Source organism: Nothobranchius furzeri, chromosome 14 (genome assembly GCF_043380555.1).
Source record: "Nothobranchius furzeri strain GRZ-AD chromosome 14, NfurGRZ-RIMD1, whole genome shotgun sequence".
Classification (NCBI taxonomy): Eukaryota; Metazoa; Chordata; class Actinopteri; order Cyprinodontiformes; family Nothobranchiidae; genus Nothobranchius; species Nothobranchius furzeri.
Window position 1 is genome coordinate 50,124,285 of NC_091754.1, and position 72,089 is coordinate 50,196,373.

Below are 72,089 nucleotides of genomic sequence, written 5' to 3' on the forward strand. Positions count from 1 at the left end.
CGGAGGGCGGGGGTGGACCGGAGCGGAGCGGAGCGGAGGTAGTGGAATTTGGGGGTTAGGGGTACAAGAAATAACTTCTAGGTTGCTCTCAGTAGCTGGCTTTGGTTCTTTAAACAACTCTGGAGCTTTTACAAATGATGCTAATGCTGCAGTGTTAGCTTGGCGCAGACTCGGCAACCACACAGGCTCACAGATTGTAAATAGTAGCTATGTCCCTCTTTAGTTTTTTGAAAAAAGACAAACTGATAACACCTCTGTTTCAATAGCCGTTTTTCAAAATAACACTCCAGTTTGCCGTCTAGCTGATACTGTTCAGAAAGCAAAACTTACAGTTTGGGTTTACTTCCACTATCAATACAGTTGCCGGCTGGAACTCGGCAGTAACTCCCCACGTCATCATGACACCTCCCTCTTTAGCACCAAGGTGCAATAGCTGTTTATAAGACAAACAGTTTCTGCAATATTACTACCAAGCAACGCAGAAAGAATGCAGCAAAATACGCGCATCGCCATGCCGCGTCTATAAGACACACCATTGCAGTAATATTACGCAGATTTGCCAGCGAGGTGTTTCTTGCAAAAAGGGCTAATGTAAATTTCCTTCCACATGATTGAGACAGTAGACCGTTTTGCGATAATTTTACTGTAGAATTCTTACATGTTGTACCTGTAATGGCAATTTTTTAGATGATTTAAAATGTAAACACTTGTTTAGAAAGGCAGATATTTCCTCTTAAAATCCATTCCAACATATTTATTAGCTTATCCTTTATTCTATAATTCACACACCAAACCCCACAGAATGGAACTGAGCTCCTGATATTTTCCTTGGATCACGTGTGTGGGGTTTTGTTCATCATGGTGTGGTGAAGCCTTTAAAAGGAGGAAGACAAACACCTGGACTGTGATGATTGAGAAAAGGTGAAGGCTTTTCAGGCTTTGATTGACAAGGTAAATTATAGTGAAATGTGAAGTCGTTTCTAGTAAAAGAGCTCTTTGTGCTGAGCATGACTCAGCTTTTTGCGTAAGCCAAGTTGTGCAGCGTCATGTTACAGATAGTGGTTTCCTGTTACACACATGCGGCTGGATCAGAATCAATATTCCATACATTATCATGCAAATATTTTTCCTAATTATTGTGTGAAAATCAGCAGTTACACAAGCACACACACACACACCCTTATTTAACACCTACTGTTTGGCAAGATGACACCTCTGTCTTTGTCCTCCTCTTGAACAGTAAACAGGCAGAGCAACAGCGGCAAGAAAATATACTCACCTGGCAGGTGGGAGGAGCTAATCAGTTCCGTATGCTCAGGTGTGCTGTCATTTCTATCTTAATGTTCTAACAGATTCATCTTCCACTCACCTTTTGGTTTTGTTGGTGGGCATCAGATCATGTCCTGTTCTCACACGAGACTGAACTCAGGATTAGGACAAAGGTGTACAGCAAGGGGGAGGAGCTAAAGATGAGGAAACTCCTCAAAAAATGATGACTCCATCCTACACTCATACTGACCCATTACCTTTATTTAGTTCTTACATGATGTTTTCCACGTAGAACAGAATAATTGCAGCATGTTCTGTCATGTAGGTGCTGATAAGAGGGCTAGTTCAGGAGGAAAGTTTCTGAATTCTGTGTTGAAACAAGCAAGTTAGAGAACAGGAAATATAAATTTCTATGACCTACAGCTTAAATATTAGCTACACCTAAATAAAAGTCATTGTTCAATCAAAAGACAACGTTACATAGAGCACCCTGCTAGCTGCACATTGTTTAAAACTGCCCTGAGACCAGAACTCCTTCAGATTTGGACACATCATGGCTCCACTAGATGATTGCAAAGTCATCATTGCGTAACAGGAAACAGCCAAATTCAGCTGAAACAAAGGCAACGATGTTGACATGGCAGATTTTCTTTTTTTTTAGTTTAGTTTACTTCAAACAAAGAAAACATACATATTTTTTTTAAATACCACAAACAGAAAAAATACATATCATCATCCCTTTTTTAATTCTTCTCTGTTTGAAAAGGAGTAGGCTGAAGTGGAAACTTACATGTCCCTACCCTTTTATACAAGTAATTTTTACTTGTTTACTAAATCTAACACAAAACCTACATTAAAACAAACAAAATGGTACAAGTCACCAAAAACCACCAAACCATATGGAAAAAAAAAAATAACACATCTTTTTACAATTGATACAATTTACTTTTCCTTAGAATAAAGGACACCCACATAAATCATCTATTTTCCACTATATACTTGTTCAGAATATGTTTTTATAATTCATTTTAAACACATTTATATTTGTACTTACTTTGATTTCTTCTTCTAAATTGTTCCATAATTTAACCCCTATTATTGTGATACACATCTGTTTTAATGTTGTTCTAAACTTATGTATCTTTAAGTTTAGTGTCCCTCTCAGGTTATATCCTCCTTCTCTCTCTGTGAACAGTTTCTGTATTTTATCAGGCATTAATTTATTTCTTACTTTATACATTATTTGTGCTGTTTTGTATTTAACCAAGTCCTGGAACATCATTGTCCGCGTTTTAATAAAAAGTTCATTTGTGTGATCCAAATATCCTGCATTTGTTATTAATCTGATAGCCCTTTTCTGCATTGTCGTTATTGTTTGTAAATGACTTTTGTACGTGTTTCCCCAGACCTCTACACAATAGCTCAAATATGGCAGTAGCATCGTATTGTATAACATATAAAGTGCTTTCTGATTAAAAATATACTTAGCTTTCCCCAATATAGCAATGCCCCGTGCAAGCTTCCCCCTAACATATTTGATGTGTGGCTTCCAACAGATCCTGCTGTCTATGACCACCCCAAGAAATTTTATTTCATATACTCTCTCAATTTTTACATTATTAATTACTATATCTAATTCATTGTATCTTCTTTCATTACCAAACAACATAAATTTTGTTTTCTCTAAATTTAGTGACAGTTTATTTACATCAAAACATTTTTTAAATTTATTTATTTCCTGTGTGACCACATCCAGGACCTGTTGCAATTCCACACCCGAGCAAAAAACATTTGTGTCATCTGCAAACAATACAAACTTCAAAACTTGTGAAACCCTCCAAATGTCATTTATGTACATTATGAATAGTTTAGGTCCTAAGACTGATCCTTGAGGTACCCCACATTGTATCTCTCTTAGTCCTGATTTATGTTGATTTATTTGCACATATTGTTGTCTATTTGATAAATAACTTTTTATCCAGTCCAATACTATACCCCTGAAACCACATTTTCCCATTTTTTCTCATCAATACATCATGGTTTACTGTATCGAAAGCTTTCTTCAGATCTAAAAACAACCCTATTGCATGCTTCTTTTTGTCAGTGCATTCTGTTATTTCCTCATTAAGATCAATCAGTGCCTGGACTGTTGACCTATTATTCCTGAAGCCATACTGGCTTTCCGTCAGCAACTCACATTGATCAACGAAATTATCGAATCTTTTAACAAACAGCTTTTCTAATATTTTGGAAAATTGTGATAGTATTGACACAGGTTTATAATTTGTAAATTGATGCTTATCTCCTGTCTTGTAAATAGGAATAACCCTTGCTACTTTCATGTTATTCGGAAAAAAACCCTTTTGAAAAGAAAGATTATCCTGTCTAGTTTAATAGTTGAAGATAGGAGGTCCTGAAAGTCAGACAGAAAGGATGAAGTAGATCCAGGTGGGCGATAGACCAGAATTCCATAAACTGGTAGAGCTCGACCAATTTTAATCATGATCATCTCGAATGAGCTGTAGGAGTTTGAGGATATAATTTGGCACGAAAAGTGTTTCTTAAAGATAACAGCTGTTCCTCCACCGCGGCCTGTGTTCCGTGGAGCAGAGAAGAAAGAGCAGTCTTGAGGACAGAGCTCACGGAGATGAGTGACGTCATTTTCGCGCTGCCACGACTCAGAAATCCACAAAAAGTTAAATTTTTCGGTGCAGAACAGATCGTTTAGGATGTGAGACTTGTTGGCGATGGAGCGCGCGTTAATTAACGTAATTTTCGCAGAGAAATCTGGCGATGTGTGTACCGCGGGCTCCATAATGGCGGTCGGCTGGCGGGCTAAGCTAAGTAGCGACTCCAGGCTACGCCTGCGGGGGTTCTTTACCTTTAGGTAGCATCCTGCATCAGGGGCACCATTTAGCAGCGAGATCAGCCCAACTCCTTTGAGTTTCTGTTGAATCTGCCACAACACAGCCGCGGAGCAGCGATCGGGAAGAGCTTTGCCTCTCAGGATCTTTTGGAGCTGAACGAAGAAGCCAGCTCTCTTCCCCCGTTTCCTCTTCCATGGTCTCCGGGGCAGTGGCAGGCCCACAAGTAACAAAGGGCCAACACCTGGTTAACGCCAGGTTCCAGAGGTGGTGGGAAAGCGGGTCCGGTATCGGAGTTCTGGAGGTTGATCATCGCGGACCTGATCGACAATAGTAAGTCTCGATCATATGTTAGCAGGGAATCCGCACCAGATAGAGAAAAAATAATAAAAAACAACAAATAACCAAAACAGATCAGGAGCCTAGCAGACGCACAGCCACTCATGGGCGCCATCTTCCATGTATAGCATTGAAAGTTATAGTCAGGATTCTAAAATGAACTCTAAAGTTAACGGGTAACCAGTGCAGAGACATCAGAATAGGAGTGATTTGTGCTCTTCTGTTGCTCCAGTTAGGAGCCTCGCTGCAGAGTTATGGACCAACTTAAGGCGGTCAAGGGCGTTTTTGGTAAAACATGTGAAGAGTATGTTATATTAATCTAGACGGAAGGAGATAAAGGCATGGATGACCATTTCAAGTCCATGTTTTGAAACCAACCTTCACAGTTTGGAGATATTTCTTAACTCATTCACTGCCATTGACGAAAAAAGTCGTCATTTGCATTTTCTTTACTGTGTGGGCGTCGGAACGAGCCCCCGCACTGTGAGAACAAACATTTCCGCTCTAAAGCCGATCTTCATCCGCATACGTCACATGTCACATGATCAGGAAGCAGAAAATCCATGTGTTAGGAGATCGTTTTGGGCCACTGCTGTAAAAAAAGTGAGGCGCGAACCGGAAAAGCTTCTGCCGATCACAATTCAACAACGGATTATGAAAGAACGGATAACGCTCGAAACGCGCTGATTCTTCCTGATGTAAGAGGTGAGTCTCCGCTTTGTTTTGGCGTCGACATCATCCTAGCGCGCAACGTTCTGTGACTCTTAAAAAAACAGCAAAAACGGCAAGAAACACTGGCTGCGAATGGCCTTACCGGTCAGGAAATGGCTGGCAGCGAATAAGTTAAGTGATAAAAACAGTTTCAGACCAATGTTTTTGTGTGGACTTCAAGAGACATTGATTGGTCAAAAACACCCAAATTCCTTAAGTTTGTCTTAAGTATTTCAGTTCCTTTCACCTCAAACATTGTACCTCCCATCTACCATCCACACAAATGCAGAAAAAAACAAAATCAGGTTTCATATCATGATGTGATACAATAAAATGTTACTATAGGATGCAATTCAAATATGATACATTTGATACAATACAATACATTACAATGCAATGCAATACAATATGGTAAAAATTGGTGTGATTTGATAGGATACAACATAGCAAAATATTACAGTTTTGATACAATATGATACAACTCTAATATTCTTCATGTTCCTCTTTGCCAATTTGTTTTTGGTCTATCCCAATAACTGCTTCCACACAACATTTTTAAATTAAATAACTAATGATCCTGTACCTGCCACTGGGACAACAGATGGAAGTCGGAGGTCATCTGGTACATTGTGTCTTCGCTCTCTCAGCATTAACTATTTGTATATGGTCCCAGACAAATAAACAAATATAGATAAGAAGCAATGGCAGCACTAGCAAGAACAAACTCATTGTCTGTGCTGTATACATCCCTGTAAAAAACTTCACAATCAACTAGAAAAAGGACAACCAGCTGCTATCACAAACCAACTTGAGATCCATTTCTGAAAAGTGTTGTTCACTATCATTTGCTTTTAAACTGATGTCAGATTACTCCTGAGTCTAAACCTTTGGTAACAACTTAGCTTGGTTTTAGGCGTCAGCCCTGCTGTAGGCGGGTGGACAAGCTAGCATCAGCCATACATCATAATAATGTGTTGTTGTCTGGCACTCAGCCTGTCATTTCAGGACGGCCAAGATAAAAACATGATAAACTCTCCTCTGCAGCACGTCAGTGGGTAATAGCTCATAATTCAGGAGATGGAGGTGTGTGAGAGCTGAATAGAAGGATTTAGTGGAAGTTACACGCAACACTCCACACAAAGGCACCCATATTAGCCTGCGTGGTTAGCTCTCTGTTATTTACTGGCCTGTCATCTCACCCTACTTGACATTTTAATGTCAGCATGTAAATACATGTTGGTTATGCAAGTGTGTCTGGAGTGTCATGTGAGACATGAAGATCCGGAAACTAGTTGTTCATGATGTAACTATTAAGACTTAAAAGAATGTTGTGTTATTATTGTTGTGGACAGGGTGTGCAGTACTCAAACAGCTTCAATGTGTTTTAGGAATGTAACCGCTGTTTTGGATGTGTTGATGAGCACGTTGGATTTTGTACATGGCGTGAATAAGTCTAAAACTAATTGTCTTGTTTAGCTAGATGAAAGTTTAAACGTTTCCTATAGAAGTTCCAAGCACTTGTAAATGTGTAGTTCTTCTCCTAAAGGCACACAAATTTTTAGTTGGAACCAGTGTTCGTAGTACAAGGGAGCTAAGGCCTGGCTCCCCTTAAAGGGTGAAGGGCTCCCCTAGTAGCCCTCAACTTACACACCCAGGGGGAGCCAGACAAAAGATCCAGTTTATACCTGCATTACATTATTTATATGAACTCTCAGTGCACCAGAGATTATTTTGGGTGGAGAGGGCAGAAAACAGTAGAGCGCTGATTTTTCGTGCGCTCCAGGCAGCTGCGTCCAGCACACGGCAACAGTAAAAATATAATGAACACACAATCATTCATGTCTGCTCATATTCTCTGGTACGTTCTGTTTTTCATCCTTGCTCGACGCGCTCCGCTGCAGCAGAGCTCATCACCCATGCTCCGGTAACTTCTCCTCACTGGCACGGCCGCACAGCGCGCACTCCGCTGTTTTAGCGGTTAGTCAATCCCTTTGATCTGCTTAGTTCAAAGTAACTCATGAGGTGAAATAGTAAGAATAGTTTTTCTGGAGGACTGAGAGGAGATGCGGGAAGAGGAGGGATAGACAGGATAGGAAAACGGTCAAATAAAGAAAAACAAGAAAAGAAAACAAAGGCCCAATCCCAATACTCGTGACTCTAAACTTGCGCCCTTCAATTATGCAATCCCAGTCAGGGGTGGAAGTGCGTAGGGCATCCCGTTTCTTAAGTGTGAAAGTTGATAACTCCCCTTTTGTACCCTTAATCCACACTTCGCCCAAGTTCGCATCAATGTGGACTTGGGCGAAGGGTATTACCCACAATCCATTGCTGCAAGACAAAAGGCTCATGCGTCTTTTCTGAAAATATGTATTTTCAAATGAAAGTAGTAATCCAGTATGCATCACAGGGAGTATGCAATACTCCCTGTACCAATTCGGCTATTTTTTGCACACTTGAGTACCACACACTCGAAGCCTTACTGCGTACTTTCTCCAAGTGCACTTTGACGAAGACCGCAGTGCGAGTATTGGGATTGGGCCATATAGATAGAAAACAGAAAATGTAGATAGATTTATCCCACTACACTTTTTAAAATTTTTATTTTGAACATGCAGCACTGGACAAATTGAAAAGAACAAAACAGAAAAAAACCAAAAACGAAAGAAAAAGTAACAAATAACTAAGGTATCCTACTAATCAGCATTTTCTTTTTGTTCTACCTCCTACTTTAAGCCACATGTTCAAAAGGGAGTAGGAAGAAGTTCCTTCTCATCAACTCCCACCCCTTTTTCATGGATAATATCCAGTCATTAATGTTACAACATATTCCATCTTTAACTCAAAACACAATTCCATTATTCTATATTAGAGCTGTAGCAAAGCCTCGATGACGTCGACGGCTCGATTCTAAAAATTCGTCAACGTCAGATCCGGTAGTCGACGCACCACGCCGACTTGTTGCATCCCCAGGAGTTTGTAAATAGAGGAGGAATCTGCCTGTGTTTCCTCTAGTTTGCCCTCTTCTCCGCCTTCACTAATATCTCCACCAAATACCGAAGACCCGGAACAATGTCCGTCCGCTACTAGATTCCTTTCCAGTTTTGCCCGCCTTCGTCTCCCGGCAATGGACAACAACTTCCGGGGTCAGATGCGCTGCTTGGTCTCTACCGCAGATGTAGAAAATCACCGGGAGCGTTTCTCCCTTCATAAAGGAGCTTCTTTCAGCCATTAAGAGAGTTGTTTTTGTGGTAGCAGTCTCTCCTACATGCTGGTCTGTTTGCTGCTGGGTGTTTTTGGTTTATTTAAACTTGGTAACTTGAACTTAATGTTGGTAAAGCTACTTAGCATTTTCGCTAACAACTTCTTGCATTTGGATAAGCTGTTACGTTTTGGTTTAGAGTTCATCTTTTTTGTGGTGCAGATCTCCCTTTTATTACATTTGGAGTGTTGTGGATTTTCGGTTTGATTTAAAATATCACCTTGAGTTTGGTTTAACCACCCAGTTTAGAGTTTGGACCTTTGGAGATCCTTATTTTGGTCCAGAACCCTGTAATCTTTGCCCAGTGGGACATCCCAGGTTTTTTGTACTTTTGTTTTAATTCCCCACAGGCAGAATTAGTTTTATTATTCCCAACCTGTGGATGGAAAGATTTATGTTTTTTTGTTGTTGTTGTAAATAAAACTGATCATCATTTTAACTTTTAAATCCCATGTTATTGTCCCTTCCTTTTTGCACACGAGCCAAACTCCCCAGGAAGAGTCGTAACACCACTCGCCTCACGCACATAAGTGACCAAAACAAAGCAGCACAGAGACACTCCGTCTCCAACCACCTGTCAGGCAGCAGCCTGCACTCCCAAGTTCTACATGTCACCAGAACATAACCAACCGCAACACAATAAAAGCAGTGTTATACAAAATGGAAGGCCTGTAGTGTTTATTCTCTTACAGTAACAGTTTATCTTTTTTTTGAGGAATTTATTATAGATTTTTTGGTTTTTATTAACTGTGCAATAGAAAAATAATCGTCGTCGTCGTCGTCGTCTTCCTCCGCTTATCCGGGTCCGGGTCGCGAGGGCAGCATCCCAACTAGGGAGCTCCAGGCCGTCCTCTCCCCGGCCTTGTCCACCAGCTCCTCCGGCAGGACCCCAAGGCGTTCCCGGACCAGATTGGAGATGTAACCTCTCCAACGTGTCCTGGGTCGCCCCGGGGGCCTTCTGCCGGCAGGACATGCCCGAAACACCTCCCCGGGGAGGCGTCCAGGAGGCATCCTGACCAGATGCCCAAACCACCTCAACTGGCTCCTTTCGATCCGGAGGAGCAGCGGTTCTACTCCGAGTCCCTCCCGAATGTCCGAGCTCCTCACCCTATCTCTAAGGCTGAGCCCGGCCACCCTACGGAGGAAACTCATTTCGGCCGCTTGTATCCGCGATCTCGTTCTTTCGGTCATTACCCAAAGCTCATGACCATAGGTGAGGATTGGGACGTAGATCGACCGGTAAATCGAGAGCCTGGCTTTCTGGCTCAGCTCCCTCTTCCCCACGACAGATCGGCTCAGCGTCCGCATCACTGCAGACGCCGAACCAATCCGCCTGTCGATCTACCGATCCCTCCTACCCTCACTCGTGAACAAGACCCCGAGATACTTAAACTCCTCCACTTGAGGTAGGACCACTCCCCCGACCCGGAGTTGGCAAGCCACCCTTTCCCGGTCGAGAACCATGGTCTCAGATTTGGAGGTGCTGATCCTCATCCCAGCCGCTTCACACTCAGCCGCGAACCTACCCAGCAAGAGCTGAAGGTCGGAGCTGGATGAAGCTAGGAGGACCACATCATCCGCAAAAAGCAGAGACGAGATTCTCCTGCCACCAAACTTGACACACTCCACACCACGGCTGCGTCTAGAAATTCTGTCCATAAAAGTGATGAACAGAACCGGTGACAAAGGGCAGCCCTGGCGGAGTCCAACCCTCACTGGGAACAGGTCCGACTTACTACCGGCTATGCGGACCAAACTCACGCTCCTCTGGTAAAGGGACTGAATGGCCCTTAACAGAAAGCCACTCACCCCATACTCCTGGAGCGTCCCCCACAGGGTGCCCCTGGGGACACGGTCATAAGCCTTCTCCAAATCCACAAAACACATGTGGATTGGTTGGGCAAACTCCCATGCCCCCTCCATCACCCTTGCAAGGGTATAGAGCTGGTCCACAGTTCCACGGCCAGGACGAAAACCACATTGCTCCTCCTCTATCTGAGATTCAACTATCGATCGGACCCTCCTCTCCAGTACCTTGGAGTAGACCTTTCCAGGGAGGCTGAGGAGTGTGATCCCCCTATAGTTGGAACACACCCTCAGGTCACCCTTCTTAAAGATGGGTACCACCACCCCGGTCTGTCACTCCCTAGGAACTGCCCCCGATGACCACGCAATGTTGTAGAGACGTGTCAACCATGACAGCCCTACAACATCCATAGCCTTGAGATACCCAGGACGAACCTCATCCGCCCCCGGGGCTCCGCCGCTGTGTAGTTGTTTGACTACCTCAGCAACTTCTGCCCCCGAGATCGGACAGTCCATCCCCAGGCCTCCCAGCTCTGGTTCCTCCTCGGAATGCGCATTGGTGGGATTGAGGAGCTCCTCAAAGTATTCCTTCCACCGTCCGACTATAGCCTCAGTTGACGTCAGCAGCTCCCCATCCCCACTGTAAACAGTGTGAGCGGGTTGCTGCCTTCCTCTCCTGAGGCGCCGTACAGTTTGCCAGAACCTCTTTGGAGCCAATCGATAGTCTTTCTCCATGGCCTCACCAAACTCCTCCCACGCCCGAGATTTTGCCTCGGCAACTGCCACTGCTGCACCCCGCTTGGCTATCTGGTACCTGTCTGCTGCCTCCGGAGACCCACAGACCAGCCACGCCCTGTAGGCCTCCTTCTTCAGCCTGACGGCTCCCCGGACCTCTGGTGTCCACCAGCGGGTACGGGGGTTGCCACCACGACTGGCACCGGCCACCTTAGGACCACAGCTAGCAACAGCCGCCTCGACAATCGCAGAGTGGCACAAGGCCCACTCGGACTCAATGTCCCCCACTGCTCTCGGGACGTGGTCAAAGCTCTGCTGGAGGTGGGAGTTGAAGACCGTCTTGACAGGTTCTTCTGCCAGGCGTTCCCAGCAGACCCTCACTATGCGTTTGGGTCTGCCAGGTCTACGCGGCATGTTCCCTTGCCATCTGATCCAACTCACCACCAGGTGGTGATCAGTTGACAGCTCCGCCCCTCTCTTCACTCGGGTGTCCAAAACATACGGCCGCAGGTCAGATGATACGACTACAAAATCTATCATCGACCTGTGACCTAGGCTGCCCTGGTACCAAGTGTACCGGTGGGCCTCCTTATGTTCGAACATGGTGTTCGTTATGGCCAAACTGCGGCTTGCACAGAAGTCCAATAATGAAACACCGCTCGAGTTCAGATTAGGTGGGCCGTTCCTCCCAATCACACCCCTCCAGGTCAAGCTGTCATTGCCCACGTGAGCATTGAAGTCCCCCAGCAGGACAATGGAGTCCCCTGATGGAGCACTATCTAGCACTCGTCCCAGGGACTCCAAAAAGGGTGGGTACTCTGAACTGATATTTGGCCCATAAGCACAAACAACAGTCAGGACCCGTTCCCCGACCCGAAGGCGCAAGGAAGCTACCCTCTTGTCCCCCGGGGTAAACCCCAACACACAGGCAGAGAGTCTCGGGGCTAACAAAAAGCCAACCCCAGCCCTCCGCCTCTCACCCGGAGCAACTCCAGCAAAGTAGAGTGTCCAACCCCTCTCCAGGTCTCGGGTTCCAGAGCCAATGCAATGTGTCGAGGTGAGTCCGACTATATCTAGCCGGTACCGCTCAACCTCTGCCACAAGCTCCGGCTCCTTCCCCGCCAGCGAGGTGACGTTCCATGTCCCAAAAACTAGTTTTCTTGTCCGGGGATTGGACCGCCAAGGCTCCCGTCTTGGTCTGCCACCCGATTCGCATTGCACCGGACCCTTCATGTTCCTCCTGCGGGTGGTGGGTCCACAGTTGGACGAGCCCATGTATCCGGTTCGGGCTGGGCCCGGCCGGGCCCCATGGGCAAAAGCCCGGCCACCAGGCGCTCGCTCACGGGCCCCAACCCCAGGCCTGGCTCCAGGGTGGGACCCCGGTAACCCTCCGGGCCGGGTACTCCGACTCTTTGTTTTAACCTCCATGAAAGATCCTTCGAACCGTTCTTTGTCTCACCCTTCACCTAAGACCAATTTGTCATGGGAGACCCTACCAGGGGCACTAAGTGCCCCAGACAACATAGCTCCTAGGATCATTAGGGCACTCAAACTCCTCCACCACGATAAGGTGACGGTTCAAGGAGGAGAGAACGGGGGAAAAATAATCATTAGATTAATTGTCTAAATGGTCATTAGAATATGGGCTCATCCAACTGTGGACCCACCACCCGCAGGACGAACATGAAGGGTCCGGTGCAATGTGGATCGGGTGGCAGACCAAGGCGGGAGCCTTGGCGGTCCGATCCCCGGACAAGGAAACTAGTTTTTGGGACATGGAACGTCACCTCGCTGGTGGGAAAGAAGCAGGAGCTTGTGGCAGAGGTTGAGCGGTACCGGCTAGATATAGTAGGACTCACCTCGACACATAGCATTGGCTCTGGAACCCAAGTCCTTGAGAAGGGTTGGACACTCTCCTTTGCTGGAGTTGCTCCAGGTGAGAGGCGGAGGGCTGGGGTTGGCTTTTTGTTAGCCCCAAGACTCTCTGCCTGTGTGTTGGGGTTTACCCCGGGGGACGAGAGGGTAGCTTCCCTGCACCTTTGGGTCAGGGGACGGGTCCTGACTGTTGTTTGTGCTTATGGGCCAAATATCAGTTCAGAGTACCCACCCTTTTTTGGAGTCACTGGGATGAGTGCTAGATAGTGCTCCATCAGGGGACTCCATTGTCCTGCTGGGAGACTTCAATGCTCACGTGGGCAATGACAGCCTGACCTGGAGGGGTGTGATTGGGAGGAACGGCCCGCCTGATCTGAACTCAAGTGGTGTTTCATTATTGGACTTCTGTGCAAGCTGCAGTTTGGCCATAACGAACACCATGTTCAAACATAAGGATGCCCATCGGTACACTTGGTACCAGGGCAGCCTAGGTCGCAGGTCGATGACAGACTTTATAGTCGTATCATATGACCTGCAGCCGTATGTTTTGGACACCCGAGTGAAGAGAGGAGCGGAGCTGTCAACTGATCACCACCTGGTGGTGAGTTGGATCAGATAGCAGGGGAAGATGCCATGTAGACCTGGCAGACCCAAACGCATAGTGAGGGTCTGCTGGGAATGCCTGGCAGAAGAACCAGTTAAGACGGTCTTCAACTCCCACCTCCGGGAGAGCTTTGACCGTGTCCCGAGAGCAGTGGGGGACATTGACTCTGCGTGGGCCTTGTTCCACTCTGCGATTGTTGAGGCGGCTGTTGCTAGCTGTGGTCTCAAGGTGGCCGGTGCCAGTCGTGGTGGCAAACCCCGTACCCGCTGGTGGACACCAGAGGTTCGGGAGCCGTCAGGCTGAAGAAGGAGGCCTACAAGGCGTGGCTGGTCTGTGGGTCTCCGGAGGCAGCAGACAGGTACCGGATAGCCAAGCGGGGTGCAGCAGTGGCAGTTGCCGAGGCAAAATCTCGGGCGTGGAAGGAGTTTGGTGAGGCCATGGAGAAAGACTATCAATCGGCTCCAAAGAGGTTCTGGCAAACTGTCCGGCGCCTCAGGAGAGGAAGGCAGCAACTCGCTCACATCGTTTACAGTGGGGATGGGGAGCTGCTGACGTCAACTGGGTCTATAGTCGGACGGTGGAAGGAATACTTTGAGGAGCTCCTCAATCCCACCTACGCACATTCTGAGGAGGAACCAGAGCCGGGAGACCTGGGGATGGACTGTCCAATCTCGGGGGCAGAAGTTGCTGAGGTAGTCAAACAACTACACAGTGGCGGAGCCCCGGGGGCGGATGAGATTCGTCCTGGGTATCTCAAGGCTATGGATGTTGTAGGGCTGTCACAGTTGACACGTCTCTGCAACATTGCGTGGTCATAAGGGGCAGTTCCTGTGGAGTAGCAGACCGGGGTGGTGGTCCCCATCTTTAAGAAGGGTCACCTGAGGGTGTGTTCTAACTATAGGGGGATCACACTCCTCAGCCTCCCTGGAAAGGTCTACTCCAAGGAACTGGAGAGGAGGGTCCGATCGATAGTTGAATCTCAGATTGAGGAGGAGCAATGTGGTTTTCGTCCTGGCCATGGAACTGTGGACCAGCTCTATACCCTTGCAAGGGTGATGGAGGGGGCATGGGAGTTTGCCCAACCAATCCACATGTGTTTTGTGGATTTGGAGAAGGCTTATGACCGTGTCCCCAGGGGCACCCTGTGGGGGACGCTCCAGGAGTATGGGGTGGGTGGCTTTCTGTTAAGGGCCATCCAGTCCCTTTACCAGAGGAACGTGAGTTTGGTCCGCATAAACGGCAGTAAGTCAGACCTGTTCCCAGTGAGGGTTGGACTCCGCCAGGGCTGCCCTTTGTCACCGGTTCTGTTCATTACCTTTATGGACAGAATTTCTAGGCGCAGCCGTGGTGTGGAGTTTGTCGAGTTTGGTGGCAGGAGAATCTCGTCTCTGCTTTTTGCGGATGATGTGGTCCTCCTAGCTTCATCCAGCTCTGACCTTCAGCTCTTGCTGGGTAGGTTTGCTGCCAAGTGTGAAGCGGCTAGGATGAGGATCAGCACCTCCAAATCTGAGACCATTGTTCTCAACCGGAAAAGGGTGGCTTGCCAACTCCGGGTCGGGGGAGTGGTCCTACCTCAAGTGGAGGAGTTTAAGTATCTCGGGGTCTTGTTCACGAGTGAGGGTAGGAGGGATCGGGAGATCGACAGGCGGATTGGTTCAGCATCTGCAGTGATGCGGACGCTGAGCCGATCTGTCGTGGTAAAGAGGGAGCTGAGCCAGAAAGCCAGGCTCTCGATTTACCGGTCGATCTACGTCCCAATCCTCACCTATGGTCATGAGCTTCGGGTAATGACAGAGAGAACGAGATCGCGGATACAAGCGGCCGAAATGAGTTTCCTCTGTAGGGTGGCCGGGCTCAGCCTTAGAGATAGGGTGAGGAGCTCGGACATTCGGGAGGGACTCGGAGTAGAACCGCTGCTCCTCCGGATCGAAAGGAGCCAGTTGAGGTGGTTTGGGCATCTGGTCAGGATGCCTCCTGGACGCCTCCCCGGGGAGGTGTTTCGGGCATGTCCTGCCGGCAGGAGGCCCCCGGGTCGACCCAGGACACGTTGGAGAGGTTACATCTCCAATCTGGTCCGGGAACACCTTGGGGTCCTGCCGTAGGAGATGGTGGAGAAGGCTGGGGAGAGGACGGTATGAGCTCCCTAGTTGGGATGCTGCCCCCGTGACCCGGACCTGGATAAGCGGAGGAAGACGACGACGATGACGAATATTTGATAAAATAATCATCAGAATAATCGTTTTAAAAATAATCGTTTACCCCCAGCCTTATTCTATATGTAACTCACAGCCGGGAGGCATCCAGGAGGAACTCTGATTAAATGCCTGGAATGGATGTACGAGTTCCTCACCCTATCTCTTAGGGCTGAGCCTGGCTACCCTGCAAATGAAACTCTTTTTGGCTGAATGAATGCATTCACATTTTTGGTCTTTTGATCATTTCTAAAGCTAATGACCCTAGGTGAGGATCGGAGTGAAGATCAAACACAATCTGCTATGCCAACATGATTCTAAATTCGTATTTCTATTAATGACAAGAAGTAAATTAATTAAACAGCATGATGACACCACCGTGCTGCAGGGTGGACACTTCGCTGCCTAGCATTCATCATGGGTAGCGATATTTATTTCATTTTTCAATGGGGAAAAAAGAAGTCGGTATTATCAAAGTTTTCCTGAAAATTACAAGATGATAAACATATTCTTATTTTGGGGTTTTAAAATCAGTGTGTACCATTCATTGGGAATATTTTAAGCCATTTCAGGCTGAAGCAAAGTGGTGGGTCTTAGATGGATTGACTTGTCAAAACATCCACCCACACTGATGCATGATGTGTCCTTTTCCAATTCCCATCTCCTCACCCAGATTTCCCTCTCACTCGCTTTTTTGACCACTTCTTGTGACCTCTCCCCTGAGTGATTATCTCGTCTGGTCTGGGTATTCCGTCTCGACCTTAAATTCTTTGGGACATTCCCCGTCACTGAAGCAGAGGTCAGGGCTTTGTGCAACGCGGACGCTTGCTCTTGAGGTCGGAATTTCCTAAACTTGAACAAGGCAAAGTTTCACATGACGACATTTTCTTGCAAAAAATAAGCTGCAGCTGGAAAATCTCGTAAACTCAGTTAAAGATAATTGCTCGAATCTGCTCACACTGTGATACTTGAAACTGTAATTTGTGGTCGCATTGAACTTTGACTAAAATAGCTTGTTTTTCTACGCACTTGCTGTGTTACAAGCAAAATTAAGCTTTTTAAGTCAACCAAGTATTGTTATCTACACCATGAGGTCTGCAAAATTGACTTTTCATTATAGTTTGGTTACTTTAATTAAAATTTATCCAGTAATTTCTCATTAGATGCAAATAAAGATAAAAAAATAGTGTTTTTAAATTATTATTACTTGTGGTTTTTTGGTTCCATTCCAGCCTTACCCTCCACTTTCATTTGGGGTCGCAGAGCTAGAACAAAGATGGACAAACATATTTGGCACCGTATTTTGGCCCGAGAGCTGGGCACAAAGAGGAGAATATGCAGAGAAGTCGGGTTGGTCAACAAAAAGCACACTGAGCTGCAGCTGCTTCTGTTTAAAGTCACGGATCACAAAACGAGAGGTATGATCAGTGATGGCTGGTTAATCCAGTGTGTATGATAGGTATTAGGAGAACTCATCCAAATTGTGTCTCTAAATGACCGAATGAAGTCAAATTTCTGAGAAAAAAAAGATGGATGAGAAAATTTGAGCTTTTCATTTAAATCCCCTCAAGAGCAAATCTGCGTTTGGCTTTAATTTCTGCACCTCGAAAGCAAGAATATGTCAGCTTTGGTGTAATTATAGCCCAACCCCACCCCATCTCACAAGGAAAAAAGCATTTTATGAATTACCAACAAGCTGACTGGCTGCCTTCTGATCATGTGGTATGGGCTGACATTGTAAGCTAGGCCTGCCTGCTGGGGCTGACACATTTTTTCTTAAAGATGAAGCAAAGAGTGGATGGCACGTTCCAAAAGCTCTGAACCAATAGTTGAGAAGGTTTAAACAACAACACGCATTCAAACGTTGCTCAAAAGTCTTTAGGGCTTGGGACTGTGTCATCATCACCGACAGCCGCCATGTTGGCAGCATCCGAGACCATACCTGTCAAGTTTTGGATTTGAAAATAAGGGAAAATTTACAACACCCGCAGCGAGCCAACCCACCACCACAACCGAGCTCTAGTATCTCTTACATTGTAAGATAGGTGTACAAAAAAATCTATAATAACCACTTTTCAACCACTTACTACAATTCGGTGACCAGTATCTGAGGCCTACCTTTGTTGACATTGAAATGCTGTGAACATTCTGTTATAATACAGCCTAAATGAAAACACAAAAGGGGAAATGAAACATATTTATTGATTTTACACTTTTCAGTTTATATACAAGTCAACACATTACTTCCTGTTTATTTCACATTGCTTGTCTTTAAGTTAAACATTTACATTTTATTTTCATTACACATTTTCTTTAGATGTTCACTCATGTGGCTCTCTGACATTCACTAATGACTTATTATACAAATGTGTTGCAGATTTTGCATTCTTTAACACTTTTTTGGAAGGAGTGTATTTGTAGGCTGGGCCAGAGTGGTTGATTTTACATGACAGTAAAGCACAAACAGTGCTGTTGTCTAATGACATCCTATTCTCTGTAACAATCTTCCTCACCATACTAAACACCCTTTCAGAACTGGCATTGCTGTGGGGAACGCAGAGTAAAGCCTTCATTAATCTTGGCAGCTCACTGAACCTCACATCCTTCCCTAGCAGGCCCCAGAATCTGTCAATGTTGTCTTCTCGGGGGAGTTGCTTGCTATCTGTCGCCTGGTAGTCAATGAGTTCCTCTCTCAGCCTAAGCTCAACTGAGGGAACATGGCCCCTAGCCTTTCCACTGTAAAATAAAGAAAGTGTTGCAAATCTAAACCATGCAATATTTCATGTATTCAATCATTCTATCAATGGAGAACTGCCCTAACGTCTACCTGTCCCTGGAGGAATGTCCGACCGCAGAGAGGAAGAAATTATTTTTGTGGTGAGAGGTTCGGGTCCAAATGGATCGGAGCCTCCTGTCTGATGGGAGCGAGTCAAAAAGATGGTGTCCAGTTTGAGATGGGTCAGTTGTTATCTGATATGCACGACCTAATGTCCTGAAGATGTACAGGTCCTGTATAGAGGGGAGTTTGCAGCCAATGACCTTCTCAGCAGAGCACACAACACGCTGCTGTCGTTTCTTGTCCCTGGTGGTAGCTCCAGAATACCACACGGTGATTGAAGAGGTGAGGATGGACTTGATGACTGCGGTGGAGAACTGCTTCATCGACTGTGTTGGCAGGTTGGATTTCTTTAGCTGCCTCAGGAAGTACAGGAAGTGCTGGGCCTTTTTTATGACGGAAGGGATGGTGGGCTCCCACTTGAGGTCCTGGGTGATGGTGGTGCCCAAGAAGCAAAATGAGTCCACCATCGTGATGGGAGTGTCAGACAGGGTTATTGCTGCAGCGCCGGACTCGTGAATGCATTACGCTTTAGTTGTGGCTTTGTTTTTATTCTCACGTTTCTTTTAAATCTTTTAATGCTTTGAATTTTTTATCCCTTTCATATTTTATCTGAATTTTTATCTTGTTTGTTATTTCGGGATTTCCTTTACTGTACTGCACTTTGGTCAGCCGTTATGCTTTCTTTAAAGGGACTTTACAGAGTTTTGAATTTTTATGCTCGTGATTGCCCCCTCAGGCCAAAAGAATAATGGCAGCTTCAATAGGAGGCCCGTGCACACTCCTTAACGAAAATAACAGCTGAGACAGTCCCTTGTGTGTGTGTGTGTGGCCCGGAGGACAGAGGACGCGCAGCTTATTAATTAAATAATTTGGTTCTGAACCTTTCTCTTCAGCACAGCCGAAAAAGGTTTATGATGGGTCAGTCCTCCTGCATGCTCAGATCATTCCCTTCCCTTGCTTGAAAAATTGTTCCAAAATGAAAGTTGAACCCACATCTTTTTTATCTGTGAATTCAATGCCGTTCGGCGAGTCTCAAATAAAAATTTGGGCATCTTACTGTAAAAAAAAATATCACTAATGTAAAAAAGAAACTCTAGAAAAACCATGTTCACATCTAGAATCGAACCCAGATCTTCCGCGCGAAAATTTGAAGTTTAACTAGGCAAGCTAAAGCACCAGTGGTGTCTTCTGTATCTGTAACATTTATATCCTTGATGACAGCTGAAACAACATCCAAAGAACGGTTCGGAGGGCTATGCCTGAGCGTGAACGCGCATGAAGCAGCCTGCTCGACTCGAGCAGCTCTCTTTTTCTGTGATTTTACCGAAAAATAGGCAATCACAGTAAAAATGCCAGGGCTCGTTCTACAGGACCAGGGCATTGCAGGAGAATGTATGAAGAAGAAATTTATTATTTTTATACATGTTTTGGCTGTCAAACTTCCATAACGTTCCTTTAAATGTGCTTTATAAATGGTATGGTAAAGTTGTTTAACTTCTCATATTTCAGCACTTAGCTGTGAACTCATTTAAAGACAGGTAAGACATTATTTAACCTTAATCCCGCTAAAAAGTGGGATTAAGGTTAAATAAACTGCCACTTTATCAAAAAAATAGCTCACTTAAACTAAAATCAGAGTAATTTATTGACCTGTTCGCATTTAGTTACCATCAGCTTCCAAATACAGTGACAAAACCACCACCAGCTCACACTCAAACTCTGAGAATTCACTTGTTCCTGGTGAAACATTTACAAGCCATCAATGGGAGAAAGACGTTTATTACGGCTGCTGCCTTTCAACAAGCTCTTATTTATTGGAGCTGTTAGCAGAGAGGAATCTGACGAAGTGTGGCGTTCCTGCAAGGAGATGAGGATTCCTGCGAAGTTAACAAAAGAGCTAAAAAACAACAGCTGATCATGGCACTGCACGACACATTCCTTTGGGAAAATTTGAGGATTGTAAGAGGAGCTGAAGACAGAGGGGTGGGTGGTGTCATGGAGTGCAGCATGTGTTTATGGCTATTTGGCACCAGTAAAGTTGACTTAGCAAGCTTTGTGTGGATTTAATCCCTTGCATATTTTACTTGCTTTGTAGCGCAAAAGTTCTCCAGAGAGAAACAACATTTTTCATCAGGGGAATGTATTTTTCTGCCTGAGGGCAACAAGTGGAGGAAACTACGTTTCAGAGCAGGAGGGGCCTCCCATGAGCCCCCAAAACCTCAACGGTTTTTGCCCCTGCACATTTTACCATCCAAAACAATATTACACAATGTAAAATAGCAACACATTCTCACACCTGCAGTGGTGAAAACTGACGATGGGTGACCAAGCATTTGTTTCTAACACGTTGGAAGCCCCAACGCGTCGGGAGGTGCCGCGCGGTGCCAGAGCGTCGCTTTCCGACACCCGTGGTAAAATGCAGGTTTCACCAAATTGTGACCTTTGTCGTCTTGCTATTTAACCTTCCCCTGACCTCCATCCTAACCTTAACCCAGTTGCGCATGCTAAACTTTGTTTCTAGTTGTATCGTCCCCCTTAAACACGGTTAACAAGAAGTTTACAGTGAGAAACTGGGTTAAGGTTAGGATTGGGGTGAGGGGAAGGTTAAATAGGAAGAGGTTAGAGGTTAAATGTCAGTGAATTGTGCGTTTTATCGCGGGCTTCAGAAACAGACTTTCTGGCACCGCGCGACGCCTCCCGTAGCAAACGCTTGGTCACCCATCGTCACTTTTAGCTGCTTCGGGTGAGAGAATGTGTTCTAAATAGACACTGATTGACCACTAGGACCAACAGGGTATCCGCGGGTCCTTAATAAGTCTTAAAAAGTCTTAAATGAGCTTTTCCAAATTTAAGGCCTTAAAAATCCTTAAAAATGACAAATAATATTTAAATACAGTTTCCAAAGGTCTTAAATTACCAAAGACCCAATAAACAAGATTATTTTATTTCTATAAAATTTTCGTGAATTCCTAGTTAGTGTTCAGCATTTTTTGTGTATGATGTTGGCGTAAGCGGAACCGTACACGTTCCGTTGGTTGTGAAAGGAGGCTATTTTTAGATGAGCACGTTAGCTGGTTAAGCTAGTGGGAGCTTGTGCCATGGGGAAGTGGAAGTTTAATGGTAACTGGATGGTTAATCCCAAGTTCGTGATGTGGTTAGTACCGGTTCCAGGCAATAGCTGGAAATTATAGCTTAATTTTAATTTTAAAAAATAGCTTAAATTTGGTCAAAGTGGCCTTAAAAAAGGTCTTAAAATGTCTTAAATGTGGCTCCCTTAAACCCGCAGATACCCTGGACCAAGCGGAAAACAGCTGCTTGTGTTGAAGCCTGTTTCCCATTGGAACCGTTCATAAGCTCATCTATCAGTTCAGCTGATACTTGCTAACGTGTGCTTGGCCATTCCTGCCACCTGTGTACTTGACAGTTCTGCATTCCTGACATTGCATAAAAGAGCCTCTAGGCTGTAGTTTTATACATATTTTTGAATACTTACTGTAAAGATTGCCCCCGTCCTCATGCCGGTTGTGTCCCCCCACTTCTAAAACCAAAACTACATCCATGTCCACCCCTCAATTCGGTGTGACTTTACACGGCTTGTGTGGGGTTTCACTAAAACTGGAACACAGCTCTAGAACTGTAGTTTGAGAAGTAGCCAAACATGATCTGTACACAACAAAAGTAGTGACGGGTGATCTGTCGGTGACTCACAAATAACACAACGCCACAATGGGGAACATGAAAACTGCTTTATCAGTGCTTTTTTGAAGCAAAGAAAGAGACCTGGAAAAGGCTGCCGTTAAACTCTGGAGCAAACAGTGTCTCCACCCCTAGTCAATCAGTGATGACAATCTCTGTTGTCGCCTTTGTAGCCTGGCTCGGTACGCTTGGAACCACTTTAGGTAGTTTTCGAAGAGCACTACTCAGACTAACTCGGACCGGTGCAGTGCAGCCCAACCACGTTTTCCAAGAGCACGCTTTGGTATTTTCCTTCTGCTTTTTCCCAATTTCTAGTCCCTTCTCCATTGAAGCTCCTGGCAAGGCTGAGTTGGGCCAGAATCATCACTGTGGCCGCTGATTGGCTAGGGGGCGGAGTCACTGATTGTTCCGGATTTTTCTGCCTGCTGCTTCACTGCCTGAAGTCTACCTAAATCTGACATAACTGAGCAGAATGTCCAACAACACCACCATTTTTCTCCTGAGTTTTGTTTCTGTGTAGCATACAGATCACCTTGCACTGTTTATTGATCACCTCATGCTACTTATGTCATGAGTAAAGATTGCCCCCCCCTCCCCCCCATGAGTGCCACGGGGTCTGCCCCCGTGCCTATGAGGGGCGCACCGACTTTCTGTCATGTAAAGTTGTTGGCAGGGAAACACTACTTTACTCAGATGAGCTGACTAATACTATGCTGTACAGAGCTGATTCAGGCGGAGTTGTGCCCTTCCCAGACTAGCATTTGATAGGGGTCCTTATAAAGGGTGGGAAACCTGACTACTACAACCTAGAAATCTAGAAAGGCCATTTACAGATGCAAAATGATTTAGCTCTGCATGTTGGTCTGCACACGCTCCATAGAAGCCTCAGCAGGTCTACCATTGGCCTGAGCAGTATTGTGTTGTACCAATCATAGTATTCTGTCATTTCTGTGGGTGGGAAGATGCGATGAGTGGAACAAGATGGTGACGGCTTGTTGGACATGGCTTTGGCATCAACTTTGGACTATATAGACTTGGGCTTTTCCTTGAGTCAAGAGCAGATACAAGTGCTTAAGTCCTTTATTTAGAAAAAAGATGTATTTGCCTCTTCTTCGATGGTGTAATGCAGACTGTCTCATTGACTGGCAGCCGTAGCAGGGAGTATGTCACGTAGTTTGTTGTCCAATAGCATGCGGAAAAAGCCTGAAAGACAACCGTAGATCCAGCCTCATGAGACTTAACTGTCTATGGGTTGTGGCCAGACTATATATTCACATATATAGGATGGCTTACCAGGCTAGACTACTAGAGGAATACATACGGAATCATACATGTAATTTAGCACTTCAGATAATCTCAGATATGCTAAACTCTGACTTTGGTTGCTTAGGCCTCCGCAAATCTTGTCTTTACTGATTCCACATTCAGTAATTTACTGACAGCCTGCTTACATCAACAGGCAACTCCCCCACTTTGCTAAAAGTATTAGCATTGCTAGTGTGAATGCTAGCAGCAGCTTCTTGTTCACTGGCAGCATTTTAATCGCAACTTTCATTGGTGTTGTTCTGTAGCACCTTAATAAATCTGACCATTGGCGGTGTTGATACAAACTTTTAGCTTTCTTCCTGTTTTTATCATTTTTAAGATGCACCTGATTAATTTTCTTCTCCCTTCCACACAAACACTTTCACAGAAGGCCGTCAAATTTATTTATATAGCCCCTTCTACCAGCTTAACGGATGTCTATGGTGCTGAACAGTACATAAAAACATAAAGACATTACATTAGTTAAAAAAAAAATAAAGATTATACATAGCATAAAAGCAATAAATGGAAATACTCGGGTAAAAACTATTTAAAAAACTGATAAAATACGAAAGGTAACAAGACAAAATGGGTTTTAAAGTGAGACCGAAACACCTGGAGAGATGGAGTTTGCCTTCCTGTTAGAGGGAGCTCATCCCTAATGGTTAGTACCATTATCGAGAAGGCCCAGTCCCCCCTTGATCTCAGTTTAGAGCGCAGGACTTCCAGCAACTCCAGAGTGAAGGACCTGAGAGTCTGATGCTGTTTCATTTTTAGAATCACAGGGTTGATTCATTTTAGAGAAAAAAATATACCTTAAACATATGTAATAAGTGTTCATCACGGGGCCCTTAATGTTTTGAAGCCCTAGGCAATCACTTACCTTTGCCTAATGGTAGGGCTGGGGGTAAACGATTATTTTTAAAACGATTATTCTGACGATTATTTTATCGAATAGTCGACTATTCTAATGACTATTTAGAAAATTAATCTAATGATTATTTTTCTATTGCACAATTAACAAAAACCAGAAAATCTCAAATAAATTCCTCAAAAAAATTGATAAATTCTTACTGTAAGAGAATAAACACTACAGGCCTTCCATTTTGTATAACACTGCGTTTATTGTGTTGTTTGGTTATGTTCTGGTGACGTGTAGAACTTGGGAGTGCAGGCTGCTGCCTGAGAGGTGGTAGAAGATGGAGTGTCTCCATGCTGCTTTGTTTTGGTCACTTATGTGCGTGAGGCGAGTGGTCTTACGGGTTAAACCAAACTCAGGTGATATTTTACACTAAACCGAAAACCCACAACACTCTAAATGTAATAAAAGGGAGATCTACACCACAAAAAAGATGAACTCTAAACCAAAACGTAACAGCTTATCCCAACGCAAGAAGCTGTTAGCGAAGATGCTAACAGTAGCTTTACCAACATTAAGTTCAAGTTACCAAGTTTAAATAAACCAAAAACACCCGGCAGCAAACAGACCAGCACGGAGCCCTTACGAAAAAGAAGTATACTTTAAGTATTTAATTTCAAGTATACTTAAGTATACAGAAGTTTATTTGCATACTTGTTCTTAAAGTTTACTTAGAAGTATACTCCTTGGGACTAAATTGGGCCGCTAAAAGTATACTTGAAGTATACTACAAGTATACTTCAAAGTAATAATTTAAGTTTATTTGTAGTGTACTTCTGATATAATTGAGTATACTTTTCTCTTTGAAAGTATACTTAAAGTAACCTCACAAGTGTACTTGGAGTGTACTTCAGATATAATTGAGTATACTTTTCTCCTTGAAAGTATACTTATAAGTTTACTTGTAGTGTACTTCTGATATAAATGAGTATACTTTTCTCCTTGGAAGTATACTTAAAAGTAACAATATAAATTTACTTGTAGTGTACTCCTGATATAGTTGAGTATACTTTTCTCCTTGAAAGTATACTTATAAGTTTACTTGTAGTGTACTTCTGATATAATTGAGTATACTTTTCTCCTTGGAAGTATACTTAAAAGTAACAATATAAGTTTACTTGTAGTGTACTCCGATATAGTTGAGTATACTTTTCTCATTGAAAGTATACTGAAAAGTAACAGTATAAGTTTACTTCTAATAAAATTGAGTAAACCTTTGCCTTTGAAAGTATACTTAAAAATAAACTTTAAGTAACATTATAAGTTTACTTGTAGTGTACTTCTTAAATAATTGAGTATACTTTTCTCTTTGAAAGTATACTTAAAATTATACTTAAAGTAATAATATAAGTTTACTTGTAGTGTACTTCTGATATAATTGAGTATACTTTTCTCCTTGGAAGTATACTTAAAAGTAACAATATAAGTTTACTTGTAGTGTACTCCTGATATAGTTGAGTATACTTTTCTCCTTGAAAGTATACTTATAAGTTTACTTGTAGTGTACTTCTGATATAATTGAGTATACTTTTCTCCTTGGAAGTATACTTAAAAGTAACAATATAAGTTTACTTGTGGTGTACTTCTGATATAGTTGAGTATACTTTTCTCATTGAAAGTATACTTAAAAGTAACAGTATAAGTTTACTTCTAATAAAATTGAGTAAACTTTTGCCCTTGAAAGTATACTTAAAAATAAACTTTAATTAACATTATAAGTTTACTTGTAGTGCACTTCTGAAATAATTGAGTATACTTTTCACTTTGAAAGTATACTTAAAATTATACTTAAAGTAATAATGTATGTTTACTTGTAGTGTACTTCTTATATAATTGAGTATACTTACAGTTTTGAAAGTACACTTTACAGTAAACTTGACGTAATATTATTTTAGTACATTTAAGTATCTCTATTTTTTCTATAAACACATACTGCAAGTAACATTTAACATCTGCTATTTGCTTACTACCAATACATTTAATTTCCACTATTTACTGATACTTCGTCTTTATGCAGAGAAAAAAATTTAATAAAATAGCTAAGTCATTTTGTTTATATTTAATAAACAGAGAGAATTAGAACAGAACAAAAACAGACCTGTTTACCAGGATTAATCAAAGATGAGAACGCAAACTGTTCTGAACATGACGCGTTAATTCTGTCCATTTTGAAAGACTTTTTAAAAATGCCTTTAAAAAAATCAGTCCATTTTATGGATCCACTTGCTTGGTTGTTGATGCCTTTTTGAAGTTTTCGTTGTTGCATTTCTTTCGTATTATTTTTCTTACATCTTGAACGCGCAGAGATGGAAACTTCAACTGAGCATGCCCTGTGAACACACAAAGCAAAAAAATGAACACTTGAACTGTTAGGTGAACTCTGACACCACAAAATCTTTACAGTTCGTACACTGTAAACCCGAATAAGTACGCAGAACTCAAAAAATGTAAGGCATTCAGTTGCCTCATATTTTCTGAGTTTATAAACTCAGATATTTTAGTATATCAGACCATAAATAAACTTAAATATTTGGAGTTTATATTAAATATATTTTCAAATTATGATCAAATTAAAGTTACTGATTAAGCCAACTCAAACAGAAAATAAAACAAAATTTGAAAGAAACAATTACAAACGCACACTTTTGAAAACTGGACAACAGCAGTGTGTAGTCTTTCTTTGAGTAGGTGGTTTAAAGCAACATCAGGATGCACATCGATTCAACATTAACAAAATATGAATTACACTAACCACTATCAAGTAAGTCAGTGAGTACTTTATGCCATTTGGCATAAAACTAGTTGAGTATTGAATCGGATTAGCCTATGGGCTAATCCGATTAAATTATTCACGCTAAACTAAAGCCACAAATGGAGTTGCCAGACTCAGAACGGCTGGACGAACAGAGAAAAGGTAAAACTCAACTGTTCCTCCCACTGTCTTCATGGGTGACCCCGAGAGGAAAGTTGACCATTGAGCAGGGTTGATGGTTTATCCCTTGAGGTCCACGTGACAGGGTGAGGAGTGAGCACCACCTCACCCCTGCCACGTGGACCTCAAGGGATAAACCATCAACCCTGCTCAATGGTCAACTTTCCTCGCGGGGTCCTACCCATTAGGACAGTGGGAGGGTTAACTCAAGGAGAGGTGGAAAATGAACATATTTGCCCAAATGGTGGTGTGTTACTTTAACATCAACAATTAAAGAGCAGACAAATAGTAAATTACATTGTGGATGTGGACAATGCTCTAACAGAGTGAGTCATCTGAATCCACCACTCTTTCAGATTTTGAGTTACACGTGTAACATCAGGTCATTTTTGACTCTGCAGTGTGGGTGACAGTTTAGACTCATCAAGACCAAGTAAGATTTTCTGCGTGAACTCAAATGTGTTGGTCAGTCCCTTCGGATAATCTAGATGTAAGGCATAGATGAGGCCGAACATTACCAGGAAGGCATCAGGAAGCCTGGAGAGGTTGACAATCACATCACCCTCGAGGATAACAGATTCTCACTGGGTCGTACGTAACCGGACTCTCGGCATCATCTGTGATGGTTGTCAGGAGGACAACTGCTGCATCCCTGAGGTCCGGCTCATTGGTATCATCCTTACAAAAATGAAAGGGAGATCATACACTAATCACATCTGAACTGAAACTCTGACTGTGGACATTTTTATTTCAGTAGATTTTCATATAAATAACAATAAATGCAGTCTGATAGACTCCTGTTTAGGGCTGGGCAACATATCAAAGATTTATCGTTATCCAAGTTCTTGTCTCTCATCCAGATCATTTTTCCCATGTCAATAAATTTGATAATAAAAAAATGAAAAGATGTGTAAGTTGGCCACATTTATGTCCCTTTAAGAAGCTGTAGCACCTTGAGTCATGTAAAATTTTAGTCAATGTAATACATGAGACAGCCCCATCTAGTGGACAAATATTGTTGCTACGCATTCCTGTAGTTATCGTCTACTTATTGTTATCGAGGTGAGATCTTCAATATATGGTGATATTGATTTTAGGCCATATCGCCCAGCCCTACTCCCGTTCATTCTGTTGCTTTGTGCTCTCATTTACGAATAAAGTGAGATGGCTTCTGTGTGTGCCAGTGTTATGCTAATGAAAGCTGCTTGAATTCTTTGCAGTGATTGTTGATTTTTCTCAGTGCCTTAAAGCCTGCCACACATGAGAGCCATCTGCTGAGCAAACGGTCTCGAATGACCGCTTGCTCAGCAGATACCTCGTCACATGCGCCTGATTTTCACTGAGTTTTCCACCTCACGAGACCCTGAGGTGAATATCTGACCAGTTAAGATATTTTCCGCCTCACAGGGGTAAAAACTCGCTGTGTGTGCACTACTGAGCTGCTGGCTAAGCTGAAATATTCTAGTGGACAACCAAAGCACGTTCTCCGCTCACATGACCCCAAGATGGCAGCCCCCTGTCTGCATGTCAGAAAAGAAACAACACAGAGACAGAGCTGGAAACGGAGGAAATGCATATCCTTTTTTGTTGATGAAACGTCGCCACCACCGGCATTTGAAGGTTAGGAAAATATGGGTACGGTAGCTGGAAAGATGGACCAGGCAAGGAGTTTATGCCAATTTACTCCAAGAGATGCATCTGGAAGACCCAGAATCCTTCCGAAACGGTAATGGAAACAGTGGGCCCATCGATCCGCAAGGAACCGTTTTGTTTATTTTTCAGACACGCAGACAGGGTAAGGGGCTGTATCTGAATACATCTTGGGGTCATGTGAGCGGAGAAAGTGCTTTGATTGGCCACTAGAATATTTCAGCTTAGCCAGCAGCTCAGTAGTGCACACACAGCGAGTTTTTACCCCTGTGAGGCAGAAAATATCTAACTGGTCAGATATTCACCTCAGCGTCTCGTGAGGCAGAAAACTCAGTGAAAATCAGGCGCACATGGCGAGCAATCTGCTGAGCAAACAGTCATTCGAGGCCGTTTGCTCAGCTGATTGCTCTCGTGTGTGGCAGGCTTAAACATCTTGCCAAAGGTTTGTAGTTGAAACAATGGCACATTTTCCAAAATGTTCATGTGCGTTGTCCTTGTGTTGTCTTTATGCATAAATAAATAGAATGATTTGTTCAAATTTACAATACTGGGACTTACCACACATGTCCTCAAAAATCCAGAGGTTTCCTCACGTAGATAGACAGGAAGGGCATGGAGAACAGTGGTACGCCTTGTGTGGACATCATGTAATTCCTAAGAAGATTAAGAGTGTAAATACTGTCAAGTTTACTAATCAAACTCAATGCCAAATTGCTCTGACCAATTTTCCAAGACAGTGATATCTGCATCTAAATCCAATGATAAACTGCTGAATTCAAAAGTTAATTTGAATTGTTTAGCATTACATAATACGGAGGGGTATTAGGGCCACTGAAGAAGAAAAAATTCTGAAAATAAATAAAGTCAGAACTCTGACATTTATCTCAGTATTCAATTGTTTCCTTCAGTGGCCCTAATACTGCCTTATTGCCTAAGAGTATTAGAGTCACTGAAGAAAAAGAAAAGAAATGAGAAAAAAAAAGTCAGATAATTTCAAAATTCTGGGATTAAAGTCAGAATTCTGACTTTTTCCATGAACCTAAAACCAAACAAACAAAAAACTATTTAGGAATTGTTTTTGTTAAAAAAAATCAAAACAAACAAAAAAAGCCTGAATTTTAAGATTTAAGTCAGAATTCTGATCCCCCCTCATAATCTTCCCCAATTTCCCCCTTTTTTTTGTTTTAGGTACCAGTCAGAACTCTGAGATTAAACTCAGATTTATGACTTATTTTCTCAGAATTCTATATTTTTTTTTCCATCAGTGGCTCTAATACTCATAGCATAAAGGCATTACCTGTAAATTGTATATTCACCAGTTTTAAAAGACAAATCTGTCTATATATATATACATACATACATATATATAGTCATGTTATTTAGGATGTGCCATCAAAAATGCTGATTGTGAGAATTACTCACCAGTGGTCTCACTTGTATGAACCTCTTGGGGGTCAACAGCAGCATGCCATCAATCTTGTGTGCAGAGAGTGGGGTTGGATCATTGAAGTCTGACTGCAGATTCATAGACAGGCTTCCCGGTGTGGCTGACAGCTCATAGGAACGCAGACGCTCTACATTTACACATCTACACCAGGAAGCATAATCAGTAGAGAAAACATTGTGAATCACAAGGTAGATCTGTGTTAGGCCGGGGACACACCAGCCGCGGAAGCGCCGCGAAGCGCCAAGAAGCGAATCGCTCACGAAATTCGGCCGCTGCTCGCCGCTCCTCAGTTCAGATCAGACGCGCCCCAGTCGAGGCGCGCCTCAGCTCAGCTGTAGTTTTTCTTTTAAAACACTTGGTGTCCTCAATTTCCTCTCTGCCTTTTCTCAGCTATTTTCCTCTACGTGTGTGTGCGCGCGCGCATGTGTGTGTGTGTGTGTGTGTGTGTGTGAACCTATGGTATGAGTTGTTTCTGCCAGTTGAATCTCTTGGAACCCGCTCCAATTCTGCAGCTGTATCCTAGCAGTTTCTTCCGAAATGGGTACGCAAATAAACATGTTTTTCGAGGGTCGTACAGCTCCTTGTGTTTCTCAACTTCCATAATTAATTTAAAGTCATCCATCTTAACTGCTTGCCTCATCTTTCTGCCTCTCTGTCCTGTTTGCTCCGGTGAAAAGACACCCAAAACCACACACCCCTTCACGTGGTCACACACGCACACAAGTTCGATGTGTGTGTGTGTTCGTGTGGTTTTTCTGCAGTGTCTGATTACCAACACATTTGACTATTGCGGAATTTTATTTTGAAATGCTTTATTTTGTTAACTTTACCGGCCTGCCTCTTATGTCTAGGTTTGACTTCCTGCCAGAATTGACGCGATTCACCCGCGGCTCGCGAAAAAAATAGAGCCGACGCCGAAATGATCGCTGCACGGCGCGGGCTGGGGCGCCGGCGCGAGGCGATTCGCAGCGCTGCGGCGGCCCATGTGGTCTATAGAATAGCTCAACAAGGGCGCCGAATGAAGGCGGCCCCATTTTCGCGGCGCTTCCGCGGCCGGTGTGTCCCCGGTGTTAGTCTGCAAAATTTAGGCAGTCCTCCACTATATATATGAAGCTAAATCATTAATCATCTAAATTGTGTGTGTGTGTGTGTGTGTGTGTGTGTGTGTGAGGAGATTCAAGTGTAAGGCCGGGGACACACCGGCCGCGGAAGCGCCGCAAAAATGGGGTCGCCTTCATTCGGCGCCCTTGTTGAGCTATTCTATAGACCACATGGGCCGCCGAAGCGCCGCGAATCGCCTCGCGCCGGCGCCCCAGCTCGCGCCGTGCAGCGATCATTTCGGCGTCGGCTCTATTTTTTTCGCGAGCCGCGGGTGAATCGCGTCAATTCTGGCAGGAAGTCAAACCTAGACATAAGAGGCAGGCCGGTAAAGTTAACAAAATAAAGCATTTCAAAATAAAATTCCGCAATAGTCAAATGTGTTCGTAATCAGACACTGCAGAAAAACCACACGAACACACACACACATCGAACTTGTGTGCGTGTGTGACCACGTGAAGGGGTGTGTGGTTTTGGGTGTCTTTTCACCGGAGCAAACAGGACAGAGAGGCAGAAAGATGAGGCAAGCAGTTAAGATGGATGACTTTAAATTAATTATGGAAGTTGAGAAACACAAGGAGCTGTACGACCCCCGAAAAACATGATTATTTACGTACCCATTTAGGAAGAAACTGCTAGGATACAGCTGCAGAATTGGAGCGGGTTCCAAGAGATTCAACTGGCAGAAACAACTCATACCATAGGTTCACACACACACACACACACGCGCGCGCGCGCACACACGTAGAGGAAAATAGCTGAGAAAAGGCAGAGAGGAAATTGAGGACACCAAGTGTTTTAAAAGAAAAACTACAGCTGAGCCGAGGCGCGCCTCGACTGGGGCGCGTCTGATCTGAACTGAGGAGCGGCGAGCAGCGGCCGAATTTCGTGAGCGATTCGCTTCTCGGCGCTTCGCGGCGCTTCCGCGGCCGGTGTGTCCCCGGCGTAATTTGACTTATCCACACAAAGCTAAAAACATAACATTTAAGAATCTGGAGTAACAGTGTACAGTAAGAACAAAATTACAACACTAAAATACTGTGAAATTAATAGAAACAGCGTTCTGCGGTTCAAGATATGTGCAACTGAGCACTATTTAAAAAAACTATGGAGGGGACAAAAATGGAGGGAAGGAGGGAACATAGCATCAAGATACAGCACCGCTTCATCTTTTGCGGTCACAATCCTCTTCTACGGTTAAAAAAAGCAGGCTGCTTGCAAAGCTATCGCACGGGTGCTACAGGGAAATAGTTTACAACACAGACTGATTTTTTCATCGCTGTACAAGAGACCACTGCTCATGTACTTTTAATAAGTGGACGTTTAAGTTTGACTTGGTGGCGCTGAGCTCCCGCTTTTATTTTTTTCTAAGAACGTCACGTTTAAAAAATTACGATGGAGGGGACAAAAATGGAGGGAATAAGTCTCTAGAAGTCTAATAAAAAAGTATCTAAAATAATGCTAACCTTTAATAATGAGATAGCGTTGCTCTTTTTTAATAAACGGACTTTAGTCGTACACAAAGTTAATAACACAGCTAACTCATGCAATGACTTAGCATATTAGCTTGCTACGTGGCCAACATTACTCACCATGTCCGTCTTAAAAACATTTAAAACATTTAAGCAACTTTTATGGCGGCTACTTACGTTTAGCTCAGTGGTGCAGAACCAGTGACTGTCAAGTGCAGATGCAGAACAGAAGCGCGACCTCCGACGGTTAATGCACCTCCGACCCTCACTCTTCTTCTCGGTCTGCTGAGAAGCTTCGCCTTCGAGAGCCGACTGAGCAAATGCTACAAAATAAAAGCACTTCCTGTGCGTGTAATTTCACAATAATTCGTAATTTCATGCTTAATATGATATTTAGGACAGACAGACAGAGTAGTTATTTCAAAATAAGGCAAAGTTTCAAGCAAGGATAAACTTAATATGGAGGAAGTGATTATGTTAAACAGAAAGGACATGTCAAAAAGGACTGATTTCAAAATATATAAAGCTTTACAACAGGATTTGATTGTTAAGAATATAGATATTAAAGAAAAATGGGAACTGGAAGTGAACATAATGATAACAGATGAGGAATGGGAGGAAACACTTGAAGCAGGCCATAAACTAACTAATAGTCCGTCTTGGAGGGAATTTGAATGGAAGGTGATGATGCATGCTTTAAAACTCCACTTATCATGTCTAAATAGTAACGTTTCAAATTTATGTTGGAGAAAATGCGGGCTAGTGGGAGACTTTTCACATATACTTTTGGACTGCCCTAAATTCATACCATTCTGGGAAGGTGTTAGGGAGAAATTGAAAGAACCTGGAAGGTGAAATTACAATTTAAGTTAAAATGGTTTGTACTGGGAATGCTGTACCAAAAATCATACACACATAATGGAGACATACGTAATCAGAATTCTGCTTATGACTGCCAAGAAGTGTATTACAGTTTTATGGCTGGACACAGAACCCCCAAGGGTGGCACAGTGGAGAGACAGAGTTAGACAGGTCTACAAAATGGAACAAATTAATGCAAGACTATGACTGGGACTAGGGAAATTTAAAAAATTTGGGAACCAATAAAACAAATGTTAGAAAGATAGTACTCTCATGTGAAAATTATTATTATTAATTTTTATTTTTTTTATTTATGTTTTTTTGTCTTTTGGGTGAGTTATTTAGCTAGATCAAAGTAAAATGTAGAATGTAGAAGAGAGCAGATACGATGAATACAGAGAAAGCTTGTCAGAACTATATGTACTGATTGGTGACTTGGTTAAGTTGGATAGATCTCATGGCCACAAGGAAATTCGAACTTTGTTAAGGGAAACACTGCCCTGGAGAAGGGAAGAAGAAACTCAAATGCATCTCCATGTAAATGTTGTTGTTCTAATTCAAAAATAAAAAGTTCCAAATATATCTATCTATCTATCTATCTATCTATATATCTATATATATATATATATATATATATATATATATATATATATATATATATATATATATATATATGTATATATATATATATATATCTATATATATATATATATATATATATATATATATATATATATATATAATAAAGACATTAAAGAACCGAACTTCATGAATGTTTTTTGTGACAAAGAAGTATCTGTTCCAATCACTCTATCAGAGAAAAATCAGAGTTTTAGAAATAACGGGACACTCAGTAGAGCCATTATATTATATTTTTTACAAGTGTATGTAAACTTCTGACCACAACTGTATGTATATATATATATATATATATATATATATATACATATATATATATATATATTTATATATATATATATATATATATATATATATATATATATACATATATACTTATATATATATATATATATATATATATATAAGTATATATATATATATATATATATATATACTTATATATTATATATAAGTATATATATATATATATATATATATATATAAAGTATACTTATACATTACTTGGTGAAATATACTTCTGATAGAGTCAAGTACAAGTATAGTCTAAATGTAAGTAAACTTTAATGTAAGTATGTATTAAAGTATACTTAGTAGTATTTAAAAAATGTACTCGGATAACTATACTTCTAATAAGTACATTGAAAGTAAACTTGGAAGTATACTGTATTCATTTTTAGTATACTTCAAGTATACTTCAGTGTACTTCTTTTTGGTAAGGGAGGAGAGACTGCTACCACCAAAACAGCTCTCCTCGTGTCTGAAAGAAGCTCCTTAATGAAGGGAGAAGCGCTCCCGGTGATTTTCTACATCTGCGATAGACACGAAGCAGCGCATCTGACCCCGGAAGTTGTTGTCTGTTGCCGGGAGACGAAGGCGGGCAAAACAGGAAAATAATATAGTAGTGGATGGATGTTGTTCCGGGTCTTCGGTATTTGGCGGAGATGTTAGTGAAGGCGGAGAAGAGGGCGAACTAGAGGAAAAACAGGCAGATTCCTCCTCTATTTACAAACTCCTGGGGATGCAACAAGTGGGCGCGGTGCGTCGACTTCCGGATCTGACGTCGACAAATTTTTAGAATCGAGCCGTCGACTTCGTCGAGGCTTCGCTACAGCCCTACCTAATGGTAACGCTGCCCCTAAGCTTGGTCTTGTTTGAGCTAAAGGTGACCACGCTGGTGTAAGACAGCAACATGGCTTATAGTCTCACTTGCTTCAAGATGGCAACCACAGCCAGTGCAAACATGGCAAAAGCCTTGTGAATTTTACAGACGCTGGAGACTCATGAACAATCAAGACCAATTTTAATGAAAGTGTCAGGAAGTAACTATTGGCTGAATGTCTGCAACTGAAAACTAATGGTGTCAACCCAATTCAAGATGGCCACCTCAGCTAATAAACATTAACAAACACAAAAATGACTATAACATGGTAGATTTAACAAATACTGAGCTAAAGACTTGATATGACAGCTCAGATGACAACCTGAGTAGCAGCTAAATGTGGGATTTTTCTGATTCTGAATCAGTCGTATTTTTGGAGCTAGAGGCTGCGCCTTTAAGCTAACCTTAACGCATTAATCTTATTATTTAAGCATGGCTATCTAACTACTCCAAAACTAATAAAGAAATGAAATTTAGAATGTTACACAACAAAGTCAGAGCCATACAAATCAAAATAAGTCGTGTCATTATATTCTTTAGTTTGAGACATGTCCTATTCATAGGAGACAGGACTTGCACTGGGACGAGTCATTGGGGGGGACAGGTTTTTTGTGTTTTTTTGGTCCATCTTTAAAGTTTATTCGCTGTACAAACGCTGTTTTGCTGAGGTTGGACTGAATCTGGATTTATCTACGACAACTGTTATATTTGTCTTCCCTTTCTTCCAGTGATGAATAACTTGATACATGGTCCGAGCAAAGGGACTCCTCAAGGCCTACGACATCTGGACTTCCAGGAAGAAAGAGTGCTGTTATTATATGGTAGTGCTTTTCTCTGATTCTTGTCCTTGATGCTGTAATCATAAATCTATTAAATGGGCCTAAAAGAGCATTTTTATCTGATTGTGTGTGAAAACAAAGGATTAAATCTAATGTCTGAATACCTTTAACCTTCAGGGCCTCAAAGCTCCTAAACCAGCAACAAAGCAGGAATTTGCTTCCAAATGGAGCTTCTAATTACAATCACCTTGTTGTGACTGGAGGATTAGATATTCTCTTTGCGTGTCTCCCAATCAAGTAAGAATTCCTTTCAAATATGAGCGTCTTCCATATTAACTGGCTGAACAAAAACTCAGGTTTGCCAACTTGTTGTAGCATGTGATTTTGTGGTATGCTGTGTTCAGACAAAAAGTAATTTAAGAGGGGCAGAGGCAGAGAGGGAAGACAAACTACCCTGCTTCATGATTAGCCCAAACCCAAAAATCACAAGTTGTGGCGATAGAGCCAGACAGCGGTAGAAGATAGTTCATTCATATGCTGATTAACCCCAACAAAGTGTACAAGACATCTGAAGAAGACTATTTGGTTTTAGAGGCTTGAGAGCTGGTTTTGTTGTCACTTCTGTTTGCTTTTGCAATATTTGGGTCCAACCTTGCCTCCAACAGCAAATCAACCAATTAATAAATAATAAAATGCACTCAACGACCAAAAATGCTTACGCCGGGGACACACCGGCCGCCGAAGCGCCGCGAATCCCCGCAAAATTGGGACCGCCTTCATTCGGCGCCCTTGTTACCCTATTCTATAGACCACATGGGCCGCCGAAGCACCGCACGCCAGCCCGCGCCGCACGCCAACCCACGCCGTGCAGCGATCGTTTCGGCGTCTGCTCTATTTTTCTTGCGAGCCGCGGGTGAACTGCGTCAATTCTGGCAGGAAGTCAAACCTAGACATAAAAGGCAGGCCGGTAAATTTAACAAAATACAGCATTTCAAAATACGATTCCGCGATAGTCAAATGTGTTCGTAAACAGACACTGCATAAAAACCACACACACACACACACACACACACAGGACAGAGAGGCAGAAAATTGTAGACCAGCTATTAACAACTGGTTCACACACACACACACACACACACACACACACACACACACACACACACACACACACACACACACACACACACACACACACACACAGCAAGGGGGAGGGGTGTGTAGAGGAAAAGAGCAGAGAAAAGGCAGAGAGGAAATGGAGGACACCAAGTGGTTAAAAGAAAAACTGCGAGGCGCGCCTCGACCGGAGCGGAGAAACAAGCGTCTGATCTGAACTGAGGAGCAGCGAGCAGCGGCCGAATTTCGTGAGCGCTTCGCCTCCCGACGCTTCGGCGGCCGGTGTGTCCCCGGCGTCATTGTGACGTACCAAGTGGTCAATTTTTCACCATCAAATTGACCACAAAATAACCTTTGATTTGCAGACAGGAAAACACCATCTGTCTGGCCTCCAAATCCAGAAAGTTCTGCTCAGTTCTTGTTTCCATACAAGACAAAACATTCTCACTCAAGGCCTCATGCAGACTCCTGGCTAGCTCGCCATAATAAGCTACAACGAGTGTTTTATTTAAAAAGAAATTGCTTTTCCACATATTAAATTAGGGATGTCCGATATGATCAGCCGACCATAAAACCGCCAATATAAGAATGAAAATTCAATATCGGAAAATATCGTATCGGTTTTCATTCTTTTATGACAACTTTTACATGTCATACACATATTATACATCAAACTCTTCCGCTTCTTCTCTCTCTCAAAATGTCACCATATGACAGATCCAAGGTTATATTTTTGAGATAATTTGGTTTATTTGACACAACTTGTGAAGTAGATTTTTGCCCTGTGTAGTGATCATACGCCGTCCACAGCACGTAGCTTCGTGTAGCTAGACAGCGAACAAACGACTACGACAAAAACAAGAATCTCCACCCGAGGCTTGTTTTTCTTATCTGAAGATCTCCATAAATGTTGTATCACCACAGCTGCAATATACAGAAAAAATTTAAATAAACATCCCTTCACACATCATAGCATGTATGACAGCAGATATGTGATGTTAGTAACCTAAATGCCAACATTGAGCATCCCTACATCAGATGTTTCATCATTTTCTTTGCTTTTATATTCTGAAATCTTGATTCTACTACCAACCCCAGTTATTCTCCATCTGATTGATGATCTTGGGACTTGCAATCTGTCATTTGCCACCTGTTCTTGCCCATAGCGGTCTTACTGTCGGTATCCACGAGATTTGTGCTGGCGCCATGGATCTCACGAGACCCAAGTCCCAATGCAGGGCTCTGTAACCAACCTCAGTCATGCTGTCCATCCTTTTGGTCGTCTTGGGAACTGTGGTCTACTTTCAGTCACCTGCTCTAACCCACAGAAGCCTCACGACGGCTCGCTCGAGAGAGAATGGCGTTTGGTCCCTTGGATATCGTGAGATCTCCGGTCCCAACCCATCACTCTATAGTAGTGTCCTACATCTCCAAGGGACAATATTATTTACTCTAATCTTTGAGGATTTTTAATTTCATTGAACTGGAACTGAAAGCCCTCAAACCTTATTTATTTATGTGACACATTGTTTGTTGTTTATATTTTAAATGCAAACCCCCTTAATACGTGTGTGTGTGTGTGTGTGTGTGTGTGTGTGTGCGTGTGTGTGTGTGTGTGTGTGTGTGTGTGTGTGTGTGTGTGTGTGTGTGTGTGTGTGTGTGTGTGTGAGATCAACAGCATCCTTAGAACACACTCTAAGGAATAAAATCATATTTCATTAGGAAGAGAAGTAAAACGGTCCCATAGACGTCTCCCGGTTAGCAGTGATTGCTGCAAAAGGACTTATTAAGAGTATTATCTTGTTTGTTCATTTTCACTTGTTTAATCGAGTCTTGTAGAGGGTACAAATATATTGTCATCCAACTATGTATAAAGGGCTCTTTCTGGCACCATTATATGGAAATGATTAAATAAAACCTTGACATTCCCAAAACATCAACTGCAAGACCAACGAGCTTTCAGAAAAGAATATAAATTGTGTGTTTAGAGACTTTAGCAGTTTCCAATAGAGTTTTGTCCCTTTTGTCCTGCTACGCTTTTTCTGAGAGGATGTTTGACAGGAAATGGAATTGGCATGAATCTCCTGTGGAGCTCTGGCAGCCATTTCCTGTGACACCCTGTGCCAAACCATGCAATCTTCCAGCTGAGTCCCCACCACCGTGAGAAAAGCATCCTTTAAATTCTGACATTGACGGACGAGCTCTACATGACACTCACTGAGACAGAAGTAAAGAAATGAGGTTGTTGATGACTGAGAAGCAGAAGGGTGACAGAGATGGAAGAACACAGGGTGCAAAATGAACAACTGAATGGCGGCAGAAGAGAGACGAGAAGTTTGGCGGTGAGGGTTTCTCTGAGAAAGCCCAGCTGATGGTGCAGATGTTCAGGTCTTTAGTGACAGGTGAGGTCTCACCACACCAAACCATCTAAGACCCTGGCTCTCTCTCACACACACACGGCTCTCACACACACACGGCTCACTCACACACACACACACACACACACACACACACACACACACACACACACACACACACACACACACACACACACACCTGATCTGTTGCACTGTCAGTGGCCTCTAATATGCAGAATTCAAAGGCGCAGACATGGCGAACCTCCTGCAGACAGAGATTAGCCGTCTACTGCTATGTTCTTTGGCTGTTGATACAACTTCTTTTTAGACTGAAGTCCAGCCAAATGATTCATCCCAACTGTGTGAGCATCCCAACAGGATTCATGCTGCACCAGAAAGACATTGCTGTTGTCTTGGCTACAACGTCGTGCACTCAACTCCGTTCAGCAGAATAAATTAAACAAAAAGCAACTGCTGCTTTTCTTTGATTTCCAGGCAGCTGAGCTGCTCATGAGACCACACAGCCTCAAAGCATTAACACCACTATATGATTTGCCACTTGAACCATCAAGTCAACTTTATGGTCGTAATAATTCTTTCATACAAGTTAAAGGTAGAAACTTTTCTCTCAAGGAAACTGGTTCCAGAGCCAGAGCCATGCGTCGAGGTGAATACGACTATATCTAGTCGAAACCTCTCAACCTCACACACCAACTCAGGATCCTTCCCCACCAAGGTGACATTCCACGTACCGAGAGCCAGCTTCTGTAGCTGAAGATCAGACCGTCAAGGTCCCCACCTTTGGCCACCACCCATCACACACCTAACCCGACCCCTTTGGCATTTCCTCTTGGGGCTGTGCCCGGCTGGGCTCCATGGGTGAAAGCCCGGCCACCTGGAGCTCGCCGACATGCCCCACCTCCAGGCCTGGCTCCAGAGGGGGGTCCTTGGTGACCCACATCCGGGCGAGGGAACACAATGTCCATTTTTGTTATCCATCATAAGAGGTCTTTAGGCTGCTCTTTGATTCCTCACCTAGGACCTGTTTGCCATTTGTGACCCTACCAGAGGCATAAAGCCTCAGACAACATAGCCCCTAGGATCACTGGGACACTCAAACCCCTCCACCACAGCAAGGTGGCAGCCCAGGGAGGGGTCAACGGTAAAACCGGGTCGGCAACAGATATAAAAACATTACAGGCTAAAAACACATACAGTAAAAATATTGGTTTAAATGTTACATTTATTGTGCTTTTTCTCTAGAAAGCTCACGGCCCACATCTTTGTGACTGACCAGTCAGCACAAAAGGTTAGATTGAGATCATTAAAGTCTTTACATTGCAGAGGTAGCAAACTACTAAACATTTGACCCATGGTCGAATTTCTGCACATTTCTTTGATGTTAATCTCTCCCGACAAACCATCTTCCCAGCTTTCACGTCCCTTAAAATAAACAGCAAAACTATATTTATCCATCTGTCACATTTTAGTAATTTATAATTAAATATCATTTGAAATAGAATTAGTAATTTTCCTCAGTTATCTACTTCTTGTTCTAGTCTTTTGCAGATGTAGATTTTAGTCAAGTTCAAGATCTTTGAGGTCAAAACTGGTCTGAGACTGCACCTCGTGCATCATCCATCACTTGATATTCTCTAAACTCAAGATGGTTTGTGGGGATTTGCCCAGTTTTTCCACCCTGCTGTTGTTATTCTGGATGAAAATTGTTTGTGTGCGATGGGGAGTGCATGCTTAAGCTTTGACCTCAGCCTGCCTCTGTGTATTAGAGCTCAGCAGACTGCCGGACTGGAAGGCAGATAGAAAAATAGACGGAGCACACAGCTTAATGAGGCACAGATGCACTTGCATTTGATAGCAAGTAGAAAACAAGCCAAATGCAACATATGCGTTTAAGCAACTACCACTTCCTATGAATAATTGCATTAGTTGCATGCTTGAACTTGAGAGCAGTTAAAAACTTTCAGCCCTTTTCTTTTTGGATCAAAAGTTTGAAAGAAAAGGAATTAGTGGCTCAGAGATCAAGTCCGACAAAATACCATTTAAGTTGATGTTTGCTGCTTTTAGGAGATTGGTAGCCCTTTTACAAAAGTATAAAACACACAAATTAAAAGAAAATTCCTTTTTTTCCCAGTCATTGTGTAAATCACACTCACAGAGATTTTCAATATGATGCTTTCCTTGGCAGGTTCTCTCAGAGGAAGAACTGTGACAGAGCAACATAGGGGAACAATCATTGCGCTCTGCCCTGGAAGAGCTGCCCATCCCAGGGCAACAGAACCAGTGAGGCCTGGGTGGAGGTCCTGTGGGTGTGCTTAAGGGGCGAAGGAGGAAGCGGAAAGCTTGGAAGGGAGGTTCCCCCGCTCTGAGTGATCCTTTTCGGAGTGGCCATTGGGCTCCGTCTGGGGTCTCTCCACATACTGTATGTATCACTCTTCACCCTGGTGACAGGAGCGGCTTCCTCTTTCACACACACACACACACACACACACACACACACACACACACACACACACACACACACACACACACACACACACACACACACACACACACACACACACACACACACACACACACACACACACACACACACACACACACACACACACACACACAGGGCCAATATCAACACACTCCCATTGTGTTTGATCTACGTTGGGTCCACATGAGAATCGTGGAAGCTGTTTAACAAAAATCAACTTTTAAACTTTGAAAGAAATGGTGCACGTCATGAAAAACAACTCCTTTAGCTCTAGAGTTGCCACGGATCATTGTTCTTACTTTCCATTTCGATCTCTGAACTTAAACTTCCTGGCTTGAGCTCGTTGTGAAAATCAAAACCATTTGGAGAAAATTACAGTATAGGTATCACTGTTTTCGTCAATGAAAATCCACAGTCACTGTGAGGCTGACCCAATCACACAGTGTTAATAAACACATCACACCTACATACTTTAATAGGGGTGTCAGGGCTTCACCCAAAACATACAAGGCAGTGAAGAGTCGAGATGTAAGAATATTGCTTCAAACCATCTAAAAAAATAAAAGATCGCCATGTGGTTTTGGTTTTATCCACTATGATTTTTACCCACAAAAACAATAAAAGTGCGGCGATGGGTGTTCAGTCAAGGCAAAAGCACGTCTCTCTGCTTTAAAATTTCAGTAATGAGAATAGTGATGATTGCTAGGCAGATGTTTCTGGTCAAAAATGGACAATAAAAAGAAACTGTAGCGTTTAGAAACTGATGCAGAGATAAAAATGTAAACTTGGTCCAACAACAAAAAAAGAGGAGGATTATGGCTTTAAATCTGGAATAAAGTTTCACACTACAGCTGGAAAACCAACAACCAATATAACTATATCACTGGGAACACTTTCAAAGAGTAAAAAAACCCATCTATAATCATGTATAATTGTTGAATTAAACAATATGCAGATGACACTCAACTGTCAGTTTGTCCATCTTCTTGTCCCTCTCTATGTTTGTCTTGCCACGTCAAAAAGTGAGAAAGAATCTATCTGTCCTCAGCTTCTGCCCGTTCCTTTCATTTTCCATCTGGCTGTCAGAAAACATCAGGTTCCCATTACCCACGTCCCCCTTTTCTTGGCTCCATCAGGCCATCTTTTCGGCTGAACGCCATGTGGTCGAGGCTCTCAGGTCTGTTTTTCACCAGCATGACTGACATTTATTAGCGAGACAGCATGTTGTTGTGCTTTATGTGAAAACAGATTAGTCAGAACCGGCCAACAACTACAGATTCTGCTCCGTAAGTCAAATATTAACCCAGTAGTTGGATCTACTGACACAGTATCAGATCAGGAAATATTTTCTTAGGTACAGAGTAAGGTATGAATACACTCATGGTTCAGCTGCATTTCCTTAATTACAGGTGCTGGCCAGTAAATTAGAATATCATCAAAAGGTTGAAAATATTTCAGTAATTCCATTCAAAACGTGAAACTTGTACATTATATTCATGCAATGCACACAGACCAATGTATTTCCGATGTTTATTACATTTAAATTTGATATTTATAGGTGACAACCAATGAAAACATCAAATCTGGTATCTCAGAAAATTAGAATATTCTAAAGGCCAATGAAAAAATGTTTGTTTCTCTAATGTTGGCCAACTGAAAAGAATGAACATGAAAAGAATGTGCATGTATAGCACTCAATACTTAGTCGGGGCTCCTTTTGCCTCAATAACTGCAGTAATGCGGCGTGGCATGGACTCGATCAGTCTGTGGCACTGCTCAGGTGTTATGAGAGCCCAGGCTGCTCTGATAGTCGTCTTCAGCTCCTCTGCATTGTTGGGTCTAGCGTATTGCATCCTCCGCTTCACAATACCCCATAGATTTTCTATGGGGTTAAGGTCAGGCGAGTTTGCTGGCCAATCAAGGACAGGGATACCATGGTCCTTGAACCAGGTGCTGGTGGTTTTGGCACTGTGTGCAGGTGCCAAGTCCTGTTGAAAGGTGAAGTCTGCATCCCCATAAAGTTGGTCAGCAGCAGGAAGCATGAAGTGCTCTAAAACTTCCTGGTAGACGGCTGCATTGACCCTGGACCTCAGGAAACAGAGTGGGCCAACACCGGCAGATGACATGGCACCCCACACCATCACTGACGGTGGAAACTTTACACTGGACCTCATGCAACGTGGATTCTGTGCTTCTCCGCTCTTCCTCCAGACTCTGGGTCCTTGATTTCCAAAGGAAATGCAGAACTTGCTTTCATCAGAAAACATAACTTTGGACCACTCAGCATCAGTCCAGTCCTTTTTGTCCTTGGCCCAGGCGAGACGCTTCTTGCGCTGTTTCTTGTTCAAGAGTGGCTTGACACACGGAATGCGACACCTGAATCCCATGTCTTTCATGAGTCTCCTCGTGGTGGTTCTTGAAGCGCTGACTCCAGCTGCAGTCCACTCTTTGTGGATCTCCCCCACATTTTTGAATGGGTTTGTCGTCACAATTCTCTGCAGGGTGCGGTTATCCCTAGAGCTTGTACACTTTTTTCTACCACATTTTTTCCGTCCCTTCGCCTGTCTGTTAATGTGCTTGGACACAGAGCTCTGCGAACAGCCAGCTTCTTTAGCAATCACCTTTTGTGTCTTGCCCTCCTTGTGCAAGGTGTCAATGATTGTCTTTTGGACAGCTGTTAAGTCAGAAGTCTTCCCCATGATTGTGGTGCCTTCAAAACAAGACTGAGGGACCTTTTAAAGGCCTTTGCAGGTGTTTTGAGTAAATCAGCTGATTAGAGTGGCAGCAGGTGTCTTCTATATTCAGCCTTTTCAGAATATTCTAATTTTTTGAGATACCAAATTTGGAGTTTTCATTAGTTGTCACTTATGAATATCAAATTTAAATGTAATGAACATTGGAAATACATTGGTCTGTGTGCATTGCATGAATATAATGTACATGTTTCACGTTTTGAATGGAATTACTGAAATATTTTCAACCTTTTGATGATATTCTAATTTACTGGCCAGCACCTGTAATTATTTCAACTTAAGAAAAGTGAATTTAAACATTATTCAGTTCACTGGCTAAGGTTCTCAGTCATCCAGGTCATGGTAATCCTAAAGGGTTCAATTGAAGGCAACTGGACTTCTTTGGTTTGTTGGAGTTGTTTCACTTCTCTGAGGAGCTTTGCCAAATCTAACTGGAATATGGGAGAGTCGAGTTTATAAGCTGTAGCTGCCTGTTATTTAACGAGCCTAAACAACTCTGGGTACCCCTCCTCTCTACCCCCTGATGAGTTGTTAGCCTCAAATTAAGAGGGAGCCGTTGTGTTGATTAGCAGGAAGGTGTGACCTAGACTGAAACTGCTTAGGAAGTATGTACTTCACCTTTCCAGCACCTATAATGCAGCTTTGAATCCAATTCCAGAGCAGTTTCAGGGGCTATAATTTCCCTAATGCTGGTTGTTTCGGATGGCGTCCTACTGATTTACAACAAATCAGCGTGAGTTAACCAAAGGTTCCACTCAGCTACTCCACCGGGACGTTCAGGGTACCTACCCCTGAGCAGGTACTCAGAAGGTTTCTAAAAACGGCAGTTCGGCCGGCCCGGTCAAGTGGAGACGCGCGCATGCCAGGAGGTTCCTGTAAATCTGCCCCGAAGTTTCGGTCATGGAAACAAAGCTAGTGACTTATTGAGATAGAGGTTGGGTTAAAACCGTCAAGGACCCACTTCTAACCCCTGAGCCACCTTTGCCTGCTCAATTAAATGGGATGGAGTCCAACATCAGGACGTATAAAGCCCCTTTTATAGGACACACCATGCCAGCAAATCAGCGTAATGCTGTCACCACGATGTGTCTTATGAACGCGCCGTGGCAGCATGGCGTTGGGAATTTTGCGCCATTTGTGCCACCACACTTGGTAGTAATATTACCGTAACGTCAGACTTGTGAATGCATTTTACGCCTTGGCGCAACAAAGGGAGGTGTTGTGATCACGTGGGGAGTTACTGCCAAGCTCAGGTAGGGAAATATATTAAAAATGAAAGTAAACACGGGCCGTAAATTTTGCTTTTGTAATCAGAATCAGCTGAGACGGCAAACTGGAGCAATGCAGCGCTCCTAAAGCTTCTCTCTGTTACAGCTGGAGCTCAGATCACCAGCACCTATACAGGGACTGGAGGACAAACACCTGTAGGAGTGGCTTGTTTAAAAAACTTAAGAGTGCGGCTTCAATCGCAACAAAAAGCAAGTTATGTACATGATTAGGAAGTCTGCAGCAATGCAGCGACCGCCCCATTCCCCCTTTATACCACCACCACCTAATCTTTAGTAAAGAGGACACGATTGTGCAACATTACCGACACAATCTGTGTACTTAAAAACAACCTAAGGCTCTCTGATGCTGCCACGGCGGTGCAGTAAATTGGCGGCATTGCTTTCTAAAAAAAGCTTAGGTGAGTTAATTGTCTTCTGTTGAAAGAATTGGTCTCACAGATTACCTTTCACAAACACATTCTCACTCCCAGCGTGTCGAAAACAAACGCTTGGTCAGCCACCCTCCTCGTCAGACCCCAGACGCCAAAAGTGCCTTTTTTCGTTACTTTTGTGCGAAAAGGGGTTTTTCCCTTTTGTTACTGAAGATCCCAATGCAGCGTAAAACTGACGTGATGAGATATCCGCTGATGTGGCACCGAACCAGCTCGTTTAACCGCACTTAACCTTAACTTTTTGCTATTTATAACCTTCCCCTCTCCCTCATCCTAACCTTAACCCTCTTGCTACCTAAAACGTTTCTCTCACTGTGATCAAGCGTCTGTTTCCCATGCATTCTGACTCTGACAGTCAGAGTCTGACTGTGAATTTTCGTAATTGCCGCCCAAGGGGAACGTTAGAACATACCATCTGGTGAGGGGGAGGTTACAAATACCCTCTAGTTTTAACCTCCACCGTGGTAGTTGAAACCTCCCCCTCGCGTTGGCTCGGTCCAAACTCGACCAATGACGAGGCGGCTCCCGCCGTTCACTTCATAGAGCCGGCTTTTAGAGCGATCGACACATCACTAACGTGTTCGCTAGCAAGATGGTTAAGGTTTGGATAGGGGTGAGGGGAAGGTTAAATAAGAGGATAAGGTTAAGGTGAGGTACAATGAGCTTGTTTGGTGCCCTGGCTGCGGACATCCCATCACGTCAGTTTTACGCTGCATTGGGATCTGCAGTCAAATAAGGGAAAAACCCCTTTTGGCACATAAGTAACGAAAAAGGGCACTTTTGGCGTCAGGGGTCTGACGTGGAGGGTGGCTGACAGAGCGTTTGTTTTTGATGCGCTGGGAGTGAGAATGTGTTGCTTTCACATGTTCCTGACAGTTCACAGTACAGAGTTCAATGCCTGCTTCACAAAGTTTTGGAAGGAAATTAAACGCTGCTCTGTCTAGGAACAGAAATCTCATAATAAAGCTAGTGATTAAAGTCACAAACACAGCTGTAAATGACAGTGTCTTAAAACGTGCAGCCTTATTTTGAATGATTAGGGTTCTTAAGCGTTTAACGTGATGTTTGTGGTTCTGGATGAAGTTTGCATGCATGCTCTTCCTGTTGGCTCAGCATGGACAAGGTCTGGTTAAACAACAGGGCAAGTAATGATTATTAATCACGGCTGACCACAAACAGCTTTGTTTGGGTTGTTTGACCCACAATGTTCTGCTTTCAAACTTTCAACAACAAAACACATCTTAAAAAATGTGTTTTGATTTTCTTGCCATTTCTTTAAAGTATTCCATTGGATCTTTTCCATATTTAGAAGATTTAAATTGAAAGTTTTGAGCTAATGTTTGATGATTCATACAGACAAGTCCCTCACTCCGATTCTGCTCTTTAGTATTGTTGCCCTATTTATATCTCTCTCCAATTAGACATCTGGAAACACTCTGGACCCTGCGTGCTCCTGAGTGTGTGTTTGCATCCCTCACAATGCTGACGGAGGAGTTTTCGTGCAGAGGGCAGACAGGGTTGAAAAGTGGGATGCACAGCAAAAGAGAGCAAGCTTTCCATCTCTCGCTGCTCTCAGTGATTCAGACTCTAAGGCTGAAGGGACGGATGAAAAATAAGGGATGGATGAAGGTGCTTTGCTGAGTTTTGGGGTCCAATTTCCAAGCAAACACGCATATTCTTTTCCTTTTTGGTTGCATTAACGTGTGCCAAATCAGCGTTCTCACCATTTGGGTTGAGTAAGCACCGCCGCTGAAGTGAGGGCCAGAGGACGAGGTCAGCGCCTGCAGCTGTTCACATGTCCTCATCTCTGAAGAAACCATGACCTCACTGGTTCCACCTCCCTTCCAGACCGAACTTCGCAGCTTAACACTCAGAGATCCTACGAGACGCTGTCCCAACTGATCATCTTTTAATTCGTCTCTCGTCTGGACAAACTCTCAGGGATACTTCAATCACGTCTTCGACGTCAGATCAACTTGAAAACATCCCTATAATCTTTACTCTCCAGTAGTTAGTCCCAACAAACACCACTGTCTCATGACCTCTTCCCTCCGTATCTTTAAACACACATTTTCACCAAACATTTCCTTTTTCTTTCTCTTCTGCTACCCTGGAGTTGTTCCTGTCCAGAGGTTCTGGTTTTCATCATCAGCCCATTAAAGGCTTCTGATGCTACCCAGCCTGCAGGATGGAGTTCCCACCCCACTAAAACCCCCTGAATTCACCAAACACACCCATCTGGATCCCCATCAATAAATTCCACCCTGATTTATTGCAGACTTGGAATTTTATTGATTTAAGAAATTTGTCCTGTTTTCATTACGTAGGAAATCCTCTTAGGGGATTTGGTTTTATTGAACCAAAACGTCAAAAGTCATCTGTATTTGAGCGCGCTGGGGGTTCTGGTTGTGTGTAATTATAATTTCTTTGAGACTACAGATGCCAGACTGAAGCTGAGGGTAAGGGTAAATTTGATAATGAGATCCTCTGAGAAGGAACTTTGTGGTTTTCCTGCGACCAGATGGCAAAATGAAGTTGTGGGAGTCTGTTATTATGTTGTTTAGGATTCATGTCCGTTAGCTTGATTTAGCCTAGATTAGAGACTTCCTGTAGTTTTGTGTCCATCAATGACCCTGAAAGGTCACAGGCTGACACCTTAAGAGCCAAGTCTGTCTGAATGATGGTACACTACCCTGTGGAGAGTGGGTGGATCTGTCAACACATTCTCTGAGTGTCAGACGCAGATTGACAGGAAGTTGCAACGCCCATCGGCGATCTGTGTCACCCGCCCTTGTGATGTGGCCTCTGACACACTGACACACTCTGCCATGTTCCGCCAAAACACTTGCCCCGTGTGCACATTGCTTACAGATAAATCATTGTGAGAGGCCTAAAGTGGGACTCAGCTCTTTGGAGAAGTGGGTCAGAACCCTAGGGCGCCAGCATGGCACCACAAACACCAGATAAAAAAAATCCTGGAGGGGAATTTAAAGTTAAATGGACCCTTAAAACTGTCAAAGTAGACAGTCCATGCTCCATGTCTGGGGCAACAGTGGCACAGGAGTTAAGTGCTCGCCCCGTAATCGGAAGGTTGCAGGTGCAAGCCCCGCTCAGTCTGTTGCTGTCGTGTCCTTGGGCAAGACACTTAACCCACGTTGCCCGCTGGTGGTGGTCGGAGGGACCGGTGGCGCCAGTGCTCGGCAGCCTCACCTCTGTCAATGCACCCCAGGGCAGCTGTGGCTACATTGTGGCTCATCCCCACCAGTGTGTGAATGTGTGTGTGAATGGGTGAATGATCGATCATGTTGTAAAGTGCCTTGAGGGGTTCCACGGCTCTAGAAGGCGCTATATCAAACACAGGCCATTTACCATTTTTACCATGTCATCTTGCTGAGTAACCAGGCAGCTGCACCGTGTCCGACTCCAGCTCAACCGTGTCCCAGACCGTTACTCTTTATCTCATTTCATGTGCTTCAAACCAAATCATAAGCAGTCATTGAACCAGAATCCAACAACATTTCAGTTCAGCACGACCCGACCAAGAGTCCATTCAGCACATAAAAACACATAAGCATGACCAGACTGACTGTGGGAATGCTCACGGCGCTCCCATATGCAGATTACCCGTAACCGGCGCAACCCTCCTACTGTATGTTGGAACTCCAACTCTTCTTTTTGTTGAGCTACTTCATTTCACAGATTTTTTTTTGTGTGCCTATAAACAAAAAAGCTCCTAAATGACAGTTGGTGATTAATAAAAACAACTGACCCGTCACACATTATACCATGACTTTTTGTTGAAAGCTGAAGATTAATTTAGCCTGGTAAAAAATGGTTACCATATATGACCTTGGTCTGATTTATTATTCTGTTTAATGCAATTATTTTTAAAATATTCAGCAAAATGATGGTGGATTAGACTTTTCCTTTCTGGACCATTTTAAGGACAACTGGATAGAAATGAACATTTAAAATGACAGAAACGGATGAAATCAGTAGTACCCTACTGTTAAAGAAGGAAAAACCTCTCGGCTCCCCATCTCACGCTAAATATCATCATACTTGGTCAATCCCACTGTTGTTCAGTAAATTAGGATCTGGGATCAGACGATCTATTGGTTTCATTGAATTTTCATTTGCTGCCCCTGTGATGTAGAACCATGGGTTTTCCATTTGTATCTGATGAAGTCTTTAATGGATGGGCTACTAAAGGCATACACACTCTATGACCTGTATGTTGATGGTACACTTGCTTCCTTTGAACAACTGATGGCTAAGTTTGCTATCCACAAATCACAGTTTTTTAGGTTTTTACAGTTGAGACACGTTGTCAAGTCCAACTCTGAATGTTTCCCCTCCTGATCATCTCAGTCTCTCCTGAATGTAATCTCAGACCATCGGACATCTAGGAGAGTTTTGAGTAAACTTTACACCCAGCTCAGCTCACACCATCGGACCGAATGTTTTAAAACAGAAATGGGCGTTTGATCTGTGCAATTATCTGAGGAGGTTTGGAACAAGGTTCTACGCAACATGACAGAATCATCCAGTTCAAAATTGTGCACCGTTTACGGTGGTCTAGAGACAAACTATGTCTAGAGATAATTACCCGCTACGCTTCTTCACATTTTTGATGTGCCCAAAACTACAGAGGTATTGGGGGTCTTTTTTGGGTGGACTCTCCAGGATCAGCGGGACCACTGTGCACTCTGAACCTTTGATTGCTTTATTTGGAGTGGTCACTGTGCATACTCTTTGTGACAGTTGCCATCGACTTTTGCTGTTTGCTGGCCAAAAGAGGAAGGACTCTCACCCGCCAGCATGCAGCCACTGAGTCGTGGAGCTGATGCTTCATGAACACCTGGAGACAACCAGGAACTCTTTGAAGAGTAACTAAACCTCCCAAATAACTTTCTTTTGCTTATAAACTGTATAATCGGGTCTTTACAAATGCAATCTTTCTGTTTCTGTGCATTTTTTGATGTGTTTGTGTAAACTTGAATAAATCTAGGTCTAAAGGCGTCTCAGTGCTGCCCTCTGTGGCAGAACTGTGGCTACTGCATTTTAAACTTGTGATTGACTGGGGCTGGTAGTTTCACCGGTACAGTCTCCTCCCACTCCCCCTCCCTCCCAGGATGGAAATTCCCCACACTTGGCCATGCCACTCTGTGCCTCCTGGCAACACCCACTTTCATGGCATTTTTCAAATCTTGACTAGGGGGTGGAGTTACGTGTTCTGACGGTGTGCAGTCCCTCTTTATGGGGTTCACTGAACAATTTTACCTCACTTTGGTCGTCGTTTATGTCATATTTTAGCAGTGCGTCTGTGGATAACATCCCATAATTTCTTAAAAAAGATTGTTCATAAAATTTAAAGAGACAGTGTCTGTTTTCTCTGGCAATAGGGAGCAGTACATCATTGAAAGCAAACGTTATTTTTGTGTTTGAAGAAGACCTTACCAACGGATGGCTATTAGGGTCAAAAATCGTACAACTTCTAGCAAAATGACACACACATCAGACTCTCTCTGATCACTGGCGATGAGTCAGGAGGTAAATGTGTAAAACAACGTTTATGAATGGTGACAGTTTTGTAACCACTTGTTATAAATCAGTGAATGCGATTTGTCCTCACGGGCTGCCGTAGAAGGGCCGATGTGTTTTAGACACGATTTTTATGGTTATGTGTTACAAAGCTGCCAATATTTTTCAACAACTGGTCATCATTAAATTTATTCTCAACAACATTTCGATGGATGTTTCCAGAGATTAAAAGTAAAAACTACACATTGGCCAAAAGTATTTTATACATGAACACAGACATTCAACATAAGTAGAAAATTCGATCTGGATGAAACAGAACGTTATGGCATAGGTTTATATTCCTAAATGTAAAATCCAACATCTGTGAAAAGGATCCATGTGGTGAGAGCCATGGTTCACCTCAGGTGTCCCCTTAAAGTGGAAACTCCAGCTCAGACGGATGCTAGAAATCACCTTAGTGATGATTTAAAGTGTTATTCCTTCGTCCTGCCATCATGAGTAATCCGGACCTGCCTGCTTGCCTCTCCCTTTCCTTCCTCCGGGTTTTGGTCGTCTTTGCCCTTCTTCTCCATCTCACCTACCTTCTCAGAGACCCAGAACATGTCCTCTTTAAACATCCTATACTTGCCTCTGTAGTTTTGACCCTGTTGCCATATGTCTTGTAGGGCAGGAGTGCCGATGAAACTTTAAGGTAAAAAGTCTCGTCAATGTCAATGAAGCATTTCCATCAACACTGTAAATCCTCTTTGTTTTTCTCTTCTTGTTTGCGACTGTTTTAGGGAATCCTCCATCTGTCAACAAAGCCTCATTAATACCTCCAAGTACATCACGCTAACTCACTTTGTCTCTCAAACCTCCTCTGTCAGCGCTTTGATGAAAGCTTACATGTTTGTTGGCAGATGGAGATTTAGCGCTCTTACAAAAGCATCCAACATAAACAAAAACTTTATTTGCAAATTAAATACTAGAAATACAGCTACTCAGTCTGGGAGCCTCGTCTTTGTTCAGGGATAGCAGACTCAGCCTCTGTGTATCTCCATGTGGGGTCCAAGTCTCCCGGTTCTATATTCAATCTGCTCCCAACACAACAACGACCTGAACCAGACGGTCACGGAGGTCAGCTCACATGGTGTGAAAATCTGCAGCCTGAAACTGTAGATCTCACCTAAGAAGTGCAAGAGTCAGGCTAGATGTTTGTGTTAAGAGAAGGAAAATAGAGGGGTAGAATAATACAAGAGAAGGACAGGAAGAGAAAAAGATACACACATGTGTTAAGTCTTTCCGCTGCCTCTACGTTCAGCCTCAAATTTGTTCTCCAGACACGGGAAAGGAAACGGCAAAAAAAAAAAAAAAAAAAAAAAACTGAAGGATGGCAGAAAGAAAAGTGAACCTGAGAGGATTGTAGAAACCCCCAAAATAAGCCTTTCTGCTTATAACAATATTGCATAATTTGTGTTTACAGTTTTTAAATTCTCATTCACTCCATATTTTGATATGCATTTGCAGTGGTCTTCAGTAAAAAAAAAGCCTTGTGAGTCATTTTTGTGGTATAGCAGCACTGGCACTCCTGTTTCAGGAAGTAGAAGTTAGGTAGAAGAGAGGGCAGGATTTGGATATTCAGGCATCTCACCTCTGATTTGATAACAGCAACGGGACCATTTGCTCTACAACGTTGATGTTTAATCTCCACAAATAACACAAGTCTGAAAAGGTCCTGCTGAGTGGTGGAGTTGCTAATGCTAACAGTTAGCCTCCAGTAGTTGAGAAGTCCTCTGCTGTTTCCTAGACACAAAACCAACAACAGCCTTCCCTGTGGGTGACTCCATGAAAGATCATTTTCAGTGTTTGTGTTTCCCTGTCTATTTTTACTGGCGGCTAAACTGGGGTAGAAGACTATTTTCACAAACAGCCTGCATGTTAAACTCAGAGTGATGGCGCGTATTTCAAAAATAACAAAGACAAAACCGTGTCTCATGTTATGTGAATGTCTTTTAGCTTCTACACCACCTAATTGTATCTCAATATCTGTAAAATTGAGTGAGCGGCCACCATTTCCATATTTGTTTTGTTATGTGGAGACCATGGACAGGTCGTTCAGAGGCAGATTGAGACATCCCAGATGTAAAACAGAACGCTACCGTAGGCCATTCATCCCCTCTGCAGTAGGAGTGTTTAACTCTGTTTAACTGGTACTGGCATTATCCTGGTACATAATAACATCAATGCAATATCCAGTATGCGTTCAATACTTGTGCAATACCGGATTTACATATTATGTCTGTGTCCTTTACAGTATGCTGCATAGTTCTGGAACCCAAGTTTCATTTTTATTTGTAGTTTTTATTGGTCTAAGGTTGCAATAATAGCTTACTGTCTATGTGTATATATGTGTACCATTGTTAACTATAAATCTTTAAGTGTTGGTGCTGCTGTAACAGGTGAACTTCCCCACTGTGGGATCAATTAAGTCTATTCTATTCTATGTACAGCTGATTTGCTGTGGCGGCCATCCTACATCTGGTTGACTTAAATTGTTCATCAGTTAAATTTGACAGTTTTATTAAAATCTGTTCCGTGTTTTATGATATTTTGCTGACATACAAAAAACAGACACTCAAAAATTGTGTCCACCTTTCAGCTTCGTCTAACCACAAGGACTGAAAAGACCCCACACCAAAAACATTCCCTTAAAAATCCCTTTATTGTGAATTAAATTTGGATTTACAGAACTAGTAACTTCACCACTAAGAGGTAGCCTCCCTGGCTTGAAGAGACGCCTGAATACGTACTGCACACACAAACAGGCCCACAGAAATATTTACACACACATATGCAGTTTATATACTGTGGCCATGGCCGGTGCCAGATGATGTGTGTGTGGGTAAACACCAGACTAACCCAGTGGGATGAGCTGTCAGTCTTAATGTGTGGCATGAGTGGTGTCAGAACATGGTCCGATTCCTACTATAGGCAGGAATCAGTGGGTTTTCTTGGCTGCGTGTGACTTGAAGCCAGTGTGGGATTTGAAAAAGCCTCTCCTTAGTCCATCTCTGAGTCCAGGGAGGCTACAGACACAGAAAGTTTTAACTTTTGCTTTTGGGTTTGTTTGCTTCAGTATGCGTCATGTCTATAAATACATCAGTGGTGTTTAAAACATAGAAATCTTAGACTTCTAGAGCAATAACTGGTTTTTGGACTGTCCTAGCCATGATGTCAAAGGTTTGTCCCGGCTTGATTGTCACAGAGTTTTGCTAGTTTAGCTTTGTAATGAGCGAGTCTAGAAACGTGTTTGCTTCTAAGCACAATGGCTGGTACTTCTCAGCCTGTGGATATTTTAGACTGAATTCCATCCATCCAGCTATCCATCAATTTTCATCCGCTTATCCAGAGTCAGATCACGGGGGCAGTAGCCTAAGCAGAGGCCCAGACTTTCCTCACCCCAGCTGAGCTTCCCACCCTAACTCCAAGGGAGAGCCCAGGCACCCTGTGGAGAAAACTCCTTTTGGCCGCTTGTATCCGCGATCTCATTCTTACCCAAAGTTCATGACCGTACGAAAGGGTAGGAACGTAAATCGACCAGTAAATCGAGAGCTTCGCCTTCTGGCTCAGCTCTCTCTTCATCACGACAGACCCATACAACACCTGCATCACTGGAAACACAGCACCAGTCTGTCTATCGATTTCATGCTCCATTTTTCCCTCAGTCAAGAACAAGACCACGAAATACTTCTTCACTTGGGGCAGGACCTCGTCTCTAATCCGGAGAAGGTATTCTACCCTTTTCTGATTCAAGACTATGGACTCGGATTTGAGGAGCTGATTCTCATCCCAGCTGCTTTACAGTTGGCTGCAAACCGCTTCAGCGAAAGCTGGAAATCACTGCAAACAGGACCACATCGTTTGCAAAAAGCAGACACCTGATCCTTAGGCCTCCTTGGCTCTGCCTAGAAATCCCATCCATAATAGTTATAAACAGAATCTGTGATAAAGGGTAGCCTTGGCGGAGTCCAACTCTCACCAGGAACCAGCCCAACTTACTGCTGGCCATACGGTACAAGCTCTGGCACTGGTCATACAGGGACCTAGCAGCCCACTTCAAAGGGCCTGGTACCACATCCGCCTTGAGTACGCCCCACAGCGACCCCTAAGGGATGCGATCGAATGTCAAAATCCAACTCCAAATCCACAAAACACATGTAGACTGGTTGGGTGAACTCCCACACACCCTCTAGGACCCGCCGTAAGTATGGACTTTAAAAAAAGTTCTTTAACGGACTAGCATGGGATGGGATTGTTAACTAAAATGTGATTAAAACTCAACAAAGGGGCTGGGTAAATCTTTCAAGACACGGTCCAAAATCTTTACGTCAAGTGTCTTCACGGGCCACAAAAAATTGCCTTTTAATTAAAAAATGTTAAACCTCTTCAGTGATTTATCACTAAATTGTACTTATAAAAATTTAGTCTTATATTTGAATAAATCAGAACATGGAGATTTTCTAGGACTAGCTGAGTGGAACGCCTTCGTTCAAAAGACGTTTTCAGTTCCGTTTAAAGACGAAGGCGAAACTTCAGTTACTATGGGTGTGTTTATATCCAAGTAAAGAACGGATTGATCCTTACAGGATGTGGTGACTCATGTTTTATGGTAAAAGCCTGTTACCTTTAGAGATTACAAACAGACTTTCAGAACTGTTTCCAAATATTTTGTAAAATGCTGAAAACCAGTTGGGAGAAATATGACAGTTATTGCCAAAGTTTTAATTAAAAGTTGTTACGTAATGTGTAGAGCTTTGACCTTGTTGCAGTCAAGTTAGTGTTTTCTAAGGTCAGTTGTATCTGAAATACAAAGACTGTTGATTAATTTTGAAAATATTACAGAAAAAAAGGCAAAAACACTATAACCCGACCTACTTTCTTCACTGTTATTCCAGAGGTGGAAAGTAACGAATTACATTTACTCACATTACTGTAATTGAGTAGCTTTTGTGTGCATTTATATTTTTGAAGTAGTTTTGAAAATCTGTAATTTTACTTTTACTTGTTTAGCAGCGTCAGAGCAGAAAGAGACACCTCAATGAAGCCGCGTCTAAACGGGGGGTGGGGTGGGGGGGGGGGAGTTACACTTTTGATAAAGAGGACAAGCAGCAGTTTTGCTCAGAAACATCAGTTCAGTCGCTGTGATCCACTCGCTGTTTACCTCCTCTCCGGTGGGTTGGAACCCGCACCCTCGCGCACCGGTGTGACGTCATCAGAATTCTGCTCGGCTCGGTAGCCAGACTCGGTTCTGTGTTTGAAATGTGTTTCCTTACCGCTCCGCACGGAAGCGTCAAAATAACGTTTAGCGTTCATAACAAGCGGATTCTCGAGCGTTGCTCATAAAACAGAAGACCTGCAGGCCTCTGTGAGTTAAAACATCCTGATACTGTTCAGGTGTAAACATTGTGCTCCATCCCTTGTTTGAACTCAGAAGATGCTTCTTGATGCCACAGATATGTGATGATTTAGCTTGTTTCCTTATTTTACTCCGGAATAAGAGATTAAATTATTACTAAAGCAGTTCAATGTAGTTAAGTTAGTCATTCAAATGATTCTAACATGCTGCAGTGTGTGTGTGTGTGTGTGTGTGTTACACATATAGGACTGCATGGGACAGCATGGTTTAATCAAATCCATGCATCTTATTTCTTGGTTGAAGTAATGGTGAACAAAAATAACTTTGTTTTCATAAATGACATCTCAGTAGTGTCTATGATAATGTTTTATCTTATATTGGACCTGTCTTTGGTCTGAGAGGTGTAACTTATCATGATACTAGCCTTTTAAAACATGTTAAAGTGTTACAAGAGGAGATAAATGCATGAATTTAAAGTTCATGTTTGGAGACCAACCTTCACAGTTTGGAGGCTCACGCTGGTGAGGAGACACCGTTAGTTCTAGTAACACCTGGGCTCCCAAGGCCTGTTCTGACAGGATGGACGTTACGGGACCCTTCAGGATTCCAGTTGGATGACTGGAGGATTATTTAGGAGGACTGGAATGGACAAACTGATTTCAGTGGTGAAGGGTTAAATGAGTGAGTGAACCCACCACCAAGGATGAACTCTGCTAGCTTTAAAAATCAGCTGCTCTAAATAAGCATGAAGGTCAGAGAGGAGCTCTAGGATGGACATGGATACAGGAACTGTAATGTAGAGGTAAAGTAGGGCAGGGCCAACGTTAGCAGCTGTCATACGCTCCATTAGAAGTGTTTGACTTTCATTTAGCTTGTTATGTGACAGGTTAGAGCACAGTCTCATGTTAGAGTTTTGTCCTGACAACATGGAGATACCTCACATGCTGATGGCATCTAAAAAATATGTTTTTCTCTCAAAATAAAGAATAATTTCTATCATAATTGAAACCTACAATCATAGAAAAACCTCGCCCAATCAATGTGCACGTCCTGTTCTCACTGATTGGATAGAAATCCTTCCATCAAACTGTGTGTGTGTGTGTGCGTGCGCGTGCACACACACGAGCGAATTGTGAACTGGTGTTGTGATTTTGCTCTACTTATATGTAGCCATCCTTACGCTGACAAAAATGTAACAAAGTAACTTTTACTTTGATTACATTTTATTTACCATACTTTTTACTTTTACTTGAGTAATAATTGAGGCAAGTACTTTTACCTGTACTTGAGTAAAAAATCATCAAAGTATTAGTACTTTTTCCACCTCTGTGTTATTCCCCCTTTTGCAATAATCTGTGGAAATAAACCATTTCAGACCTCTAAGTGACACGGGTTACATGTCTTGAGTTTCCTTCCCAGAGCGATGGACTCGCTGGAAGCCCGCTAAATGCTCCGTGTCATGTAAGATGAAGGAGTATTGGGGGGATTTCATGGGAGTAGCTGTCTTTACATCCTGCCTGCTGCAGCTGCGCTCCGACTGACCTCCCAGTGGACACGCAAAACCGAGATTCCTGGTCTCTCATTGCTCCAAGGCTCAACTTGCATTATCTTTCCGGTTTCTGTATAATTGATTTGTTGTTCTTTTGTGATACATGCCATTTAGCACAATTGTTGCTCTCAGGAAGTACTCAGATCCAGGCTGAGTAGCTGAACATGATTCTCCTGCTTCCAGTTGACCTTTATCGCTGCTTTCTACATCTGTTTACTTCTCTACTCATTTCAGCCTAGAGTGTTTCCGACTTGATTTGGCTCTGAACCACATGTCTGTTCAGCCGCAAATCCCCGTCGCTCTTCTTGCTGGGGAGCGTGCACAGGAATCTCTAAATATAATGGACGTTGTTTATTTTGCATGTCTGGAACGGAGACGAGGTCGTGACGTAGGTTGAAACTTTAAACATATGACTATAAACTGTTTTTACGTTGGTAATACAGAGCTGCAAAGATTGAATTACCAGCTTCCTCCTTTTTTTTCCCCTTTGCACGCCTCCATCAGATTGACAGGACAGGAGCTAAAGGGGTCTCCGTCTAAGACACGGAGCCAGCAGCTGGAAAAACACGACGTCGCTGCGGTGGTTTTTGCGGCACGAGTGGGAGGGAGCTCTTTGTTGACTGATGGCTCCTCTGCTCGCGTATCCCTTAATCAGCCCGCGGATGACTCACTGGCATGTGTAGGACGCACCGTCCATGTCTTGATTAGCTACACCCACAATGCTGAATATATTAAAAAAAGTGCACATCAAATGTTATGAAAAGCAGATCCATTTCTCGGGAAGTGTAGTGTTAGCCTTGTAGATTTACCACATAACCAGTAAATCACAGGCACGAATACAGACTAGAGGTCACGAAATGACTTCCTCGCATAATTTGCATAATTTACCAAGGTTTTGCCACTTCTTTGTATTTGAAACGGATGTTGTAGAACAGAGAAATAACCATGTGGGACATTAAAAACCTTAAAACTACTAATTTAATTTCTTTTGCTGATTCTTAAACACCTATTCTCCATCTTGACTTGGGATCATCTGAAAGTGACCCAAAAGAGCCATTCACGTTGTTATTTAAAAAAGAAAACGATAGTTTAGTATGTGGCTCCCTGCATGCATCATTCATTTGCAGCCTGGATGCAGTGAGGACTGGGCCACCTGTGAGCGCTTTGGGACCGAGATCTCCAAAGTCACCAAAAACATCAGGAAAACTTGCTTCAGCTTTTTTTATGCAACGGACAGAGACTTGGTACTGACAAAACTCATTCTAATTAGGGACATAATTCACAATAAGGACGTTCCTGCTAAAGACAAATTCATTTATTCCTTCTAGTGGCATGAAATGAGTCCAACACCACTGTGCTTTGGCAAAACTCTACATGTTTTGTTGATGGTCTGCTTGGATTCATGGAACCAACCAGTCATGAGGCCAATCTGCAGCCAAACCCATCACCAGCCAGCAAGACCCTTGATGGACTTCCACCCTGACACCAGTGATGAGGTTCGGGCTTTAGCCACGTTTCCACTGTGAGAACTGAAAATGATACTAGAATGACTAATGACTGAAATGTTGAGTGTGTGTGTGTGAAATCCAATCTGGTGTAAACTCCCACCAGACAAAGCCAAAACTAGCAGGTGCACAACACAGAAAAGAGGAAAGTGGATCCCATTAGACACTGCTGGCTGGCTGAGTCTGAATGCACAAAGGAAGCAATTAATGACTGCAAACATAAAATGGTGGATTTCATTAAAGCGCTGCTCTTATTCTTATTCTCAGAAGTGCAGTTTTCAGCCTAGAGTCTCTGAAAAGCTCTGGCTCTGAGCGGAGCGTGGGTCGAATGTCAGGTGGCTGCTTCTCTTCTGCCTTAAACGACACTGACAGCAGCAACACCTCAGCTCTGCAGCTGGAACAGATTGGTCCCAAGCAAAGCTAGGCTACATCCACCCCCAACGCAAGGTGAATGTCGACTTCAGTCAAACCAATGTTGACTTAACCCTAAACCTGCTGCTGTCTGGTCTCCCTTTGAACCCGGCATGCACATCTGACCCCTGTTCTTAGCCGGTTAGCTAGCTGACATCCTGACTGAGTTAACATGGATTATAACGATTAGCAATGGGAATCTTAGCAAAGAAAAAGTAGCGTATTTTCTCAACTGTTTAAACACTTTACATTAACTATATGCATGAGTTTGCATGTAAATCTGACACCAAGTGGGTGAGAAATATTGAGTTTTGCTCCTCCGTTTCCCACGAGACGCCTACACGCAGCAGACCCAGCATTAATCTTGTGGCCCATATGTGTTGGAGGTTTGTCCCGCTGCAGTAAGAGCAGCAACTCCAGGATGATCTCACTCCTGGTGCATGCCTTTGAAACACCCAGCTCTTAGAATACCAGTTGTGATTTGGAAACTTTTGAGCCGTGCTTTTAGGTCCTGGTTAAAATGTAGTACTGAACCAAAAAATAAATAAATATTTTCTTCTGAATTATCCAAGATAAAGTCCCATCATAAAGCTGGAAGACGTTGCTACTTTCTGTATGTTTTTCTCATTTTCCTCTCTTGGACCTGTGGAACAAAGCCTTCTGGGTCTTACTCTGAAAGGGTGCTGATAGTTGATGATGAATTACAAAAATACACCCGCCGGCCAACCTCTAAAGTTGAGTTGAAAGCTAATCCTAGACTACAACGCAGATATGCTGAAAACCTAAATCTTTCCCAGGCTGCCCTTGACTAGCCCCATTAAACTTTATAAGGAACAACAACAGAGAGAGCAAGACAAACTATGTGGTTGTGGAATAGATGGAGGTAGTACAGTCTCTAGGTCCTTCAGTGACTTTACAAGTACAGCATAAAAACTAACTTGTAAGCAGTGAACCAAAGGACTCCTGACACCTTCAGAAGGCCTTTCAAATATCTACGGACCTCTAAAGTTCATCGGGTGTAGTGGGTTTTCTCAAAAGGCATGGGGACTGAGACCAGCATGCATGCGTGCGGCATTCCTCTCTTTTCAACTGTGACAGCTGCATATACAGGTAGAGCTGGTTTGTCCTGGGTCACCTACTCAAGGGGTAAACTCCGCCTACCAACGCAGAACTGACAAACAATGCAGTTCCCCCCACCTCCACTAGGGGCTGGAATCAGAAATTGGCAAGTTCCTATTGACTCTCAGGCTAAAAATGCTAACTCTACAGTAAAAATAAACATGTTTACAGCTTGGTTAAAAACATTTAGGTGTAATAGGTAGGGATGTCCCGATCCGATCACATGATCGGAAATCGGCCCGATCACGTGGTTTCAGACTGATCGGGACTCGGGCTTTACTTCCTGATCCAAGCCCCGATCCAGAGTTGGATGCTGGATTCAAATTACAGGAGAGCAACTTGGTTCTCCTTAAAGGTTGTCATGCTCCCCTGATGCTCTTAACTTACACACCCAGAAGGAGCACAAAAGAGATCCAGTTTCTACCTATATTATATTATTTATATGGACTCAGCGTAGCGGGGACTCTTCTGAGCAGAGATGCAGAGAGCGTCAGGCAGACCGCGGATTATTCATGAAGTCCAGCTGTGTTCTGTACGCGGCCACAGTAACATTTTCTAAGTTTCTAAGTGGCGTCACCAAACTTATACAATTAACACACAGTCATTCGTGTCCGTTTATTTTCTCTCTGGTAAGTTCTGTCTGTATTTGAGCACGACGTGTGGACGCGCTCGCGCTGCAGCGCTCGTCACTGGCGCAGTCGGGCGGCGCAGCGCACACTCCGCTTTTTTTGCGGTCAATAGATCAATTTGATCTGCTAGTTAAAAAGTTACTTGTGAGGTGAAAAAGAAGGAAGCAGGCAGGAGTTTTTCTGGAGGACTGGGAGATGCAGGAAGATCAGAGACAGACGGGACAGGAAGATAGGAAAAAACCAAGAAAACAAAACAAAGTTCTTAAATAAATAAAATGTAGGTAGATTTATCCCACTACACGTTTCTACCTGTATAAAGCAGTAATTTATCAGCATGTAGTATTTATATAGTTGATACAATTCAGATCACCTTCAAAACTCCGTCCATGCCCAGGGACGTATCTAAGCATTTTGGGGGCCGAGGCAAAATAGACCCCTGCCAGGTATTTTTAGTTGAAGAGCTATCTGTTTTTATATTAGACTTTTTATATTAGCAATAAAGTCCAAAAGTGAAGAATTTATGTTATTTATTACTTGATTGTTCAAGCTACCTCACAGAAGTGATCTGTTGTTAAAAATTAAAATAAAAAGGTAATCAAATAAAAAATAAGGAACATTCTGGAACTGTTTCTTCCTTTTCTTTTTTTTATGTACCGAAAGTATCGGATCGGGACTCGGTATCGGCAGATTCTCAAAATCAAATGACTCGGACTTGGACTCGAGGGCAAATAAACCTCATCGGGACATCCCCAGTAATAGGTCAAGTTTACCATTATAACTCAGATGGGGAATTTATTTGTAACTCCCCAGTCTAGATTTAATTGAATCTGGAAATTAGGGAAACTTAGGGGTGTGTCCTTTTGATTGACAGGCAGCAGATTAGCTGTCAGTGCTAGCAACTTGCCTCTTGTTTGCTCCAGGGAAGACCTCAGCCTCATGTTTAAAGTGTTACAGCCTAGAAGGCAGAGTAGCAGAGCCGCTCAAATGTGGTTTTCTGGCTAAAACACCCGTGACCCTCTGTTAGCATTGGTTAGCTAAATCAGCTCATCCACCTTCACAGCCCAGCTCTCATCTCTGCTTTTGGGTTCTCCGGGAGTGATGAGATGGGTGACGTGGAAAAGGTTGCGGTGGTAGGAGATGCCTGTTGGGCTCTTCAGAAACCTAGAGGTGATGGCACGGAGGCTTCCATCCAATATTAAATACAGTTAATGATCCAATCACAAGAATTTAAATGGTCTTGGTATTTCCTGTTTTATTTTAAACTATTTTTATGTTAAGTGTTGATGTGCCACAGATGTGTGTACAAATCACATCCCACATTCACTCAACTGGTGCAACATTTAACTGCCACTGCAACCCCAGTAAACATACCATTACAAGCTGCCCATGCTCATAATCAGCAACTTGTGTTAGCAGCTAGCTAATATGAGTCGCTAATTGTATCACCAGATGGTCATGTGATTGTGTGAGGATGCAAACATTTGTGCTACTAATCAGTTGCTCATCGGCTGCATGGTGGCGCAGATGTTAGCGCTGTTGCAAGAAGGTTGCAGGTTTGAAACTCGACTGCGTGAGTTGCATGTTCTCATGCATGCGTGGGTTTCCTCCGGGTACTTCGGTTTCCCTCACAGATCACAACATGCCCTACAGGTTAACAATTGTACGTCACTTCAGATAAAAGTGTCTGCCAAATAATTAAACAAACACGCCATGTTAGCAGCTAGCTCATATAATATTAATATAAAATGCTAATTGGAAACAGAAATAGCCCATGCTAAGCACCTAGCTATTACAAGCATCCTAATTGCTCAGACCATCAGTTAAAGTTAGCTTAGAAATCAGACGCTCAGGTTCATTATTAGTTAATACAGGCATCCAGATCTAAATCCAGCTGGACTTGTCTGCCTGTGGACTCGTGGATACTTTTAAAGCTCAATGCTTCTCCTGCAAATGTACTGAGATTATAGAGATACTATCCACTGCAGGAAGGGACTAGAGATGGATGTTAAGAGTTTGAAACACAAGAAAGAAGCGATAATGTGGGAAAACCACTATTTTTCTTCTATGTCTTTTTAAAGGTCAACATAAATATGACAAAAGCAAAGTTAAAAGCTTGGTTTTAGAGTAAAGAATGAGCTTGGGGACTGTCGGCACTGCTCTGCTACTCTCTAAATCTTTGTGTTCTCACCAATTAAAAGCTAACAGCTTCCTGTCCTGTATCTGCTCCATCACTTTAATGCAGTGGAACCCTCCTTCGCCCCACAGGCTTGGACGCCTTTCTTGAGGTTTATTTCTGACATCCACAGGACATTCTCTGGCAGTGAGAATCTGGCTCATCTGAAGGGAAATTACACCCAGCGGTTTGTTGTGTTAATAGATCTCGTAGCCCAGTTTCTCGGGGTGCAAACTGTGTGGTCCGTCATTTCAGCTCCTCTACTTGGTGTGGGTTTTGGCGTTATTTGTTAACTTTTCTGACTCTTTCATGCTCATGTTTCACAGAATAATGTCTGTCTACTGTACAAAGTTCCCTGAAATAGTGAGTGAGCACCACCATTACTTCAAATACTGTAAAAGATTCCAATTAGGACCGTGACATAAATTTGAGCATAAGCAATAAATCCAGACTTGCTCCTCATGCAAAAGCTTAAATCACCGTTTACCAACTGTTGGGTTTGACATTTTTTGGCGGCTATTTTTATTAATTAAGAATTTAGCTTCTATTTTGTGCTTTTAAATTTGTCACAGCTCATTTTGCATCCCAATCCAGAAAAGTTTTGCAAAGCATCAGTTAAAATTCTCCAGCAAGCTCAGCATTAAAGAGGCCAAAGCTCATTTAGCGAGCACTTACACTTGGCTACCTGACAGATTCACATCCTGGTTCATACAAAGCAAACACAGCGCTGGATCAAAAATGAAGGAGTGGTTTGATTTTTGCGAGAAATACATTTAAAGGCTAAGCTCACCAATAAAACGTTTTTACTTGTTATTTTTGAATAATGACTGCTTTTACATGCAGGCTGAATGTAAAAATAGTATGCTACCCCTAGTTTTGGCATTAGCCGTTGATTCACGGTGAAACTCTGGGACTAGAAAACCCAGTGACATTAGCATGTCATGTTGTCAAATGAACATTCATGGACTCACCCATCTTGGGTCGTGACGAGGAAGGTTGTTGATTTTGCATCCAGGAGAAAGCAGAGTATGTCTCGACTAGTATCAGCTAACTGTTAGCATTAGCAACTCCACAAAACAACCAAACTCCTCCAAGCTTGTGTTATTTGTGGAGATAAAACATCAGTGTTGCAAAGCAAATGGAGGCAGTGGTAGAGTTGAGTTGCTGTTAGCCAATCAGAGGGGAGATGTCTAAATATCAGCTCCCCTCTTCTGGCTTAATTTTTGTTCCTGAAACAGCAACGTCAGAGCTTATTTCTCCCCTCAGAGATCGACTCACAAGACATTTATTCACACTGGAGACCACTGCAAAGGTGTTGAAAAACAAATGTATCTTTGCAAGGGTTAAAAACTTTTCAGTGAGAAAAAACCGTGGTGTGGCTCATAAGCTAGCCGTGGCTATGCTAACATGTACTAGCATTGTGTAACTGACACAAATGAATTAGTATGGCTGCAAGAATGAATGAAAAAATCCCTATCAAACAGTGAATACTTAATTCGCTGCTATTCCTGTTTTGGTCTTGTATCTCGGTGGTTATGATGTAACAAATTGGTCAAAAAGAGCTTTATATAGGACATCCAAGTAGCTTAATGACAGTTTTCCCTGAAAAGATGACATTTAGCAGGCAGATCGCAAATTTTGGATAATCCAACGAGATATTTAGCGTTAATTAAATAATGTGATAATGGTTTTAGCCCTTTTCTTGCAGCATTTAATACAGGTTCTTAAGGGTTCTACACTGTAAAAAATAGCCGTATATGTAACAACAATAAACTGTAAAGCCATGACAGGAAAACCGTCAGCTATAAAACTATCTAAATCTGTTGATTTTATGTGAAGTAGCTGCAAATAAATTAATAGGTGAAAACAGTAATTAGTACATTTTTTCCTTGTAAAAACTACATAATACTACTGTAAAGCACTCTTGCATAGTTTTCTTTATGGAAAAATTCCTTAAAGTTTACAACGGTACATTTATTTGTTGAAAAAAATGCAGCTTTTTATTGATGGTAATGGTGTAAGGAGTTTACTTCTTGTTTCCCAGTGTGCTTAGCGGCATTTAAGTGAGATCTGGCTGAACCGTTAGTCAGGGGAAGTGTCTGTTCTTGACAAGACTCATGAATGAAGGTTGTGCTGCTGTTCAGTGATGATGTCATTAGAGACTCAACGCTTTTGACTGCTATGATTTTACACAAAAGTGCAGTTGAAAAACATGAACAGTAATTAAGCAAGCTGTTATAACCAGTTTTGACCATAATGGCATTTAATTGCTTATTTCATTCTACAAATTGATTGTAATGAGGAAAACTCTTTGAATTTTGTTATTAGCGGGGAAAAAAATTTTGTTTCTAGTGGTATCAATTTGATTTGATACATTATTTTCCTGTTTGTTTTAAAGTAAAACAATGTTTTTTAAGTAAAAAAAATTCTTCTACAGTAAAATACTGACTTCATTACCATTTTTTTTACGTAAAAACAACAATAAAAATGCCTTCTTACCTTAAAAGAAAAAAAAAATTGCCCGTAATTTTTCGGTACCATTTTGGCGACCCCAGCTGCCGGCGTTCTACCGTAAAATCTATGTTATTTTTTTTTTGTGTTGAGGTCGCTGGCACAAAATGAAGGTATCTTTTTAAGTCCAACTTGTTTTTAAACAGCTTTCCTTGGGTAGTGGTGACATGTATAACTCCAGGGGTCTTTGGAACAAACTTTTCTTTTCATATCAGCCTTAACAGAAAGTTCCCATTTGGTAAAGGACTTTTTCCTTTTCAACAGCCAGCCTAAACGTGTTGTGTCCCTGTAAACATTTCACTGCCAAGCAAACAGTAAAGATTTTGTTTGGGACTTGATATTTGTATAGGTAATTATTGGTGTTTGAGGTCTTGTAAGCATTTTAAAGGTGGTTTCCTTTGTGTTTATTAACATGTCCGGTGCCAAGTCTAGCAGGCGTTTTGTCTGGTGCAGTGGTGTCACGGTAAAACGTGAGGGGGTGACTGACTGACGGGGTTCCTCGGAAGCACCAGAAGGAACAATTAGACTTTTATGAGAGGAACTAAATTTCCATGTTAATATTGGAGTCATTTCATGGGAGCTTCGGAGGACAAAAAAATGTTCCTCAATAAGGGCGAGAGGAACGAATGGAGACAGGGGAGAAAGTAGTTTAATACAGGAAGAGCCCTCTTGTGTGTTAACGCTCCCCGTAAAGAATCTGAATAAGCAGCCTATTTACAGGCCCGGATTGGACTCCAAGCATCTGCACAAAACTTTCCACAGCAGAAGCTTGTTAAACGGCTGCATCATTAACACACTAGCCAGCTAACATGCCCTCAAATTTCAGCCATTAAGAAGAATTTTTATCCTGCAAATGTCAAAATTAGATTTTCAGGCTGTTCAGGGTGTTTCCCCTTCCCCCTTTGTCCCAGAAGCTCCCTGAAAAAAGTAGAAATTACCAACTATATAAAAATATGTTTGGTTTCATGTTTTGTTAAAGGGGCATTATGGAAGTTTGACAGCCAAAACGTGTATATAAATAATAAATTTCTTCTTCATACATTCTCCTGCAATGCCCTGATCCTGTAAAATGAGCCCTGGCATTTTTACTGTGATTTCCTGTTTTTCTGTAAAATCACAGAAAAAGAGAGCTGCTCTGGTCGAGCAGGCTGCTTCATGCGCATTCACGCTCAGGCATAGTCCTTCGAACCGTTCTTAAATGGTACCGATACAAGTGACATCACTGGCATGTTAGCTCGCCTAGAAAGACGTTGGACTACGTGCAGAAGACCCGGGTTCAATTCCGGATGTTAACATAGTTTATTTAGTTTCTTTTTTACATTAATGGTATATTTTTTTTCAGTAAGATGCCCAAATTTTTATTTGAGACTCGCCGAACAGCATTGAATTCACAGATAAAAATGTGGGTTCAACTATCATTTTGGAACAATTTTTCAAGAGCATGCAGGAGGACTGACCCATCATAAACCTTTGTCGGCTGTGCTGAAGAGAAAGGTACAGAACCAAATTATTTAATTAATTAGCTGCGCGTTCTCCTGTCCTCTGTCCTCCGGGCCTCACACACACACACACACACACACATGGAGCTGACTGTCTCAGCTGTTATTTTCGTTAAGGAGTGTGCACGTACAGCATGCGCGCCTTGTGCACGAGCCTACTATTGAAGCTGCCGTTACGCTTTTGGCCTGAGGGGGCAATCGCGAGCATAAAAATTCAAAACTCTGTGAAGTCCCTTTAAGGAATTTAGTAATAAATCATTAAAGAAAATCTAAATTTTGTCCTCTACACAGTGAAGAACTGTCTTTAGCATACGTCAATCAAAGATGAAGCAGGAGGCATTAGCATTCGTAAACACTGGTGCTATTCTGCGATCAGAGGTATTTTGTTGAACTTTTGGCTCTTACACACTAGCATTGGCTCCACTCTGCCTGGACCGGGTGGGAAGTGTTCTCATTTAGCAACATGTTCTCACACCCGAAGCATCGAAAAATGACGATGGGCTACAAAGTTTCCGACTGCCGTGGAAAAAATGGAAATTTCACCAAATTGTGACCTTAACCCTCTTGCTATTTACCTTCCCATCACCCCCATCCTAACCTTAATCCACTTGTGCATGCAAGTCTTTGTTTCTAGTTGTAATGTAGTTGTATACTGAGCCAGGATCCTCTGGAGGTTTCTTCCTGTTAAAAGGGAGTTTTCCTCTCCACTGTCGCTAAATGCTTGCTTAGTGACTTGATGCAATTTGCTGGGGTCCTTATATAGGAAACCTTTTTCTGATTGGATTAATGAACTGACCTGTATTGGAATATTTTATTATGTGAAGTGCCTTGAGACGACTCTTGTGATTTGGCGCTATATAAATAAACTTGAATTGAATAATTGACCATCCCTCTCCAACACTGTTAGCGGGAAGTTTAGAATGAGAAACTGGGTTAAGGTTGGAATGGGGGTGAGGGGAAGGTTAAATGGCAAGAGGTTAGAGGTTAAATGTTGGTGAAATGTGCGTTTTACCACGGGCGTCAGAAAACAACGCTATGGCACAGATCCCAACTAATCAGAAACAAATGCTTGGTCACCCATCGTCATTTTTCGATGCCTATGTGTTGCATTTAGGCAGGCTTGGATTTTCCCGTGCGTAAACGGACACCTTTTCAGCCTTCTTCCTGAGGCGGTCTGCCTGGACCTGAACAGGGCCGACTAACCCACTGCCAGCTAACATTAGGGGGAGCCTCAGACTGGCAGATAGAATCAGCCAGCGGGGGCTTCCTGCATGCGTGATTCGTTATCATTCTGGATGCTGTGGAGTTAACGAGCCGCTGACTGAAGTCATTTTACTCGATTAATATTTTTCTTAAGTTGTGTCAATATGTACATCAGTGGTAAAAATGGCAGCACAGCATTTTATTTTTCTATAGATTATTGAAACTGGGGAAGCCTGAAGCAGCTAGCACTACTAAGTTAGGCTGCGATGTGCAAGCACAAATATGAAACGCACAATAACAGTAAGTGAAATGGTATCGATTTTAGTTTTGAAGATTGTCACCGCCCTTTCACGTCAAACTTACCATCAGCATTTGAATCAACTTCCATGTTGTCTTACTCCAGCATTCACCTTGTCTGCTAACCTGCTTGCGGCTAATGTAAGTTGGGTGACCCAGCTGCACCCCTCTCTGATATCCGTTTTCTTCAACGTATCCCAGAAACAAATAATCTGACCGACTGGCAGTCAGATGTAGCACAGCAAGCTTCATCTGACTGATGACCAGCACTTAAGTGTAAATCAAACATTCCCGGAATGCAAATACTGATGTCAAAGCGACGTTCACTAAAGGCAAAGCAGCGGTGGGGGTTCGCTGGAGATTTCCACAAGTAATTAAAACTTGCGCCCGCATTTTCAAAGTTAACACACGTTTCTTTTAACAACGGTAGTTTTTGCATCTTTACGGTTCCCCTGCTTCAGCCCTCTCCCCCCTCCCCCTGCGCAGCGGCCACAAACTCACTGGTGCACCTGCATTCTCTCAGAGTTCCTGCTGCTCTTAACATTGAAAGAAGAATTAAATTTTCTGTTCCTCACTTCTGTGGCAATGATTACCTTCAATAGTGTCTGTTTGGTACAAAAACGAGTGCCCACCACGGCAGCAAATATGAGCTGTCTCAGAAAAACACTGAAATTCCACCGGATTAGGAAAAAAAGAAAAAGAAAGCTGCCGTCTCTCAGCAGGACCATCCAACAAATCTGCGCTGAAAGTGGCTTTACTCTTGCCTTGGCCCCCGAAAGGCCTTACGGTCCTGCAAGGGACTGAGGTTTGAAGGAGATCTGAATTGTATCAAATATTACATGCTTATAAATTATTGCCTTAGACATTTTAAAAAGTGCAGTGGCATTGATCTACCTAAATGTTCCTTTTCAAACACTTTGTTTTGTTTTCTTGTTTTTTATTTGACTATTTTTCTGTCCTGTCTATTATCTTTCTGCATCTCCTCTCAATCTTTAAGAAAAACTGCTACCTGGCTGCATATATTTTCAGGGTATCGGCAGGTTTAAGGGAGCCAAATTTAAGACATTTTAAGACCTTTTTTAAGGCCACTTTGACCAAATTTAAGCATTAAAAAAAAAATTAAATTTAAGCAATAATTCCCAGCTATTGCCTGGAACCAGTGTTAACCACGTCGCGAACGTGAGATTAGCCATCTAGTTACCATTAAACTTGCACTTCCCCATGGCGCAAGCTCCCACTAGCTTAACCAGCTAATGTGCTCATCTAAAAATAGCCCCCTTTCACAACCAACTGAATGTGTACGGTTCCGCTTTTGCCAATATCACACACAAAAAATGCTGAACACCAACTAG